The 72,089-nt window shown below is 34.3% G+C and overlaps 3 long non-coding RNA genes across 7 annotated transcripts in view; all 3 read left to right on the top strand.

The window, feature by feature from the left end:
• The window catches only part of LOC110914692, a 10,235-nt gene extending 7,439 nt beyond the window's left edge, over positions 1-2,796 (top strand). For both annotated transcript variants that reach the window (XR_002578513.2, XR_002578512.2), the window contains exons 3-4: positions 1,408-1,461; positions 2,738-2,796. This is a non-coding gene — a long non-coding RNA (uncharacterized LOC110914692). The remainder of the gene's footprint in view (positions 1-1,407; positions 1,462-2,737) is intronic.
• Positions 2,797-16,430: 13,634 nt separating this feature from the next.
• On the top strand, positions 16,431-20,577 carry LOC110910277. 4 transcript variants are annotated; one of them, XR_002575969.2, is made up of 10 exons: positions 16,431-16,445; positions 16,531-16,889; positions 17,067-17,154; positions 17,252-17,425; positions 17,497-17,671; positions 17,860-18,026; positions 18,291-18,438; positions 18,567-19,215; positions 19,705-19,973; positions 20,074-20,577. It is a non-coding gene; the product is annotated as an uncharacterized LOC110910277 (long non-coding RNA). The 4 variants fall into 4 exon arrangements; XR_002575968.2 differs by having other exon boundaries at positions 17,860-18,438; positions 18,567-18,639; positions 18,708-19,215; XR_002575970.2 differs by having other exon boundaries at positions 17,497-17,648; positions 17,860-18,438.
• A 16,169-nt stretch (positions 20,578-36,746) lies between these two features.
• LOC118487344 lies at positions 36,747-38,884 on the top strand. Its single transcript, XR_004881453.1, has 3 exons — positions 36,747-36,921; positions 37,433-37,498; positions 38,679-38,884. It is a non-coding gene; the product is annotated as an uncharacterized LOC118487344 (long non-coding RNA).
• Positions 38,885-72,089: the final 33,205 nt, after the last annotated feature.

The following is a 72,089-nucleotide window of genomic DNA, read 5'->3' as shown; positions in this document are numbered from 1 at the left end:
GTATTTTAATTTAGGCGACAGCGGAAGTCTTTTTAAAACAGGATCTTTCAATATTAAAACTGCACGTTACATAATTTAGGGATAAAACCTTGTAATTTACAATAAGGTGATTTCACTGGGAAATCTTTATTTTTCAAAACATGTTTCTTTATTTATTTACATTGAGCCACTTCTCTAAGCTGGTAGTGCTCCACGGCACTTTTCTTAGCTCACAACAGATCACCTGAAACATGTTTGAAAAAGGTTTTGTCAGCGGGGAAATACTGAGTGAGTTCATTCAGGTTTTATAAAATGATATATATAGTTATTAATTACAGCATAAGAGCGATTACAATGGCTTTTATCTTATTTTTATCTGGCGCTCTGTCACAATGGTGACAAGTCACAATGGTGACGATGGTCATACCACTACTAGGTCAATGAACCCAAAATAGTGATGATTATCCCTAGTAGGTCAATGAACCTAACTGGGAGAAAATTAGTAATGTGCACAATACCCCACTAGCCAGTGATTCAAGATATCCACGACTTAGTCCCTGTAATTATAACTTTTGAAAATAATTTGGAATATTGTAAAACAGTTGATAAAAAGAGAATGACTCACATTGCAGATTTAACGAGCAGTGTATAAGCCTACTGATTAGCCTTGATTAACCTAATTTAATTCACAATACACGCAATTGGGGGTTAGTAACTAATACAGCAGTTACGTCAATTCACGAGATCAAATCCTCACAACGATTAACAAAGTGCAATACTTAATAATTCAACGGATTCACAACGAATAACAGAGCATAGTCCGAATTCAAACAACACTCAAATATTCAAGTTGAAATCACTACGAATAACAAAGTATAAGCTCAATTTGAGCAGCACTCAAACAATCGTTGGATAGTTTCAATCGATCGGACGTTGAATCGTAATAGCGATCGAGTTATTACCCTGATTGTGGCAGCGATTCGTGCGGTGTGTGATTTGTAGTAAACGATGTATAACTTCGTCTACGAAGTGAATTTTCTCGTCGAATTAACGCCAAATTTCAAGTCCCAAATCCCCCTATTTATACTGGATTTTTGCATCTCCCGCGTGTCGCGGAAGAATACGTGGCATGTGCCGCGTATCGCCTGGGGTGACAAAGTAGGGTAGGGTAGGTTAGTCACCTGCCTAGCCTTGCTGAGTCGACAGTTTCGATAAATTCTACTTAGACAACGAATTCGAAGGATAATCGTCAACTAGGTTTTACCCCCCCTGAGTTTTAGGGGCCCTGATCCTGATTCCGATTGTTCTGAAAATTTTAGGGTTTATGTAGAATTACTTGGGTTTCTCAATTAGGGTTTCCTTAATAGAAAGTTACCATACTAAGTATTGATTTTAGCGAGAGTTGTTACAGATATAATGGGATTTTAGGTTTCTAATTTTGAGACGACTTAATTTTGTCTTGGTTTTCTCGCTAAATCTAAGGTACGGATTCTGTTTTCTTTTCATCGTAGTATACTTTTATATTTTCGTTACTCGTTGGTACGGATTCCTGTCCTTGTCAGCATAGTATTTTATTCATATCCGTTACTTTGTAGTACGGGTGTTTTCGTTAGATGGTTCGGTTCGTATTGTTATATGATTGTTATTTGTTGTAGCATGCAATAGACCTTAAATTTTGTGCTCGTTATTGCATGTTCCCTTTAGACTTATGTCAAGATACTTTTATTTCTGATACGCTTGTACTCTGTCACCCGAGCAATTATACGTTTAGACTTGTCGTTGGGGCGTCAACGACATGGCACTCATCGTGACGGTGCGTAACTAAAGTTCACGGCGTTTCTAGTTTGTGCTTGTGTAGCACATGGCCCCTAGAGGCGAATAGATCGATCTTAGCTCTGACTCCTGACTCCTGACTCCTGTTGAGATGGAATAATGTGTGTGCGCCTACATGCACCATCTCGGCGCATGGACTATAGCCATGCATGCCTCTGTTTAGGCTCGTGGGTGCTTCTATATTACGTGACTTGTTTTACTGTTATATGTTGTCACGTATGTCTTGTCTATGTTATGATATGTTGATATGTTTATATGCATCTGATTATGTTCAGTATCTGTTAACTGTTCAGTATAAGTTTTGGGATTCAAGTTATGTAAGTATCTGTTTCAGTGCCAGAATTTCAGTCTATGTTTTCAGCATTTGTCTGGGTGTCCGTCTCAGTATTTGTTTTAGAACTATTTTGTTTCCAGTATCGGTTTGCATAATCTTTACAAGTATTAGGTTACTATGTTTTCAAAACTTAATCTTTACAAGTATTAGGTTACTATGTTTTCAAAACTCAGGTTATCTAAACTATTTTGTTAATTAAATATATATATATATATATATATATATATATATATATATTTTCAAGTTAGAAATATAGTGGTTTTGACTAAATAATAATTTGTTATGAAATTCGAGTTATCATTAGATTTTGATCTAAATGTTTATTCATAATATAGTAATTTCGATAATTTTCTTGTTTTAAAGGAATTGGGATTTTTAAGCAATATTATATTATAAGTAAAACCACTTGAGAGAAGGAAAATTGTTTTAGTTTCAAATGTGGTTCAATGTCAGTCTCAGTTCAGCTTCCGTTACGTGGTGTTTCGTTCTCATTTCTTCGTCTTTTCATGTACTATTGATTTCTCCGTTACTGAGCAACTTTTTGGCTCAGCCGTAGTTTTTTTTCTTGTGTTTGTCTTATTTGTTTGACAGGTAATTTGGGAAACGTGGGGAAAAAGTGAAGAGTGTCGTGAAGATAAAGATTTATTTTTATTTTGGTAATGTAATGAAAATGAAATTAGGATCTTTTGTTTACAACGTCATGGATTGGTTTTAGTTTTGATATCTGTATGAGTGACACGTCAGCCTGTTCAGGTTGGGGTGTTACAGTGGACCACGGCGGGCCTCCCAAACATGATTTTGATCGTTCCTTTGACGTTTATGGGATATAAATCTAAATCTATGTACCATGTAATTAATGTATGGATATATAAGAGGTATGTAAGATCTTGAACATGTACTTAAGAGTGTATGTACATATGTAGACGTGTATTTAAGTATATATGAAGGCACGTATGAGTGTATGCATGTATGTAGAGATATAGGAAGGTATGTACGTATGTAGAAGTGTATGTACGCACGTAAGAATGTATGTATGCATGATTTAGATACGTCGAGTAATACGTTATTAATGGTGTGCCTTGAGAATGAAAAGTAATGCAGGTACATTATTGAAGCCTCATCAGGATATGGATACGCAGATGAAATGCTTTAAGTTAGAAAGATAACGAAATGGGAAGTGTACAAGATTGAATCTTGTTTATGTATTGTGTACTAATGTTATGAATGTATGTGGTGAGTGCAGGTTGTTCGAATCACGGGCAGTTATCACGAGGAATAAAGATCAAAGATCGAGTCACAAGATAGATTGTATGGGAATAATTGAGTATGTACTTTAGTAAACAGGACTTATACTTTATTTTTGTAAAAGATACATATTAAAGCGAACTTTCAAGTAAGTCAAGACGTTTGTAATGAAAGAAATTTTATGGCACGAATTTCTGCTGCGACTTTTTATCAAATACGTATTAGGGCCTTATAGTAAATACTAAACGACATTATAAATAATTTGATATTTGAAATTTCATCTTTAACCATGTTAAAACAAAATATTGTACTATTTTATCTTTTGGGAGGATTTCTAGTGAAACATAAAGTCTTAGAATATATAAAACATGGAAGCTGAATCGATAAATAATAGAGTTAAATGCCTGTTTGGTCCATGTGATTTGCAAAAATTGCAGACTTTGTCCTAAGGGTTCACTAATTTCACATTTGGTCCAAGCGATTGCAATTTTTAAACTCAGGCAGTCCTTAACACTAACATTTGTTAAATTTTCCAGTTAAGTTTTTGTGAAATGACTAAATTGTCCCTGAACAAAAAAAACAAAAAACAAAAAAGAGATAGGGTCGCCCCTTATCTTCTTCTCCCCCATCTTTCTCTAACCCACCACCACCTCCACCTTCAACCCACCATCACCATCACCACCACCTCCACCATCACCGTTGAAACCATTGAATTTCGATTCAATCAACAAGTTTTTATCGAATCTCATCATTATTGGTTGAATTCTTGTTCTGATCAATCCCCTGTTTTCTTCCTCTAATCCCACTCTCTCCGATTATGAGCCACAAGGCTTTTCAAAGCTAACCAATTCATCGTAGTATTTTCATCCAAGTGTGTAATTACTAATTAGTGAACTCTTAGGACCAAATCTGCAATTATCGCAAACCACAAGAACTAACCAAGCATTTAACTCTAAATAAGATTTTGGATAAGAAAGGTTAAAAAAAAACCTAAGATATGGTTCCACCATTGGATAAGAAAAAGTTAAAAAAAAAACCTAAAATATGGTTCAACCATCCGATTCAGTTAAGTGGTGCGTTTGATCCAACCGAATTTAAATAGAGGCAATTCAAATAACTAAACCGGAGCCGTTATGTAACACTAACCGGTTTTCGATCCGAACCAATTCTGAAAACAATACATCTAATCAATGATCTCTTGGCTTAGTGGTCAAGGAGGAGATGGGAAACTTTGCTTCTCTTGGAGGTATTGGGTTCAAATCCAGGCAATGAGAAATTTTAATACTAACTTGGTGATACTAACATACTAAATGTTAACCCGGTTAACGACATACTAACCGTACGCCGTTTAAAAAAAAACTGCCGTGTTTGATACAAATTAAATAAGCCTTTCTATATCAATGTATTTAAAAGGAACAGGACTTATGAACCATAAATGATATTTATGTCAACATCTTTTAAATTGCATTTTTTCTCTCTTAGACCATGGGTAATGGACTAATGGTTAATGCCCTTTAAGGGGCATTTTTTGCCACATCACCATCATAATATTTCATGTAATGGTTAAGACTTCATAATGCCCTTTTATTTATTAGTTTCCTTTTTATTCCTTCTTATTGGGCATTATTCTAGAAATGCCCCTCACTCTTCATGCCCCTATAATGCCCATGAGTAATGGTGTGAGGGCATTATCAAAATCTTTCATGCCCTTATAAAGCCCCATTACATATGGTCCTATGAGACGGCTTATTAATTAAATTATATGGTATTTGCCGTTCAAAAGAAAATATTAAATTATATGTAACGCCCCAAAACCCGAACGTCTGACTCACTAATGAGATTTCATGGAATACGAGATAAAATGTGACAAATATGTTATTTAACTTGGTCACAATACAAGTTAGATAATAGTAGTAAAGTTTGTGACTAAGCAATTACCACATTAAACTCAAGGGACTAAAAGTGGCAGGTTAAGAAAGCTAAATGAATAAGAATGAAATAAGAATTAAAACACACACACATCAGGTGTGTGTGTGTGTGTTCGACGCCCAGGGCCAGAGAAGAAGGGGGAAACCCTTCTAACCACAAAATCCAGCCAATTGAAGCCCCAATCGTGACTAAATCTCATGCATGTCAATGATTTCTGGATCATCTAGGCCTATTAAAGCTTAAGGTAAGAAGAATTTGATAGTTTGATGATGTTGAATATGTAGGGTTTCAAGAAATTCCATGTGTTTATATGAAATTAGTATGATATTGAACTAAGATCATCACCTAGAACATTATGAATGCTTGAAATCGATTAAATCATTGTTGGGAATGAAAACCCACTTAGAGTAGAATGAATATGAGTTGTAAAGTGTTAAAATTGGATGAGGGAATGTATGATAATTGTTTATAATGATAAATTGTTAGTTAGAGCTGAATGAGAAGAGAAGTTATGTGAAATTCTATTGAATATTGATGTTCTTGATGATATTGATATGGATTGGTCATGTTATGCAAATGATACTTGTACACTATGCTTAGTTAACGGTACGCCCACCAAGTGTATGATGAAATGCCTAAGTGACGATTTTAAATGAATTATGTATAATGATGGATGGAAAAAGTATAGAATGTAATAATGAAGTGATAAACGATAGGTTAGCATGAAATGTGCGTTTTGATTGAAATACATATGTGTTTTTAATTGATAAAACAACTTTGATAAAAGGTATGCTTAGAAGTTGAACTTCGTACTTAAATGATGCGGTAAACGTCATGTGTTGGTCTAGAGGTTTGATGGTGAATTGATATGGACGTGCACTAAAGGTAGAGTGATTTATTAGTAAAGAAGGATGTTAAGGTTTTGTTAAATTGTTAACTTGAATATGGTTGACAATTACAAGATTATAAAGGTCATATGGAACGTAGTTAGATCAATGTATGAATGTGTAATGACATGATAAATTATATAAGCTTGAAAAGATATGATTTTGAGTATATGCTTTATGCTTGTTAGAAATTGACTAATAAAGGTCAAAGGTTGAGCATAGGATTAATGTGATTGATGTTATGTGTGGTCTTGTATGCTAACAAGGATATTAATGTATTGACATGTAAGGATGAATAACATATCTACGAACTCAAGCACGGAGGCTAACGGGTCGAAAGTAAACATGGAACCTATGCTTGAACTTGGTCGCTCAAGGTAAGTGATTCCGTAATCACTTCTTAGTTATTTATGTAAAGTTATATGCAACTCAAATAGGTATGATAACTGAAGTCGAATAGGAACAAATGGTATGATATTGATGAAGTATTAAACGGATCTCAGCTTTGATCCGAGCAAGGTATGCGTGATTAAAAATCGTAACTAGGTGGTAGGATTGGTTACTTATGCCAGGTAGTGCTTTGTTGTTAATAATGGGGCAAGTTGACAAAAACGCCCTTGGTAGGGATTTCGGGTAAACGACCTTAAAAGTCATCTAGAAGTGAGTTATTCGATTAGAGAATGTCTTGGTTTAGTATGAAAGCGAAGTATAGGGTTATGTAAGTTATAGACCTTTTAATGTATAAATACCCATAACGGGTCGAATAATTCATAAGTGAATAATAAGCCAAGAGCGTGTAAGACAAGAATTTCCTTAATCCGGATGTTGGGTTTTAGGTTCTTATGATAAACGATGAATGTACAAGTATGTAGAAAGGAACGGGAGGTTAAACGGGTAAACGGGTTGAAAGTTATGCGAATTTTAGTTTATGCGAACGACGAAACAACACAGCAGGAAAATGAATAAACGAGGACCCGTCGCCGACGCCCAGAAGGGCCGTCGCCGACGGCATGTGGGAATTGGGTTTTGGCCGACGGCCTAGTTTTCTGTCTACGGAGCTTTTGGACGACGGAGGTGCGTCGCCGACGGCCAATATGGGCGTCGGCGACGGTGCCCAGAGTTTATGTTTTCTGTTTTCTTCCATATGTGAACCCGGTTGATCCAGTTCGTGTCCCGGCGCTCCGTTAAGCTCCCGAATGGACCGAAATTAAGTTTCCGATGCATTTTTGACAAAGGAAAGGTATGTGTGTTTATAACTCCAAGTGTACGTATGTAGTGGGTTATGTAGTTACGCTTAATAATATGCATGAGTGTTTGAATGTATGTCTAGTTGTAGGAAGGATATGTAAGTACGTAGTTGTGTATGTAGGTATGTATATGTATGTGGGTATGTAAATACGTATATGTGTATGATTTAGACACATTGATGATTAACGTTATTGATGGTGTACCACGAGAATGATAAGTAATGCAGGTACATTCATGAAGCCTCATCAGGAAATGGATATGCAGATGTAATTCTTGAAGTTGATAAAGAAAGAGATGTGAAGTGTACGTGAATGATCTTGTTTATACATTGTGTGCTAATGTTTTGAATGTATGTGGTGAATGCAGGTTGTACGGGACACGGAGGATCATTGAGGTATAAAGATCGAGGACCGAGTCACTTGAGGGATTGTACGGGGTTGTCTAAGGATGTAATTTGTTGTACATAAGCTATGATTTATTCTATAATTGAGTCAGTTGTTGTATTCTATATAAAAAGGTTGTTTTGAAAATAAAATTCTAATAAGCTAAGGTATTATTATGGAAGAAATTTTTATACATGCATTTCCGCTGTGACTTTTGGTCAGACGTGAATTAGGGCGTAACAAGTTGGTATCAGAGCCCTGGTTTGAGAGAATCAAGTACAAGAGGATAGGTACTTGAACTCGAACCTGTGTGCTCTTATCACAAGAAACCCGTACAATCCGAGACTCGACCAAGATCTAAAGGTAGAATCAAAGGTAAGTATGTGCTTAAGTATGTATTGGAAGATAACTAACTATATGTTATGTGTAAGGTAAGCATGGTTGCTTGAAAGGAATGATTTGTGGATGCGGTCTAGCACCGACGCCAAGGTATGTAATTTGACATATTGACCCAAGTACATATGTTTAATATATGTAAGTACATGTGATGGTAAAACCTAACAATGAAAGGAAAATTTTAAGTGAAAAATAATGATAAGAATGGTAATGAAGTTTTGGAAATGTTACACGTGCCGAAACCTAATTCTTCGGACATAAGGTGACAATTACACGAAGACACGAAACTAGTGTGTGGATTGTGTACCTGGCCAGTACACAAGAAACGCATGACTTTCGTGAGCCCGTGATAATTGTTACAGGTGTGTCCGTTAGAATTAAGTAGTAGGTGGACGTGAGGGTGAAGAGAAATGTAAGACTCTCAAAAATGAGAGTATGAAATGCTATGTTAGAATCCGCGAGACGGATTCGAAATATGAAATGCTATGTTAGAATCCGCGAGACGGATTCGAAACATGAAATGCTATGTTAGAATCCGCGAGACGGATTCAAAACATGAAAGAAAGGTATGAATGCAAAGCTTGAATCCGCGAGACGGATTCAAGGAATGAAATATGCGAATGCAACGCTTGAATCCGCGAGACGGATTCAAGGAATGAAAGATAAGAATGATGCAAATCCCTTGTGGATTTGGTTATGATGACGAATGCTATGATAAGTTATGCAAGTCGACCGGTTCAAATTGAACAAGTCGAGTAAGGATAAGGTACCATCCGTTTGGAACGGGTGGTCGTGAATGCAATAACAAATGTATGAAGTTCAATCCGTTATACGGATAGAACGAAAAATTTATGTTGAAAGCAATTAACCCGATGTGACCGAGTCGTAAGTGGTATGCTTGAATCTCATTATGAGAGTATATGCCATTACCCATTTAATTGGGTAATCGAATGCGTAAAAGAAATAAAAGCATATAAGTGAATGGAATTAAAATGTTGGAATTGTAAGCGAAATAAGTATTATGACTAACTTTAAAACGGGAAGGGCAAGTGTTTGCGAGAAAACACTGAAACAGTGAAGCGATGAGATCGCAAGCATGTCTGAATTAAAAAAGGGTACCAACATGTACTCCGATACGCATGTTTATATATATGTATAATAAGAAATAAGTGGCAGTTTGACCTTGAAAAGTCAAACTGCAGAAGCTAAGAAATAATTTAATTTCAAACCGTGGGGCTGCTAGAGAAGAAAGGAAATGTGTAGAGTAGTACACCAAATAAGTTATAGAATTACGAAATAATGGTTATGTATCTACCTGTCAAGAACGTGTCAAATAATAAGAATGATATATTAAGAAATGGCCATGTATTGACTCGTTATGAATAGGACTAGCACACTAATGCCTTACGAAGGAATTGAGAAAGTATTAATATATAAATAAGGCAATGTGATAAACATCATATCTGAATGAAATCGAATGGAATGTGTAAACCCCTAATTTTATAATGAGATTGGCAGGAATCACGATGCGATAAAACTACCTAGGACGGCGAAAGAATGCCCATGAATGAAAGCTTATGATACCGATGGACAAGATCAGGCCTATTAAGTTATGGATTCGTGAAGGAGCAAGTCAACTCTGGTTGTTTCACGTTGGCTCGTACCAAATTAGCGAGGTTAGTAAATGGTTTAACTCGTGGATGTTAAATAAAAAGTTACATATTGAAAAATACTTCTATGCGAACCGGTGATACTGAATTGAGTGATCATAACTGTGGAAACTCTGATAGAATATAAGAAACGACAAGTATCGATAAGAAATGCTAACCTTGATGCTCGGCTTGTTGGCCATGTTCATTTGAACAAGGCATTGTAGAAAAGATATGCATGACATAGATAACAATAGTAACCATGGAAATAATGCTTAGTCTTCATGTTAAGTACGGATAAGTAGGTGTAAAAAGGGTGATTTTGGTTGTAATAATAAGTCCTTGAATGACTATAGTATGCGTATGGTAATATATCGACCCCTCCTATGAGCTTAAAGGAAAACGAAAGTAATGATAGTAATGGAATGTCTAGGACGACTTATAGTGAACAAAATGAAAGATAGCATATGGTGTATGAGTAGTATGAAATAAATCGATTTATTTCGATTAGTAAATATATGAATGTAATATGCTTAAATAGGAAGCTAGAAACAAGCCATAGACTTGGGTTTGCTAGATTAATAATTGTATACAATTGGAATAAATTCGATGAATGAAACGTTAGTGATGATAGGCGTTAAGAGCTAGTAGCATAAAGTGAAAGACACTAATAAGAGCTCTGGAACAGATTCTGAGTTTCATGTAATTATGGAAGTAACTTATATAATTTAAGAACGTAAGGACAATGCGTACAATCATGTTTAGGTATGAAACGAACTTCCGACCAAGATCCCGAATGTATTCATGTTATGATGAGCATCGTGAATGAATAGATGGAAAATAAGAGTAGTTTTAGTCTACTAAGAATGAGAAAGGTTTCGGGGACGAAACCTCCTTTAAGGAGGGTAGACTTGTAACGCCCCAAAACCCGAACGTCTAACTCACTAATGAGATTTCATGGAATACGAGATAAAATGTGACAAATATGTTATTTAACTTGGTCACAATACAAGTTAGATAATAGTAGTAAAGTTTGTGACTAAGCAATTACCACATTAAACTCAAGGGACTAAAAGTGGCAGGTTAAGAAAGCTAAATGAATAAGAATGAAATAAGAATTAAAACACACACACATCAGGTGTGTGTGTGTGTGTTCGACGCCCAGGGCCAGAGAAGAAGGGGGAAACCCTTCTAACCACAAAATCCAGCCAATTGAAGCCCCAATCGTGACTAAATCTCATGCATGTCAATGATTTCTGGATCATCTAGGCCTATTAAAGCTTAAGGTAAGAAGAATTTGATAGTTTGATGATGTTGAATATGTAGGGTTTCAAGAAATTCCATGTGTTTATATGAAATTAGTATGATATTGAACTAAGATCATCACCTAGAACATTATGAATGCTTGAAATCGATTAAATCATTGTTGGGAATGAAAACCCACTTAGAGTAGAATGAATATGAGTTGTAAAGTGTTAAAATTGGATGAGGGAATGTATGATAATTGTTTATAATGATAAATTGTTAGTTAGAGCTGAATGAGAAGAGAAGTTATGTGAAATTCTATTGAATATTGATGTTCTTGATGATATTGATATGGATTGGTCATGTTATGCAAATGATACTTGTACACTATGCTTAGTTAACGGTACGCCCACCAAGTGTATGATGAAATGCCTAAGTGACGATTTTAAATGAATTATGTATAATGATGGATGGAAAAAGTATAGAATGTAATAATGAAGTGATAAACGATAGGTTAGCATGAAATGTGCGTTTTGATTGAAATACATATGTGTTTTTAATTGATAAAACAACTTTGATAAAAGGTATGCTTAGAAGTTGAACTTCGTACTTAAATGATGCGGTAAACGTCATGTGTTGGTCTAGAGGTTTGATGGTGAATTGATATGGACGTGCACTAAAGGTAGAGTGATTTATTAGTAAAGAAGGATGTTAAGGTTTTGTTAAATTGTTAACTTGAATATGGTTGACAATTACAAGATTATAAAGGTCATATGGAACGTAGTTAGATCAATGTATGAATGTGTAATGACATGATAAATTATATAAGCTTGAAAAGATATGATTTTGAGTATATGCTTTATGCTTGTTAGAAATTGACTAATAAAGGTCAAAGGTTGAGCATAGGATTAATGTGATTGATGTTATGTGTGGTCTTGTATGCTAACAAGGATATTAATGTATTGACATGTAAGGATGAATAACATATCTACGAACTCAAGCACGGAGGCTAACGGGTCGAAAGTAAACATGGAACCTATGCTTGAACTTGGTCGCTCAAGATAAGTGATTCCGTAATCACTTCTTAGTTATTTATGTAAAGTTATATGCAACTCAAATAGGTATGATAACTGAAGTCGAATAGGAACAAATGGTATGATATTGATGAAGTATTAAACGGATCTCAGCTTTGATCCGAGCAAGGTATGCGTGATTAAAAATCGTAACTAGGTGGTAGGATTGGTTACTTATGCCAGGTAGTGCTTTGTTGTTAATAATGGGGCAAGTTGACAAAAACGCCCTTGGTAGGGATTTCGGGTAAACGACCTTAAAAGTCATCTAGAAGTGAGTTATTCGATTAGAGAATGTCTTGGTTTAGTATGAAAGCGAAGTATAGGGTTATGTAAGTTATAGACCTTTTAATGTATAAATACCCATAACGGGTCGAATAATTCATAAGTGAATAATAAGCCAAGAGCGTGTAAGACAAGAATTTCCTTAATCCGGATGTTGGGTTTTAGGTTCTTATGATAAACGATGAATGTACAAGTATGTAGAAAGGAACGGGAGGTTAAACGGGTAAACGGGTTGAAAGTTATGCGAATTTTAGTTTATGCGAACGACGAAACAACACAGCAGGAAAATGAATAAACGAGGACCCGTCGCCGACGCCCAGAAGGGCCGTCGCCGACGGCATGTGGGAATTGGGTTTTGGCCGACGGCCTAGTTTTCTGTCTACGGAGCTTTTGGACGACGGAGGTGCGTCGCCGACGGCCAATATGGGCGTCGGCGACGGTGCCCAGAGTTTATGTTTTCTGTTTTCTTCCATATGTGAACCCGGTTGATCCAGTTCGTGTCCCGGCGCTCCGTTAAGCTCCCGAATGGACCGAAATTAAGTTTCCGATGCATTTTTGACAAAGGAAAGGTATGTGTGTTTATAACTCCAAGTGTACGTATGTAGTGGGTTATGTAGTTACGCTTAATAATATGCATGAGTGTTTGAATGTATGTCTAGTTGTAGGAAGGATATGTAAGTACGTAGTTGTGTATGTAGGTATGTATATGTATGTGGGTATGTAAATACGTATATGTGTATGATTTAGACACATTGATGATTAACGTTATTGATGGTGTACCACGAGAATGATAAGTAATGCAGGTACATTCATGAAGCCTCATCAGGAAATGGATACGCAGATGTAATTCTTGAAGTTGATAAAGAAAGAGATGTGAAGTGTACGTGAATGATCTTGTTTATACATTGTGTGCTAATGTTTTGAATGTATGTGGTGAATGCAGGTTGTACGGGACACGGAGGATCATTGAGGTATAAAGATCGAGGACCGAGTCACTTGAGGGATTGTACGGGGTTGTCTAAGGATGTAATTTGTTGTACATAAGCTATGATTTATTCTATAATTGAGTCAGTTGTTGTATTCTATATAAAAAGGTTGTTTTGAAAATAAAATTCTAATAAGCTAAGGTATTATTATGGAAGAAATTTTTATACATGCATTTCCGCTGCGACTTTTGGTCAGACGTGAATTAGGGCGTAACATTATATGGTTTTATGATAAATTACTGTTAATACATAACTAATTGTCATTTAGGTCGGGTGTTAAAGAGGTTTTGCCTTTTGAGAAGAAAAAAAGGGTTCAGTTCTTGATTGGGAGTAGATTAGGATTAATTTGTTGTAATTTAGGGAAGTAGGAATAGAGTAACATCCGTATTAACACATACATTTTTTTAACGGCAAATTTGGATCACTGACGGACCAACGGACCATTGAAGTATTATCGTGTCACCAACGACATTTTTTTTGAACGTCAATTTGTATTAACACATACATTTTTTTTTTGTTTTAACTCTAATATCCGCAACCATTTCAAGATATACAAATAAGTCTAGTGGTTCATAAATCATATCCTTATCAAAAAATAGTAATCACCCAAAAGTCATCATCTCCTTCTTAAAGAAATCATCGTCATGACAAGCATGACTAGTTCCCTGACCATTATTTTATGAACTTGTTATGTATGTTACTTTTATGGCCATATTGGTTGGACCATATTGCTTGGTTCATATTGATTACCAATGTAAGCATGTATAGACTATAGTTCCCTCACTATCATGACCATCAATATATGAACTTGACATTTATGTTACTTTCATGACCATCTTGATTACAAAGTAGAAGTCTTCATTTCATTATTTACATCACTTAATTTCATTATTCACATCACTTGTGTATTCATCATACCTAGTCAATTTGTATTTGCACATATTTGAACTCGCACAATATTTATATAATTACAAAGTTGGAGTATATTTAAAAGGAAAACTAAAAATTAATAAAGCACAACTTTCTTGAAATGCCATTGATATCTAATGATTGTATGAAACATCTTATTAAAATGTTTTTACATATATAACTTTTAAAACATGTTGTGATGTATAATTATATAGATAACTAAACTTAATCAAGTAAATTAATAATAAATAAATTAAGTCAGAGATATAATAAAGACATTCGAAAAACTTAAAATAAATTAAGTCAGATATATAATAAAGACATTTGAAAAGCTTAAAATAAAAATAAAAGCGAAAGTCTTACACAATTATTAAATTAAATTTATATATGGTAAATAAAATAAAGATATTTGAAAAGTTTAAAGTATAGCTATAGTTCTACTAATAACTTTGATGTAAGAGGAGCCATTCACGACTATGTTGTCTTTTAATTTTTACTAACACATGTTTTTTAACCTATGTAAAATAATTTTTGAGTGGGTCTATACTAAAAAGAACAATACCCCTTTTTTTCCTTTCTTCTTCATTTGCAATATCAGAGTTCTTATTCTCATCGTCACCTCTGTGAATTTTTTTACCGGTGAACAGATTTTTTATTTTTATTTCGTTTTTTTTTTTTTGTTACACATATCTATCATGAGTCCAAGCTCAAGGGGGCGATTACAAAATTTTAAGGGGGGCGATCAAAATTTTCAGTGTAAAGTAACACCGAAACTTTTTTTTTTCAAGGGGTGCGCCCGCCCACCCACGGCTTGGGGTGGGTCCGCCCCTGGCCCCCGCTACCCTTTGATGCTCCGACGGTAATGTAAATTTTGGAAAAAAAATTGACGATTTTTCGATTTCGTTACCCTTTTTTTACATATTGCCCCTATAACGATTTTCTAATTCTGCCACTTCATTCGGTACCCCTACTCGATTGCCACTATCTGAGAACGCTCCGACCCCCTTATTACTAGAGATAATAAACATATACAATTACACATGCATGCATGTCAATGTTGACTTTGATAAACCTAATTTTTGTATGCTCCATCTTAAACAATGTTATGGCAAGTCACTATTCATATATTACATGTAAAAAACGAGTATCAAATACTAGACAACACTAATAAATTAAATTATATGGATCAGTGCCAATATTTGAGCCCACCTAAACCCTAACACATTTTTTAACGGAGCCAACATGTATTATCAAACCGTCTTAGAAACCAAACAATTCTTATAAACGAATCACATATTTCTCTCTTGTTATTTTCTTCATACTTATACTCATACTTATACGCAAGTCGGGTCCAAGGGGCAGAGCCCCTGGTGTGGATCTCACCGTTGGCACTAAAATCATGTTAAAAAACCATCAGAAGGTGCTTCGCATTTCCATAGTTGATGGAAAGTTACATGAGAATTGATTATCAATAGTAATTGATATTTAGTGGTAACTAATCATCGATCAATAGTAACTGTGATTATATACACTTATAATTATTGATGCGTAATTATAGTTCAATGTAAGTATATATAAACAAAAATAAACTAAGTATGATTATATGCAAGGATGTTATTCTCACAACTGAGGATGTTGTTTACATGGCGACGTCTTGCGTGACATTAGCTTAGTATATAGGTCATTATGTTCATCGTGTATTCGTCATAATAGAATTATTAGTATTATATGTGAGTTGAAAGAATTTGTGTTTACAAGAACTTAGGTGAACAAAGATATTATGAACGAACATAGTTCAAGGGCCCAAGCCCAAAGGACCATGCTAACATGTGGTTTATATACATGCTTAAATGTGTTATCAATCTCGTTATCAATCGAGTCATAGGGACCTACAATTTGTATCAAAGCAATCCGCTATTAATTGTGTGGTTCGAGATTGATTCGGCATAAAAACATGTTTTCTCACATTGAATATAAATACATTAGTAGTGGAAATTTCAAACGTTGTAAGTTGTGTATTATCTCTGACGGATCAAATGGTTAAGCTCAATATTTAATTAATAAATGGTAACTTACTTATCTATCTATATACTATATATAAGCATTTCCCATGTACAATATTGTAATTTTACTATGCGTATAAATTTCGAAGCATCATGTACAAGAAAGAACAAGCCAATTTAGAGGGGGCAAACTGGCACATTTCCAAAACTTTTAAGACGTCTCGGGGGTAATATAGTAATTTCATCCTACATTCATGTCACTAATCAATCTCACCACCGTATGTCCTTTCATCTACCTCCTAAATCCCTAAAGAACAGATGATCGGTCCATCCCTTCTTCATGAACCTTCAATCTCTCGTACGGTGAAGATTGTGGATGATAGCAACGCACATGGTCTAAACAGGATGAGTAATTTTACATCACTTCATTCCGATTTGACTCTGTTTTCTTCTTTCAAGTATCTGCACTGAAATCGAGTTTATACAAACTTCTTGATCCGTTTATCAGGTAAGAATTTGCTCAATTGAGTTATTTTCATTCGAGTTTTGCTATTTGTTTCATCGATTAATTCGTTTTGATTTGTGTATTGTGATTTTAGAATGCACACACTTTAACTTTGAATCATAATACTTTTGATTTGTAGGAATTAATAATATGAAAAAGTAATAATTGAGTTATATGCAGGATATCTCTCTTCTTCATGGTCTGGGAATCAAATTTGTTCTTGTTCCAAGGAAACATGTACAGATTGATAAGCTTTAAGCTGAAAATGGTTAGTTATTTTTGGATTAATGGGTAATTTTAAGTGTAGTTTAGTAAATAATGGTGTACTTTTGTTGAATATATGGTTAATTTGGTAACCAATTCAGGACGTGAACCAAAATACATTGGAAGATACAGAGTTACCGACGGGAAGAATCCGGTTGATGATCAAGGCAAAGTTGTCACCAGGGCCGTCTTTATGCGGCATCCGTGGACACGGAGAGAAAAGGCGGTTGCATTTCAATGTCAGTGTTGCAAGTGGTAATTTTCTTGTTGCCAAGGTAATCGTCTTTTTGTTTCTTGCAAATGTGCAACAAATGAAAAAATTGCTCAAGTTATAGTTTTTTGACAGGGAAGAGGAGTTGTCGAAGGCATTCATTATGAAGTAACGGGTGAAGTAAAGAAAGTTGATGTTCATCGCAAATGTGAGCGGCTGGATTTTGATTCTATTGTGATTTTAAGCAACCTTGGATATTCTAGCTCCGGAGGTGTACTGAATTGCAAGTATGCTATGTAGTTGTTAATAGGTATTTTTTGTTACTGTTTGCCGTGATCTAAACGAATATAAAAATAACAAGATTATCGTCGCTCCACCCAAGTTTTTTTACCCGAGTAATAAAAATAGGTTTTCGGTGACCCACAATTATGTTGGAGACATAGTTTTGATGCAAAATTTTTAATTATTAATTGATTTTTGTGGTAAATAATAATGCAGCATGTAGGAAGTTGCTACTGCTTGTGCGTTGGCGCTTGGAGCAGAGTAACTTATCTGCATTATCAATGGGCCAATTTTGGATGAATGGGGCCGGTTAATCAGATTTTTGACACTTGAAGATGCTGACATGTTAATACGTAGGCGAGCCAAGCAAAGCGAGATTGCAGGTCCGCTCTACTCTTCTGCTCCTACACACTGATCGAATAACAAGGATTCCATTTTCCGGTGCCGGTTTCGTCATTACAAGAGTGGTAGGGTTGTTTTCGGAGAGTAAAATCGTTACTCCGATTGTTTGGTTGTGATAAAAAAGATGCAAGGGCGGACTAGAGTTCAGGATAGGCGACGAAGCTTGGTGTTTGTGGTCTAATCGGAGGTAATGTATGGCAAGCGTTGGTGAATCACCCACTGACTTTTTACTTTTCGAATTGCAGGAATCCAGTCGCACCATAGGTACATCTTCAATGATCAGGCGGTTTCTGATCCCTTACGAAGCCCTTTTCTCAAACCGTGCACGTCGAAGTCCACTCAGTACAAATAGACGGAAGGAAAATCAACTTAGTCGCCACCACCGCTGCCAAGGTATACGATTTTCAATGTTTTTTAATAGGTTAATTGATTTCACTAATTACGTTTGTGGACATTAATTTTCGATTTAGTTCTTCAGATCCTGTAGATTTGAACTTCTCTAATCTAATGTTTAATTGTAGAAACCAGCAAGATGATTATATATTTGGGATGATTTTGTTTGATCTAGGAGGCTGAACGTTCAAGATCCTTAAGGTTTACATTCAAATTAAGTTCAGCTTCATATATTTTTATTAAGGATTGAAAACAGTTGGGTCGATTAGGATTCCGATATGCATTACGGAACTGGATTGACTCAGTGTAGATCTTGGGTTTGGGTTTTGGCTGAGTGTTGTGGATGCCTTGTTGACTCATCCGACTGTCTGCACCAGCACCATCATTCAGACCACCTGCACCGTCATCCGTACCGTCTACACCTGCACCGTCACCCGTACTGTCTGCACCAGCACCGTCATCCGTACCGTCTGCACCAGCACCGTCATCCGTACCGTCTGCACCAGCACCATCACCATAATCTAAACCGCCCGCACTGTCTGCACCAGCATTTCGGTTTGTGAGAATCTCGATACGTTAAATTTCGCTGAAAATAATTTATCCGGTGAGATACCAGTGAAGTTAGGAAGCTTGATGAAGTTGAAGTTTCTTAATCTGTCGTATAACGATCTTTCGGGTTCGATCCCGAACGGAAACATGTTTAAAACGATGAAGTTGGATATGTGGAGCCCTGTTTGGCAGAATTCGGGTTTAAAACAATATCTGCAATGGAAACAGGTATGAGGTCCTTTCTTACCTAAAAACCCGATTTTAATCACTTTTTTTTTTACTTTAATAGCACCAAACAAACATGATGTGTAATAGTCGAAACGGGTCAGTTTGATTGTGTAATTATTTTCTAAAATTATTTATTTTTAATAAAAAAATTAGTTCGTCTAATAGGATTACATACAATGAACGAGAAAAAAATAACCTGTTTCGACCCGTTGATGTCTAAAAACCATACAATGAACAGGTTTCGACACGTTTGACCCATGAACGAGAAAAAAAAACTCGTTTCGACCCGTTTATGTCTAAAAACTAAACAATGAATGAGTTTCGACCGTTTAGGTGAGTTTATGTCAAAAAGCTATACGATGAATGATTTTCGACCCGTTTGACCCGATAGAGAAAAAAAAAGAACCCGAATCAGCTCATTCGTAATAATCTATAAATCATTCAACTTTACAGATCTTGAAATCTTAAGTCTACATATTTATATGACAGGTGAATACAAGGGTCTCATGGATCATGACCTGAAAGATGATGTAATCGGCTTCGGGAGGTTGTTTTGGAGATTTTGACTGACGGAAGACGAAAAAATGGTGGAATAAACATTCGCAAAACACAAAAAAATGTTCGATTGAAATATTTCGATGTAATTATTAAAAGTTTAGTTGAATGATCCAACAATCACATTCCGAAGCCTCGGTAAGCGAAGTTCGACGACCCGTTCCCTTGAATCTCTCTGCTTTTAGTTTAGCATCGGCATACAGGTACCGATCTATAATCTTTAAGAATTTGAATAATTCTGCATTGCAAATAGCATTTTTTTATGGCATACAATGTTTGATACCTTTTTCTTTTTGGGAATAGGTTATGCATCAAGGAAACAAAAAGTTTTTATAATGTTCCTTCGATCTATTTGCTGCAACTTGTACATTGACATGGTTATTATCAATTTTTGTATGGAAAGAAGAAATTTGCCACAACGACAAGAGTTGTGACCATTGCTTTATAAGCATCCTCGCTCTTCCTGGTGTACTTGCATTGTTTAATGAAAAGACCGTTTACGTTCAGAAGCATCCAGATTTTTGCAGGCTCATACGTAGCATCAGGTGTAGATATTAAAGTTTTGACAAATCGAATTGATGAGCTTTCTGAGGTTTCTAGACACACTCGTATGATTGTTTTAGAACTTTGAACCATTGAGGCCGCTTGAGTTGAATATGGTCTATGTATCATAGAAGCATGACATTTTTTTATTACTACAATTTTTATAGGAGATAGGGTTAGTGTGTAAGTGTTGTAATTTGCGACAAAGATTTGCAGTAGACGTGTTGGATTATTTTCTTGAAAATTTTGGAATAACCTTTATTACTTGTGGTTCTCTTATGTATTCCATCCCTCTTCTTTTGTTATCTTATGAAAATAAACCCATATAGGTTTTGACTTTTAAGTGTCTTGAAGATACATGTACAGTGTTTATGTATAAAATTGTGTTAACATAGTTTTTAAGACTTTACATCCATTTTGATTGTAGTGGTTAAGATTAGGCGCATGACCACATAGCCAGTAAAACATACAATTGGTTGACGTCGCAACTCGCAAAGAAGATCAAGATCACAAATGGCTACCTTCATGGCCATGTTTCCTTACAAGAAACGCCACTGAAGATGAAGAATCCAACAAAAGTTTAAGTTCGAAACTGAAAATAACACAAGATGGCGCCATCGATATCCGAAATGAACAAGGCGGTGCTGGTGACGATTAACGGCGACGAGAAGTGGTTGGAGCTTGAGACACTTTTAAGAGCGTCTGCATATATTGGGGTGCCAACGGTTCGAGTATAATGTACAAGGCGGTGGACGGCTCGGAGTTTGCCATCCAGTGGATCAAGGAGAGTGGTTGGAGATATTCAGAAATCTAGGTAATGTGCTCCCGTCGCATCGCGCGGGCACCCCACTAGTTATTTCTAATGGATCAAATGGTTAAGCTCAATATTTAATTAATAAATGGTAAGTTACTTATTATTTCTAATGGATCAAATGGTTAAGCTCAATATTTTAATTAATAAATGGTTCAAGCATATAAAATTGGTAGAAATCCCTCTCAAATGTATCCAATTAGCTTAGTTTTGTATCCATTCCTCGGATAGAGGTTCCCAAAGCTTGTTTTCGGGTGTCCTCTTTAGGTGTTGTGGGGGGGGGGGGGGGGGCCCTGTAACAAGTGTTTTTGGAATATATTTACTGGGCACATGCTCATTTATCCAAAAAGAGAACTAGCACGACCATAAGGTTGAACCGATCTATATTTACCTGTGACACGTCTTTAGGGTTGAACCGATCTATATTCAAAATTATAAACAAACTATGTTTCAAGTCAACACGCACACGACCTGCAGTTGCCTTCTTTGGTTTGACCCGAGGTGTTTCTTCAACCAGCAAAGTTTCGAAATTTAAACTGTCACTGGATTCTTTCCCTTTAGGGTAGGTTAACCGTCTTTAAATGTGTATTCATACTAATATCAACACCTGTAACATGAGAAAAATAAATTGGTCAAAAATCAATCTAGATGACAGGATTTTGGGCTCATCTGAATTTGACTAGTGGTCCTAGGTATGAACATGCTAAATATTAAAAGCAAACACCTAAGTACAGAAATTTACGAGTTGTCTAAAAAAGAAAGTGCGAAAATTTCATTTTTTGCAACCTTTTTAATTAGATCAGTTATTATAGGTCGCTTCGGTTAAGGTAGGCTCACAAATAGCATATCAGTTTGGTTCCGTTAATCAATTATAACACATATCAAAACTGAAACCAAACACAAAATTTCGGTTTTTATAAAATGGCATAAGCGTCTGGGACAGAGGTAAGGCTTATCTTAGATTAATACACACATGATACATTGATCCAATCCGGTACGGTTTTCTATAAAAAGTTTGCTAAAAATGAACTGGTTTAGGCCGATCCGGATTTGACTTTCATTGTTTTTGTGCGATTCTAATTAAGCGACTAAGATTAATGGTTAATTAAAAACTTTAAAATGATTATCCAATTAGTATGGGTTATAATATATTTTTGTTATTTTAGATAGGATTGGTTATTAAAAGTGTACATTTTTATTGTATTTTAGTATAACAATAATTATGTTTAGCATGTTTATAATTATTAAAAAATACCGGTCATTTGGAAGCCATTCATTATAAGATCGTATATTTTAAAGATGATACGTAGATAACATGTTTTAATAAGCAACTATATATTTTTTACGTACCTTATTAATGTTGTCTTTGCATCAGTGTGATATATTCCTAATTCTACTCTATAATCTACTACGGGACTTGAAGCCTAAGTTTCTTAGGGATGGTCGTCATTTTTACACGCTTATCATATCAATAAACTTCCTATTCGTGTGTGAAGATTGTCTATGACGAGTGGGTGGTTGTTAATAAATTCCATATAAACTTTTTAGTATATATTTTATATAAACAAAATCGTGACACAAACTAAAATTCCACATACCACCTAGCCATAAGGGATAAACCATTTATGCATATTACATAGATTACATAGAATATTAATATTTCAATTATATATAAACTGTCACCGGATTCTTTCCCTTTAGGATAAGTTAACCGTCTTTAAATGTGTATTCATACTAATATCAACACCTGTATTATATATTGGTCAAAAAACAACTAGGTGACAGGATTTTTGGCTCATCTGAATTTGACTAGTGGTCCTAGGTATGAACATGCTAAATATTAAAAGCAAACACCAAAGTACAGAAATTTATGAGTTGTCTAAAAAAGAAAGTGCAAAAATTTCATTTTTTGCAACCCTTTCAATTAGATCAGTTATTATAGGTCGCTTCGGTTAAGGTAGGCTCACAAATAGCATATCAGTTTGGTTCCGTTAATCAATAATCAATTATAACACATATCAAAACTGAAACTGAACACAAAATTTCGGTTTTTATAAAATGGTATAACCGTTTGGAATAGAGGTAAGGCTTATCTATATAAAATCCAATCCGGTATGGTTTTCTTTTAAAAAGTTGGTTAAAACTGAACTGGTTTAGGCCGATCCGGATTTGACTTTCATTGGCTGGATTTGAACCGGTTTTAAACCTTTCCGGTTTGATTCAAAACCGGCTTTGTGCGATTCTAATTAAGCGAGTAAGATCAACGGTTAATTAAAAACTTTAAAATGATTATCCAATTATTATGGGTTATAATATATTTTTGTTATTTGAGATAGGATTGGTTATTAAAAGTGTACATTTTTTATTGTATTTTAGTATAACAATAATTATGTTTAGTGTGTTTATAATTATTAAAAAAATCTCTAAAACCGGTTATTTGGAAGCCATTCATTATAAAATCGTATATTTTATAGATGATACGTAGATAACATGTTTTAATAAGCAACTATATATATTTTAAAATCGTATATTTCAATTATATATAGTCTTTTGTTGACTTGTTCACACGCTTATGATTTATTGATTATATATTTTTATTGTTCAAGAAAATGATAAAATATTCATATTCATAAGTGAAACATTTGGGTTCTCATGCGTATGCGGCCCATAAATTCACTGAGAGAATGAGAGATGTTTACTTCCTCTGGTTATTAAACATTAAATATACAAAGGTGTTTATATGTAGGCCCAACCAAATTTGACCCATACCAACATATCTGTTTTGACCCATTAACAAAAAATAAACTTTATATATTTAGTCAAACAGGTTTTAAAGTCATCCAAACTGTATTCAATAAATAAAACCTCATAATATACTTAATATTTAATAAAAATGGACAAAAAGGTGTATGTAGGTTGGCCCGGCCCGACCCGTGATAAAAACGGGTTTTTCACGAGTGCCAATTATGACACAATTACTTATGAATGGTTTAGTCAAACAGGTTAAAAAGTCATCTCTAACACGAGTTTACGCTCAACTCTAAAATGGTTTCATGATGAGTGCCAATTGCGACACATTTACTTATGAATGAATCATTTCAGTTTGTGTTGATCTCTTAAGGGCTTAAGAAAGGAAAATGTCGAATAAATTGATAATGATCCAGGTTGTATTTTAATGCATAAAACCTTCTAAAACTTTTTTACCGAAAGAACATTAATATAGAAATAACATATTTTCATGTTCATATTTGACACACTACTTATTTTAAAATATTAAAGAACTTTTTGGACAAAAATTGCTTTGAGTCATCAACCTAACTCCTTCCATATAGATTACATGCTTAAACATGTTACACAACTTATATGATTAGTCCATATTGTCACCTCTATTAGCACATGTTACACAACTTCCATAGATGAGTAAGTTAGTCTATAATTTGGTTTCAGGTAGAGATGCACAAAATGCCCGGTTTGACTTAATCGGGTTGGTCAAAGAAGATAAGGTTGATTCATTTACGGTTTTTAAGTCAAAAACAAGATAATGTGGTAGCGGTTGAACGGTATCTAATCTAGTAGTAGAATAGAGGACCACAAACAAAACGAGAGAACAAAAGAAAGGTATTAAGAAAGGCCATTTTGTTTGTACCCAACTTGGCATCTCCTCCCACTATACCAACAAAGGGTCAAGTTGTCTTTTGAAGGTTTTGAAGGTATTTTAACATTGCCCCAAAACAAAATCACCCCCCCCCCCCCCCCAAAAAAAAAAAAAATGAATAAATAAATAAAAGAATAGTATTCTGTATCTATAGTTTGTTAAGAATTTGTAACCAGTAGTCATATAGTCATATTATACGAGATTCTTAGGTTGATCTTATTTTCTAAAATGTAGATGTTGCCAAACTTACTGTATTTACTTGTGTATTTATTTATTAATATTGATATATTGATTTAAAACATAGCAAGAAACAAAAAACAAAAGTGTTACCAACATAAAGTTGCATAAAGTAAATGAACTGTTTGTGCTTCTAGCATATATGCTTTTGTGACAAAAACCCGGATTTTTGTTTTATTTGCATATTGTTCTATATTTTGGTGTATATGCAACCTCTTGCAAAAGAATCCGAACATATTCTACTCAAATTGCTTCCATTGCCACTAACTATTACTCAAGGCAGCCTGAACTCACATACCATGTGCCCCAACATAAAATTTATTGGTGCTATTGGTTTAGCTTCTACCCACTATGTTAAATAATATATGGTTCCCCATCGTTGACGGAACCAAAATCACTTTAACAGGAGTTCGTCATAAGGCAATCTTCTCTGCACGCTATAGCTAGAGGGTCCAAATTATTTTCATACTAGAAAAAACGCATATTTTATATAGAAACATCGAGGGAGACCTCTGGTTCCGCCCATGTGCCCCCAACCCCGAGACATTGCCTTGGATTTCTAGAAAAAAAAAACATTTCTCTTGCCATCAAAACAAAAATAACATATATAAAGCATATTTTATATGTCTACTAAACAAATATGTAAATGCATGAGAATATGGAAACTACATGAACAACCATCTTGTGTTAAGGTCCACCATTGAATTCTATTGGGTTGTTGTAGGGTTGATATCTTATAGTGTATGAATGAATGAACTCAAATGTAAGGAATCAAAATAGCTTTTCACTTTAGCTAATCTACACGTGATGCTATGCAGAGAGTTTCTCTACCAATCAACTAACTAAAAAACCTCCTTAAAACAAATGCTTAAAAGTGAGGTTGAGTGTGAGCCAAGGCATATTGCATTTATAACCTATGGCTAGAAAAAGTCACGCACCGTATTTTTATTGTGAGATATCATAAAAGTAGGGTAAAGTTATCCTATATAAAGTGTCCTAAATTTAAGAAGTGTACAAATACACAATAAATCGAGAAATATAACACAATGCTGGAAAATATAACACAATATCGAGAAAAAAAGATACAACGAGTTGCAAAAAACACAAAATGCTAAATAAAAAGACGCGATAATTAATATAAACAAAAATTATAAAATCTACAAGCTATAAATCCAAAAATGAAAACCTAAAATATCATATCGTAGAGTTCGATAAGACGGATCGAATACCTCTTAAATGAGATCAATCAGAGTCCGTTTGATGCCATCTTTACGACTTCTTATTTTTAGAAGACTTTGTAATTGATTCTAACAAAAACAAAAAGAAAACTAAGTTATATGTATATTAATGGAAGGAAATTATAAATTTATATGTTTATTATCTATTGTAAGTTTTATATCATAGAGAAATAATAGAATTAAAGAAAGTCGCAGTTATTTGACACAGGGGGCGGAGGTATAGTATAGGTAGGGGTATCACGGGCTACGTCTTAACTCGTCTTCGTAGTGTATTTTTTTGATTTTATATAAAACATACCTCTGAACAAATACGGGGATACCCCTAAAAAATAGGATACTTTAATTTATTAAAATTACAAATTTTTATAAGCACAAACATTTTATAACACCAAACTTGAAAAATAATTAAACTCAAATTAAGTATAATATCATTGAAAGAGGCCCAATAGTTAAACATAGCCCAAGCCCCAAAACAAATTAAATATCCTTTTGTTTTGTGTATTGCAGCAACGTAAGAAACAGAACGTCACAGGATTTGCGATCATCCTGGATTCCCTGCTACTCGTCCATGCTGATGCGCCGTTGACCGGCATTGAGCTGCGTTTTGGTGAGTGTTTCTTGTCCTTTAATTTATTGTTTGTGGTTAATATTTGTGTAGTATTGTTGTTTGTAGATTTGTTAGGGTTTAGTGTTTAGATAAATTAAATTTTACAAAATTTATAGTTTCACAAATCTTTTAGGTACCTGTTTTACTTTATTTATTATCGTTTTTTATTATTGTATGATTGCATTGTTAAAATTTTTTTTCTTGAGATACCCCTAAATTAATGGGCCAGCTCCGCCACTTATTGACACATCGAAAAATCTCACCTCATTCTGTCCATAACATAGATACATGGTGATACGAAATGTTAGCCTCAAATACTACCAATACGTTTTGGGCACATTGAGTGGGAATCTAGCAACGTGTCACCTACTAGGAAGTTTTCACTCGCGTAACCAACACAAGTAAGCAAATTAACGGTGAGCAAAAGTGGAAAATATTGCTTGGTGCGAGATGCTAAATGTTACAAATTGATTGAAATCCACTCATAAATTATTTCAATGATGGGATAAATCTCATGGAAGACGACGAGACCCAAAAAGGGCACTTATGATGTCATCTTTCCACTAACATAAGTGATATTTAACCATAAGGAACGCTCAAACTCAATTCTAACAACGTGTTTTGGACGTATTAATTATAGATGAAAGGAAAACTTTCTACGGTTAAGCATGCCTAGTGGGAGCAATTCATGATGAACGGCCTCCAAGAAGTTTTCACTTAGGTAACCAAAAACAATTTTGTAAACTCTTCATAGGCAAAACATACAATATTGGTTGGTATATGGTGTGAGATGTTATAGGGTAGACTTTGAACGAAGTTAAAAGTGTCATGAATATATAAAATAGATGTTAAGCAATTAGTATCAAAATAAAACAATACACATACTTAAAGATGAAATTAGTTGAGGGCTTCTTGATACAAAACGACGATGAGAACAAGAATGTAAGAGAAAACATATTTGCTAAAGTTTGAAGAAACCTAATATTATTGTACTGAAAGTGTTAAAAATATTCCTCATCATAAGATTGTAAATGTTTTTTAGTTAAAGTATTAAACTAGAGTTCAAGAATGTTTTTTAGTTATAGGGTAGACTTTGAACGAAGTTAAAAGTGTCATGAATATATAAAATAGATGTTAAGCAATTAGTATCAAAATAAAACAATACACATACTTAAAGATGAAATTGGTTGAAGGCTTCTTGATACAAAACGACGATGAGAACAAGAATGTAAGAGAAAACATATTTGCTAAAGTTTGAAGAAACCTAATATTATTGTACTGAAAGTGTTAAAAATATTCCTCATCATAAGATTGTAAATGTTTTTTAGTTAAAGTATTAAACTAGAGTTCACTGATAAGTTGTAGGTTTTTGGGTTTTTAGTTTAAATGTTTTCAGATGAAACTTTTAATAGCTTCTATAATGGTTTTAGTCATGTCCCAAGTCACAAAGTAGCCTCTCATGAAAGAAGATGAAGCCGGACTTGTAGGAAATGGGTCACAATATTAATAAAATTATATAAATAAACATACTAAAGATACTCTTTATACATTTTGAACATATCTTAACCAAATAATTTAGATACGACAACACATGTAAACAAATTGATTCAAATCATAGTCTTTAACAAAAGTATGAATCGTATCTTCTTGTACGATCCTTTGTGTAGTCTTTAACAAGATCTTCGTGTTGTCTCCCTTGCTGCAAGAAAGAACAAACGGGTGTTGACGTTTGTGGCAGATGCACATGTTCAACACGTTTCCCTTAAAACAGATTTCGCGCCTCTACTAAAAACGATGTGTCTATCTCCCTTGGTACAACAACCGAAGTAGTCTGTATTGCCGGAAATGGCCACGCGCTTGAGGTTACACCGGATAAAATTACAGTGTTAGAGCTTGTGGAAAATAAGGATACGGATGTGAAGTAATCTAGTAGAGAAAACTTATCTCTCTAAGTACCCAACACATGGGCCTTCAAGTATCTCTAAGAGCGCTTTTATCTCTATTACTATGTATCTTCTCATGTCCCAAATGAGTCACTAAAGTATACTATTTAAACAAGATCCATAGGTGGATGAAGAGTCTTATTTAACTAGAAAGTTAAATAGAGACTTAAATATAGACATAAAGACTCTAATCAAGTGACATAAAGCTGTAATTTAAAAACATAAAAAACTCTACTAAAAAGTTTATTCTTTAATTCACCACACGAAGAGTTCAACTTAATAATTTCACCAATATAAATCTTCATTCACGTTTCCAAATTTCCAACAATCCCCCACATGAATGGAGATCGCTCAAAACACACTTAATTTCCAATGGGACCTCGACAATTGAGTATTGCCGGATAAGTAGGTTTCCTTTGAACTTTCCGTTGTGAAGCATACTTAGCCTCCTAGCGGTTTGTAGACACAATGTCCTTGAACAAACCCTCATTTGTGTGGACGACAATACACTTCACATAATAATCTTGTTAGTCGAGTCATCCCCTCATATTGGTGTCCAGTAATGGTCGTGGAACACTTTCCTTGTTCTGTGAGAGCTCTAGGAATTGTGCCCCCATTTCCATTCGAAGCGACTTCACTTCTCTCTAACATATGTAATTCTTCTTAAATCATTAAAAGCATTGTGGTTACCATGATTTACCCAAACCATTTACCACATATTATGCTTATCCTCACACTTTGTCATTGAATGTCATAGGAATGGACTAGGACACATTTAAACACCCCTTTATACTTTGGGGGGTATATATATAACCATGTATACAAGCTTATACATATTAGTTATGCCCCTACAGTGACCAACCCTTAGGCATATGAATTAGTTGTCCTATTGAACTTAGGTATTGGGATTTCCGAACAACTAAGTTAGGTTTCCTTCACACGCCCTTTTTTCTATCACATCCCAACCTGTGGCGGATTATCGATTGGGCCGTGATGATTGTCCAATGCTTATGACACTATTTAATGTTTCAAAATTAATTATGTCACTTTATTAAATTGTCACACCAAAACATATAAAGTTCAAATATTTCAACATAGTAAAAAAGAAATACATATGAAATTCCGTTATTAACTTCTAAGGTAGTCCTATGTGACTTCAATCCATGCATCATCAAACTTCATTCCATGTGGTCATGCAATTCATGTGTTAATTGAATAATCACTAAACAAATAAACAACAGATAATAAAATAAAATCACCAATACGTGCGTGAGTCTCAACCCCCGAGGAGGGAGACTGAATGAAGGCGATACCTATAGCCATGGATAAATGGCGAGCCAACGGATCCATTATATGCTAGCTTGAATTAACCATCACATATAAACCAAATAAACAAGTAACACATAGCACATGCACAATGAATTTGCATGCTTGGTAATTGAATAAAATGACTATGAGATTTACGTGACACATTGATACACCCCAAAATGTTAAGGGGAAAAGATCTACTCAATATTTGCGAAGATATTCCACAAGCGATACCGCACGAGAGAATGAATAATCCAAACTACAAAATTACCCTAAAATATATAAATAACAATATTCTAAATAAACAGAATGATAAAAACGAGACTCAGAATCCGGGTTCTTTTATTTGAGGACTTTTGTGTAAATCAATACTTGATGTATAATTTCCAAATCTAAAAATATATAAAGGGTAATTGGATTCTATCACCCTCAACTATTGGATATTGGCCACTGTGTTGGTGCATATGTCTGTCGACTTCGTCTTGTATCGAGTCGTGTAATAGATTAGATAAACCAAGACGCGCAATTCGAGAAAAACGGGAAACTAAGCAGAACCAGCAGGTTCACACGAAGTGGCCAGTTCGTGCGAACTGGCATATGCTGGTTTGTGCGAAGTGGTTCTCCTATAAATAGGTGTCTTGAGTTTTTCATTTGGAACGGGGACAACTTTGTGATTCCGGTAGCGATGCTCTACCGAAGTGTCTCCAGACCGTGTAAAGCTATCAAATCAATACAAGAGACAGTTAATCTACTTCTAAGTGTATATCAAGCTGAATGAAGATCAAATCAATGAATTCCGCCTCTGATTTGGTCAAGAACTCTTCTGATCGACTCATTTAGATCGATTCACCCATCCTACAAGTGGTATCAGAGCTCAGGAGGAAGAGTTCTTTCCATTTCAGCTTGTTTTCAAGGATAAACTATGATTTCTACTCACTTCTACTCATTTTCTACACATTTTCTTCAAAATTTCAACGAATCTACGGTTAAAATGATCTGATTTTCACATACAACACGTAAAACACTGTTTTAATCAATCCTTGAATAAATTAGAACTTAATTCGACCTAAAACTGGATCAATTTTGACAAAATGATGAACTTTTGAACCAAATCGTGCGAAGAACGCACCGGATCGTGTGAAATTCATTCAGGTCGTGTGAGATTTTAATCAGATCGCACGAGTTGATTCATCCAGCTCGCACGAAGTGTATCAGGTTGCTTGAAATCATCTTCAGGTCGTACGGAGTGATCAGACCGTTTGAAGTGTTACCCAGTTCGCACGGGTTGATCTCCAGTTCGTTTGAAAGGTTGTTCAGGTCGCACGGGGTGTTCCAGATCGCACCAAATCCAGTTCGTGTGAGATATAGTCAGTTCGTACCAATTCAGGTCGTGTGGGGTGAACTATAAACTACCAGATCGTTTGAAACTTTGACCAGTTCGTTTGAAACTTCTGAATTTGAAATTTTTTCGCACCGAAACATGGAAAACGAATTCTACAACGCATTTGCTACTCCAATCACTATGGCTCGAACGTGAACTTAGAGAATGAAACGGGCACCATGCAAAAACTGCCTAAGCTCATGAATATCGAGGAGTATAACGGATGGGAGGAACGTTTTGTAAATTGGGTTCAAGCAAATCATTTAGATGCATGGGAATGTGTTGAACAATGATATGTTAGACCAATTGATGAATACGAAGAGGTTGTTGCTATCAAAGATTTAGATGATGATGAGAAAAAGAAATACAAAAGTGAAAAGATGATGATCAGTATTTTGCAACAAGCTATTAAGGAAGACATCTTGATTTTATTGCAACACAACGGAAGTGCATACTCAATGTGGAAAGCACTAAAAACGAAGTTTGTTGGAAGTCAAGACATGATCAAGAACAAAAAATCGCTTTTGAAGAAAGAATGTGATCTATTTCGTGGATTAAAAACTGAAAACACCAAGCAGATTATAGATAGATATTGCAATTTGGTGGTTAACATGAAGCGATTGGATATCAAGAAAGATAGAGAAGAATGGGTTGAAAAATTGGCCGATGCATTGCCACAAGATGTTTGGGGCACGTATCTTATGATGTTGAAGAATAATGATGATTTTGCAAATCTATCGTTGAGTAAGTTTATTGAAAAACTCGAAGTTCAAGAGATGGAACAACGGAAGATGGCGAAAATGAAGGACTTTAATGGTGAACAAGACATTGGTCTGTATTACAAAGGAGGTATGAGTGATAAGACCAACATTGAACCGAAGATCGAAGCAACATTTAATGCAAAAAATTCTTCTGGAGGGTCATCTCAAGGATCAAACAATAATAAAGGATTCTCTTCATATTCATCATTCGATCCAAATTTTTCAGCAACCAATACTAAACCGCAAAGTTCATACAACAGTAATGGCCAAGTACTACAATGCAACATTGCGTTACATCTTCAGAATGGTCAGAATTTTTCAGAAGAGGTTGCTAAAGGTCATATGTCTTTGTTGGTGACTATATTAGAATCACATGAGAGTTTAGTTGCTGGACGAATCGGTAATCCGATGCTCACCAAAGAAGATTATGATCAGATTGATGCAGAGGAGATGGAATTAATGGATATAAAGTGGTGTATGGCTAGTGTGTTGAGAAGAGCTGAGAAGTTTAAACAGATCACTGGAAGAGATGATTTCCGTGATGCTGGAACTTCACCTTTAGGTTTTGATAAATCTAAAGTTACTTGTTTTCGTTGCAGGGAAAAAGGGCACTTTAAGCGAGAATGCACAAATCGCGAAGCAAGTGGAGCTCAAAATCCATTCGGCAACAATGATTATCATCGAAAATCATTTTATCATCAAATTGCCCAATAGCCGCATCAACAACAATCATCACAAACTTCACATGCTAGGAAGGAGATCGAAGAGCCATCAAAGAGAGCTTGTTATGGTCTGATAGATCAAGATGATGAGAGAATTCCAGAAGGCTTTAATTGGGATGATTATGATCCTAACAGACCTTCAAATACTAAAGCATTTGTTGCTCAAATCTTTGAAGATTCAATTGATGAAGAAGAAATGGCGTATGCTTGTTACGAATCTCAGCAATTCAGTCCTACAAAGAATGAAGAAGAATCAGTTTCAACAAAAAAGGCTTCAGAAAAGGCTCCAATCTTTGATCAATCATCAGATGAAGAAAGCGATGATGACAGTGAAGAAATTCGAAAACTTGAATTTTATAAAAGAGAATTTTCACTTGAAAGATATAATTTGTATTTTGCAGGTAAAATGGAAGAGATCAAAGAAAGGAAAGCTGCGAAAAAGAAGAATCATAAGGCAACAACTGTTGAAGATAATGTCAAAGCTGATGAAAATGTTCAAGTAGTGAAGAAGAAGGTTAAAGAAAGTCCAGCTATCAAGATTGTAAAGGAAGCTGATACTAAAAAGATGGCTGAGAAGTGTTTAAACTGTGATACTGTGAAAAGGCACAACAACAAATTGATTCATAACATGAACAGACTGAAAGAATCTTCTGATGTCTTAAACAAAGCTATGAATCAATATAACAAGTCAAGCAGTGAACAAGCGATAGCTATGAAGACACTCAATGGAGCGTTCATGACAAAGTAGAAAATCATCAATCAGTACATTGAGAAATGTGCTGAACTTGAGCAAAAGTTGGAAACTCAGAGGACAGAAACTGAGAGGGTAAATAGGTTATCGAAAAGTTATTCATGTGCTTCTTATGTGATTGACAGGATTTACCTTACAGTTGAAGGCATGAAAGCGTTTGAAGAGGAGAAACCTGAAGTAAAGGATACTGGTAAGAAACATTGTGTCGATTATACAAAGTGTCCACCTCCGCTTGAAGAAGGATATTCTCCACGAAATCCTAATTCAGAAAGAGTAAAAAAGGCAACCAATTTAAAGTGGGAATCTGAACCTTCAGATGGATTTCAAGATAATATTGATTTCACATTCACTGCATCTGACACTGATCATGAGTCCGAGTTAATTAAGAAAGTTGTCGATCAGGTGTTGGATAAAGATGAAAAGGAGGAGTGAGAGTCAAAGTCAAAGTCTGAGACTTCAAGTCCAACAGTTGAAAAGGGCAAAAGGGTTTACAATAAAGATTTTCTGTCAAAAAATAATTTGAATGACGAAACATTCAAAGTAGCATATACTTTGAATGATTCCGACAAATTATATTCTGATGAAGAATTTCCAATAAGAGGTGTTAAAACTGAAATGATAAACAAGGTTTTCAAATTAACGGAAGTTAATATTTCTAAAATAAAAGATGTAAATCTTACTGAAAAACCTAAAAAGTACACCTCAAGAGTTCAACAAAAACTGAACAAGAAAAAGGGTTACAGTTCTGGTTCGGGTTATCGAAAGAAACCAAACGATAACAGTAATTTCAAAAAGAAAGGATTAGGTTTTATTCCACCAGAAAATCATAAAAATGAGAAAATTTACAAACCAAAAACTAAATTTGTTTCAGGAGCAAGTTCGGAAGAAGAAGAAGAAAAGAGCTCATTCTTGAAGCAATCAAACAAAGAATTCCTTGCTAAGAAGAAGTAAGAGGGAATGAAGGATGATGTTGCTCAGAAAAAGGAGACGAGAACATGTTACCGATGCGAAAAAGTTAGCCACATTGTCTGGAACTGTCCTAAGGCAACTCAAACAAAACAGGGAGTCTCTGAAAAACTGAAAGAAAAGTTGATTGATAATGAACCACCAACCAAACAATTTAAAGTGTTCAAAATTCAAAATTTGAGGTTGGTGAGAGTTCAAAAAGTTTTTACAAAAGAAAAATGAAGCTTAACAACCAAAAGTGGGTTGTTAAGAAATCAGATGTTAGTTCTGGCGATGAATCTGACTCGTCAAAGTCAGAGGAGCCACAAGTTGAGCTAAAAAAGGACAATTCCGTTCCGCCAATGGATGATGTCAACTTTCCACCATTGCGGACTGAAAATTTTAAACAAAAAATTGGAAAAATAGAGATTTCGAATCAATTTTATTCTGAAAAAGAAAGAATTTGATGTCGAAAAAGCCTTTAACCCTAGAGTTCTAAATATTTTTGGAAAAATGGTTGACGGGAAGGTCAAGGGGTAAAGGAATACTATGAAAAGAAGAAGAAAGGAAAGAAACCGAGAAATGAGGACTCGGAATCTCCCAAGGACCGTCAGGCTTGGGAGAATCTCTTTAACTAGAAAATCCTGACTTGCCGGAACTCCCAGGTTGGTAATTGGGGAGTAGGAATCGGCATCTTTCTTGAGAAATTCACAACTGTGAAATTTCGTCTTACAAGTGGTATTGTTGATAAGAACTTACAAGTGTCGTATTTCTTGAAAAATGTTTTTGTGAAAAAGCCTACAAGTGTTAAATTTTTACAAGTGGTTAAATAAAAGGAAAAGTGATCTTACAAGTGGTTAATCAAGGTCATTAATTTGAACTTGATGTAGCTTTCATACAAGTGGTTGAAAGAACAAAGTGATGAATGAATCCCCAATACTACAAGTGAAATCAACAAAACTAATTTTCCGGGAAAAACATTTTGATTAAAACAAACTTAAGTGTTTTGAAATCATAATGGGAAAATAGTTTGTTGTCAGGGGGAGTTCTGATTGTTTACGCCAAGAGGATGGCGAATTGAAGCAATTCACACCAGTTTGTCATTTTATTTGTACAGTTTATTTGAAAATAAATGCAATAGTTTCAAATTTTCTTTGAAAATCAAAAATTGAAACATATTTTTGATTTTAGGGAGAGTAAATAAATTTTAGAAATTTTGAAAATTTGAAAAATCCAAAAACATGATAAAATCTAAAAAGCCAAAAACATTGAAAAACCAAAAATGAGTTTTATTGTGAAAAAGAGGAAATGATAGTACATCAGTGGACTATCACAACATGCTAAAGAAATGGAAAGTCAAAATGTTTTTAAACAAGTCTCACTGATGATGTGCCAGTAGACTTCGCACGACTAGTAGATTGAATTTGAGATATAAACCTAAATATCAATACTTACTTATCTCGTGGGGAACATCTCTCGGATATATGGGTAACCCCCGAAATCTTGTTTGAGAGATTGCCTGATTCTGAGATACTATGTCTTTATACTGTTTGATATCTGGGGTATTATATTTAGTCTTTTGATATTGCGGAAGCAATGGCCTAGACTTCGTATAATACTTTATGCGCTTTAAAAGCTTACCCTCTGCATAAAAATTGAAAAATATCGAAAGATATGAATCAATTGCAGTTGAAGAAAAGATTCTCTAAAGGGAACACACCTAAAGTCGAGCCTTCATCTCTTTGACTGAACGGAAGTTCATACCTGAGCTCTCAAGGTCTCGCACTAACCTCGAATACAGATATCATATTGGTATACTCACCTGTAAGACTGAATCTAGAGAATTTTGATACAGGAGTATATTCTGATGTAACACCCAAAAAATGTAAATCTTTTATTTTAAATAAAAGATCGGTAAATAAATAAGTGAACTAACTAGGATTAAAAATAACCTAGTTAGATAAAAGTCTTGTAGTGACTTATAAGTGGGTTAAAAACACTAAAAATATAAACCAAATGATAGTTAAGGGACCTAAGTTGTTGAAATGGAAACTTGAATGATTAAAACAAAATTAATCACACCAAACACACACTTAGGTGTGTGTCTGGTCGATCTCAACAACAGGGCGACACAAGGGTTCCCTCACAAACCCTAGTTCATGCTAAATCTCACAAATTGAAGGTCAAGATCAATTCTAAATCAAAATCCGAGCACGAAATGGTGATCTCCATTGAAAAGGAGTCATAAGGTATGTGAATTTTATGGGAAATCTCTAGTTGAATTTCTGAATGAACTTAGAGAATTCAAAAATTGTTGATGCATGTATGAGATATTGATGAAATAGGAACAATATAGTGTCTAGGAGTAAACCCTAGACAAGTATATGTTGAAATCATGCTTAATTCTAGTAAATTCCATGAACACCAATGAAGGTGATTAGTGGGTTTTGTGAAACTTGATAAACACTAGGATTTTGATTGTTGTTCTAGTGTAATCTGATATTTATGAAGTGATTTCAGATTTATTGAGGTTAACATTTATATAAAATAGTTCGATTGATGTTAATTTTGGCTATATAACAAGTTATGAACTTGATAATGAACCATGTAAAATAATGCCCTTTAGGTGTTTGTTGAAATTCCTAAAAGAAGGCTAAATATAGAAAATTATGAATAAAAACGCATATTAGAATGATGATATGAATTATGCGTAATATGTTGTGAAAGGAGTTCTAAACAATATATGGTTGAACTCTATAGGCAAGGAATCCGGATCCTCAAGCGGACAAGCCGGTGGAGACACGCGTTGAAAGGAGCGCTCTAAAGGTACGTAACTACGGTTTCGTTACGTTATGCTCAATTATGTATTTCGTTAGTAGACTTTAAAATTAGTATAATATATGAAGTTGGTATTTATTTGAAGTGACGAAGATCGCTAGATAAATAAACGGGTCAAATATTGGTTAGAGTAAGTTTGGTGTGTTGTAAAATGGTGGTTTCGGTTAAACAACCAAACGGGTCGAACAATGGTCGAATTTGTAGTGTTGAAGTGACTAAAAGGTCACTCATTAAAAATTGAGTTATAAAAGCGTAAGCCATGGAACGGACGAGATACGCTAAGGTTGACAAGCTCGGGAATGGGTAATTATGGTTAGAAACTAACGTTGATGAATTATGCAAGTATGTAACTTGTTTGGTTACATTATGCAAATTAGATATTGTAATCATTCAAAGTTGTGTTTTAGAATAAAGATTGGTATTAGTTGAAGTGACAATGTTCACTACTTGATTTAATGAGTTAAAATTAGATTAGAAAGTGTTTGGTAGTCATTAGAAATGGAGGATTCCATAAATGAGTCAAACGGGTCGAATAATTGTTTAGTAAGTAGGAAAAGTGTGTTTCGAATAGCATTTGACAATGACGGACTACAAGGGCGTGAAACCATAGATTTGGTAATGAAACGCCAATGATCATAAGCCCCGGATGTTGGGTAAATACGTCATGCGGACATAAAAAAATTTGTTAGTGGTTAAGTTAACGCAAAAGCAAAACGGGTCAAATAAATACATAAGGCATTTATAGAATTTCTACCCGTGCATCTAAATTTTGATATAATAATCTTGATAGATGCATTGGTAATTTAATTACGGACGCGTAGGAAAAAGAATCGGCTAAAACGGATATGTAAATAAAAAGTTATGAAGAATTAAGCGAAAAAAAAATATAAGAAGGCTGAGCTGGGCGAACCGTGGGTCACGGTCCTGAACCGTGACTCACAGTCTGGCAATACTGTTTGGAGCTGGGCGAACCGTGGGTCACGGTCCTGAACCGTGACTCACAGTCTAGCAATTCTGTTTTGAGCTGGGTGAACCGTAGGCCACGGTTCTGAACCGTAGCTCACAGTTTGGCAGTAATTTGTTTGTTTTTCATTATTTAAGTAATAGAACTCGTTTTTACTTAATATTAAGATGTCAAAACTAACGATTAATGTGGTTTTGACCATAGGTGATGCTCATTTGTTGTGGATGTTGATCAAGCAATGGAATCAAGAACCGAACACAAGTTTTGAATGCTTCCGCACTAATCTAATCTAGTTTAAAACATGTTGTTTTGTAAACACTTCTAAACGTTGAATATTTTAATCTAGTTAGTTGACTATGTTTAAATGCTATAATGAAGTACATCTTAGTTTATTAACTAAGTTTTTGTTAGCTATGTATTTCGTTTTAAAAAGCCCGCTACTTTATGATTATAAAATGAAACTATAAGATGAGTGTTACATCTGAGGTGGGACACACGAATAAGTTTAAGTCTTTAAAACACTAATTCGTATCTTAAATCGATTGAAACTTGTGTAGAGGTTTAAGTGGACAACAACACTGACAATCTGAAGTGAATTTGTTTAAAACTTAAAGTCTAAAAAGGTTAATGGTGTTAGTGATTTGTCTCAAAAACTGATATGATCCTCTTACACAAACTCACAAAAATATTGTCTGTAAATATTTCTTTACTGCTTTTCATTAAAGAAAAAAAAAATCCAAAAAGAATGTGTTTTAGCATAAAATTTTGAAAAATTCAAAAAGATTTTATGTCATCTTATTTTGGACAACTGATGTTGAAAAGCTGATTTTCAAAATTCCGAGTGCTAAACATGATGGACAATAGGGTTAGGAGAGTGTGCTTAATATGAAAAAATCTTTCAAAGCTTTTTACCTGGAGTTATAAGATATTATACAAGTGGTTCAGCAGTGATTAAAATTGTTAAATGATATCTACAAGTGGTTTCTAAAATTGTTAAATTTAAAAAAAAAATTGTGAAAAACTTACTTTTGGGTAGAGTTTATGCAGGTCTTTGAAAGAGCTAGGTTTCGATTCCTGAGCGTATGCAGATTAAAGCCAGATTTCAGATCTTGTTGCTACGGAAAGCCAGGAAACGTTCCTGAATCTGTGAAATCTGTAAAGCCAGGTTTTCGATCCTAAACATGTGAAAGCCTGTAGATAGAAGATTCCAGACTACGATCCCAGTTGCACTTAAGGGGGAGTTTGTTAGCACAGGGGGAGTCTGAAGACGTTAAAGCCAGGTATTGATCCTGGAACAGCATTCGGGATAGAAGCTGCTGATGTTGAAGAACTTAAGGAATCAAGAGATCTGATAAAGAGAATTAGAGAGAGGATAGAGCCAGATTGAGATTATGAGATAGAAGAAGATAAAGATTGACGGATGCTTACAGAGAAAGACATTTTGGAAAGAGCGAGAAGACTGATCAAGACTGAAGACTCGTCATACTGAAGACTTGTATTGAAGACTCGTCGACATCCAAGGGGGAGTTTGTTGGTGCATATGTCTGTCGACTTCGTCTTGTATCGAGTCTTGTAATAGATTAGATAAACCAAGACGCGTAATTCGAGAAAAACGGGAAACTGAGCAGAACCAGCAGGTTCACTCGAAGTGGCCAGTTCGTGCGAACTGGCATATGCTGGTTCGTGCGAAGTGGTTCTCCTATAAATAGGTGTCTTGAGTTTTTCATTTAGAACGGGGACAACTTTATGATTTCGGTAGCGAAGCTCTGCCGAAGTGTCTCCAGACCGTGTAAAGCTATCTAATCAATACAAGAGACAGTTAATCTACTTCTAAGTGTATATCAAGCTGAATGAAGATCAAATCAATGAATTCCGTCTCGGATTTGGTCAAGAACTCTTCTGATTGACTCGTTTAGATCGATTCACCGATCCTACACACTGTCACTCCCAACTATCACTTTGACTTCCACCACTCCCAACTTAACACTTTGTATATTGTGTCACTCCGGTTGAGTAGTTTTTGACTCCCCTTTTGTCTTTTAGAAGCAGATTCACATGCAGTTATTATTAATTCACAAAGTGTTAGCCTAGTATCATAAAGAACATAAGTCATGTTGGAAAATTGTGAAAATAGCATTTTTCACAAATATAGGAAAATGATTTTTTCCTATTTTAGACTAGAAATAAATATAATAAAATGAGCGGGTTTTATATATTTATTTGTGGGTTTGTGTTCTATGTCGGAAGAGCTTCGCAACGAACTAAACCACGTCCAAAACGGAGCTAAGATGAATGAGATATCGATGCTCAAAGTTTGGTGTTTGAAACTTGAATGCTGAAATAAGTGGGAAAGTGGCACCTTGTCCCACATCAGATGAGAGATGGAACTTAAAGGGGTATTTAAGTAGGAACTCTCCATCCTTATTGTTTCATGGAAGCACTCACTAGTGTACTCGCGAAGGGACTCGCACTCGCACGCACGCGCGCGCGCGTGGCGTGGGCGATGAGGCGCAATGTGGCGCTTTGATGGCGCACTTTCGACTTCGCACGCTCGCATCGCCGCGAGCCGCCTTTGTATTTTTGACCGCGTGCGCGTGGTGGAGCACAAGGGTTGCAAGGACCAAGTGGTAGGTGATGTGGCGCATGGTGCATGGGGCCTGATGTGACGTGCGCGGCGCACCATAGTGAGCCAAAACGGCGCGACTGTGTGGCGTGCTCGTAGAGGCTTACAGGTGACGTGGCGCACGCGCGCATGGCAGTGAGCCAAGAGGACGCACCGCGCATGAGCGTGCAGACCAGCGTGCGCACCAGTGTGTCTTGCGCGCGCGCGCGAAGAAGCTTCCAGCAGCAGTTAATGCAGTGCAGTTACGTTTCAGCATTCAAAACTGACGAAGTTAATGCGTTTGACTAAGAATTAAGTGACGAATTAAAGTGCATTAAAGACGTCTAATGCAGTTTAATTCTCCATTTAATTCATTTTTTCAGTTTCGTCTAGACCTGCAACTATAAATAGGGTGCTACCCTATTGCAGAAAATACACTGAAAACCAACAGTAAATTGTAATCTTCTCTCTGAAATCTTCTTCTTCTTCAAGCGTTCGAGGTATATCTTCAGGTTGGAGTCAAGACCGGCAGTGCAACTGCTTGCGGCTGTTGTATCTTGGAAACAAACATGTTCTCCTGGGAGACACGAAATTTGTTTTAAGGGACCCGTGTCTAACACGATCCTCAGTCAAGAACAATTTCATCTGTTCGAGTTTTCTGATCTTGTTGTTCCATTTTTCAGTTGTAATAGTATTGTATTTATTTTGTTTCTGATTAGTTCTTGTAATTCAAGTTTATAAAGGAATTTTTATTTATTTTACACGAACGGATTCCTACAAGTCAAACACTAAGAAAGGTTTTCCAGCGAAGTGACTTACTTGTATTATAAATTACTGAATTTACAGCACTAGTTATGATTTGGACGAAGTTTGGAATTAAATCTCTAATGCCTACAATAAAAAATTAAATCATTTCTGTTTACGTTTTTGTTTGATTCCGATTGTTGGCGGCATAAACTATCGTAGCTTCTGCCGTTGCATGAACTTAGTTCATTACCGCAACACACCTCTGCTTCACTTTTGTTTAACAATATATCTTATATGTAAGTGATCCTTGTAACATGCATAAATGTGTATTATGATTATAAATTTTTTTGTTTCGAATTGATATACAAAATAGATTAGTTTGTAGTTAATGTACACGTGTGCATGTACATTAACATGCTTGAATCTCATGCATATGTTTTTATTATTTTTATTTGTTACATGCACATGCACATGTGCATACCCATGTATTTATCTTTTGTTCGATTATTTATTTTACTCGCTCTTGCATGCTACACTATCGGCCATAAAGGTGTGTTGTTAATGCTAGTTTTGGTCATATATGTTTTTATAGGATCTTATTTTCTTGCTATAACTGTTTTATTTTCCTTTTTTTGAATCTCTTTGCTACCTATCATGTTCAATAAGTTATCGAAAGGTTGTTTATATTTTCCTTGGCATACCTTGTAATTTATATAAAACTGTCATTCCTTATATCATCTTTATAGACATATGTTACACATTAGTAACCGGAGGAAACATGCAACAATCGAACAAAACATGCAGCAACCGAGCGACCCCCTTTGGGACGAGGAATGGTGGGCAAAGCATATAGATGAGATAATCAAGATGTGCAAGCGCTATGACAAAACCTCATCTTCAAAGCACTCAAATAGTCCCACCTGAATCTTTAATTCATTGTTATTGACAACCCTATCCTACTTGGTAATAATTGTGATGTACCTGTTTAAATTTCCATAACCCATATTTATGAGTTTCGAGTTTTAATAACTTGTATTTGTGAGTTACACCATACTACTAGATACGTCACCATAACGAATAACCCATAAACTCCACATGCACACCATAAATCCCAACAAAAAGACGACAAAATAGAAATACCTGTCGCAACGCACCGACATTCCCACTGATATATATAATTATAAAAAGTCATTAACGGGGAGCATGAATTTAGGTCATCGAAGGCAATGATGAGGAGAAGATTAAATAAACGAGTCAATTACTACTTACTTGCACTAAAAGAGGCCATTAAAAGCTTTTGGCATAGAAGTGACCAAAGTGTTGAATGCATCACATCAGTGGCCAACTTAATTTCACATATTTAGTGGGAATTTTGTTGTACGAAATTATATATATATATTAAAAAATGTGCCAATGATCCCTAGCCCAAGTGGTTGGGAGGAGGTCAGGAGTTTTCCTCCTTGGGGGTTTCTTCTGGAGGGGTGCAGGTTCGAGTCCACTCTGGTACCAATATTGGGTAATTCCAGTGCGGCTGGACCTTAGGGGGGGCCTGGGATTCGAACCCGCAGTGCGGACGAATTTCTTAAGGGGAGTGAACCGTTAACCGTTCAAAAAAAAAAAAAAATATATTAAAAAATGTCTTTCTTTAAAAGGACAAATTATTTTAAAAATTATCTTCACCTATGATATTTATTTTAAATCATATCAAAATTATTAGTTTCTGTCTATAATGCGTGTACTTATTTTATATATTTGTCACCAAAAACTTAAACTAATTTAAATCATCTTTTTTATAATACGGTTACTAGCGTTCATGGTTTTACTTTCGTATGGCTATAATTTTATATACAATTTTGTTTCTTTCTAAATAAATTTGAAGAAAGAGGTAATAGACAAAACTACTTTTAGAAATATTGCAAATGACAATATAGCATAAGACCATGATATGTTGATTAAAGATTTTAATATATTCAGAAGTATTTGTATTATTTGGAAACGGTTATTGCCAAGCCCCTTCACCATCAACAATAGTTGATTGTGAAGGGCTTCTATTATATTCGATAAATTCTTAAGTTACACACTCACTTAGTATCGAGTTGGAGATGTTATTCAATTATGCTATACTTACTATTTCCAAGTAATACATATACTTCTGAATATATTAAATCTTTAATCAACATATCATGTTTTTATGCTATATTGTCATTTGCAATATTTCTAAAAGTAGTTTTGTATATTATCGTTTTTTTATTATTGTATGACTATATGATTAAAAGTTTTTTTAGGATACCCCTAAATTAATGGGCTAGCTCCGCCACTACTTCTTGTATTAACGAGCTTTAGTTTGACAGCTTTAGTTTGACAGTAATATTACTAGGGTTTTGATTTTAATGCATCTCTATATTGATAATATTGTAAAAAGTCTGTGCTTAAAATAGCTGTGCATCAAAACTTGCTCAATTTGACCTGTACTATTGTAATGAATTTTGATACACCATATAAACATAAAACTTGCTCAATTAGATCTACACCGTTATCATTCCACACGAAAAAGGGCAATTACAAAGCAATGGCAGGTAGTCGGGCAACAAGTTGCGCCGCCACCCCCTTTTGAATAGAAAAACCAATTCTACTAAATACAAAGTTTGAAACCCTTAGCGACGAAGAATTACTATTAACGACTTTTTGAACCCGATTCAAAAGTCGCACAGCGTCAGGAGCGAGACCACCAAAGGTATCAAACGCAAACGGGACAAACACATGTTGATTCTCCAAGCAGGCTTTCTCATGTTTTGCCACTTTGCTCGCCTCTGCCTTGAGCACCGCTTGCCCTACGACAAAGCCCTTGTCCTTGAGCCCGACAAGGGGGGAGACTCCAGTTAGATCTACACACGCGTGTTTCCCCCCTTCCCATCCAAACACAAGGATGTCCGCCGGGCGTAAAGTGGACCTCCCCTCTAAGGGGTCAGTCAGGAAATTTACTGGGGCCTCCTTTTTGGCAGAGATTCCGGCCCGCTTAAGAACATCACATAACACATCTCTCACCCAATCATGCCGATATTTAAACCCTGGTAGCTCTTTACAGTGGATCGCGTGCTCGCCGAAAGAATCCAAACACGCTTTGCGGCATACCGGACATGGCTCGTCAACTAGGAACAAAGGAATCATCAGTCGGTATCTAAGGATAGCACGGTATTCCACAGCCGACATGTGTTGCCCCAAGCCTTCAATAGGTACGACAGACAGAAAATCTTGAGCATGTGGGGCACGTAGACATTCAAACACAGCTCTTTGCCGAGGGGATAAAACAAACTTCTCTTCAAACCTCTTGACAATTTCGCCATATAAGGCATTCGCCAGAATTTTCTGGGATTTAGGAGGGGCGGTGTCTTTAATGTAGAAACCGCCAATATCAAGGTCGGGAAGAGAACTATGCAAAAGGTCCAACGCACTCCTGTAATCGGAGTCTAAAACATCCCCACCACATTCTCGGAGTATGTGGTCTTGTAAACCCCAAGATTGGGCCCTTGAAGCCACGAATGCATATGAAGAGGCATCCTCGGCCGTACAAATCCCTAAGCCTCCGAACCGGGTCGGGAGAGAAACCAACCTCCACTGGAGATCTCCAAAAAAGGCACCCCCACAAACAACAATATCCTCTAATGCTCCCCGGAGGCCTTCATCAAAAACAGAGACAGCTCCCCCGACCAAAGAAGGTTGACACGTTCGAAGACCAAACAGTAATTTAGCAACACCCATACAAGAACGAAGCAAGAGGAGCTCACTCTGAGGGTCCCGTAGGCGTTTAAGGCACCTCATCAGCTCGACTGCACAGTTCGCTCTTTTAAGAGCCATACTACTAATAAACTATGCATCACGACTAACGACACCCCCCAGGAGTTTCACACCCAGCACCGGCCTCCCAATCCCCCGAGGGAATAAGCCCTCCTGAACCTTTACACCATTGCAGGTTGGCCAGAAAACTTCAGTTTTCTTTATATTAAGTTGAAGCCCTAAGGAAGGACCCTCAACTCTGATGACCTCTAATGCATTAGCCACTTGGGTGGCATCTCCAATAAGCGTTCCGTCATCTAGGTACCAGGCGTGAAATAGAAGATTGCAGCGATCCCTTATTCGGTGAACAAGGGGGTGTAGAACAAGGGCAAAAAGGAGGGGCCCCAAGGGGTCCCCCTGCTGAACACCAGTAGTAGACCAAATAAACTCATCCCCCACATATAATCTAGCTGGTTGACCATATAAAAAATCGACCCACGTAGAAATAGAAGGACACCTTTTCCTTACCTCGTATAGTAGGGCTGTCCTGTCAACCAAATTAAAAGCGTTCGAAAAATCAACAGTAAGCATAGCAAGAGACCCATCTTGGTGGTACTCATTAAGGAACCTATTCGCACTATGAAGAACGGCCTCTGCCCCACACGGAATACCTACCCCAAACTGGAAATCACCAAGGTATTTGGCCATCTCCTTCCCAACACCTTTCATGGCCACCTTGGAGATCACCCTCCTCCAAATCGACCCAACAGCGATAGGCCTAATCCCATTATCCGGTTTGAGAAGAGGTGTAAGAGGAGCAGAAGCGACAAACTCCGCAAGACTCCTCGGGCACCTCCCCCCCAAGCATAAATTAACCATAGCTGAAGTAGCCCTAAGCAGGCTATCAGCAATCACAGACCCCTCCCCACAAAAAGCATCTAAAAGATGTTGGGCCCTTAAACCGTCTCTCCCGCACGACGTACCTTTGGGGAAAGATTTAATACACCCGAGCACACAATCGGGCTCTACCACAAGAGGAGACTCAGAAGGCAAGGAGGCAGGCATGGAAGGAGGGGGCATACATGGGTGCTTAGCCACTAAAGCCTCCAGAGTATTCTTATTGAGAGGGGCGACCCCCGAGGAGCATAAAACCTTAACCGCTGCAGTGAAATGACCATCAGCAACCTTACGTAAACATTGCTTGACATTGGTCCCCCCACAGTCATTATCAATCTCAGTGCCCTTTTTGATTCCATCCGTAACCCCCCTCACGGGTTGATCAAACAACGACTGGACAAGAGTGGCAAAACCCTCCCGATCACCCCACTGAGCCAAAGACCGCTGGATGCTAAGGCATTGGCCCGTCTTCCTATTGCCTGACCTCTTGTCCTGACGACCAGCAGGCTTGAACACCCGCAAGGTGCAACGTGGTAATATCAAAAGTCGAACCCATGCCTCAACAGAATCAGGCATAGCAACCACCTTGTCCAAAGCTGCAGTTAAGACTTGGGCAAAAGCCATACGACAACTAAGGGGGATACTCTTAACAGTCTTGATGGGGAGAGAGAAAACACGGTCAAGCAAAGCAATATCTACACCCAAGTCTTCCGACGAGGTATCAACATTTTCAACACCGGGTCTAGTGATGCCAATAATAAAACCCTGTTCATCTCTCTCACCTGGCACAAACCGAATAACCTTATCCTCATGGTGGCACGCCCGACTGAAAGCATGAGGGCACATACACTCACCACATAACCATTGTCCGGACACCCTCAAAGCTTCACAAACAGAGGTAAAAAGGTTAAGATCGTCAGCAATTGCACATCTCAAAGAATCTTTCCTCTCGTCTGAGCCCAAATGGTGACTCTTGATATGTGCCATTAACCTTGGGAATCCCTTAGCCCCCACCAAACCATCGGGGCAACAATGAAACCGTCGGAAAGGACAAGGCCAGAAACCGCTACCATTAGAACCAACCATAACAAAACTAAGTAGGCGGAGTCGACACTTAGATAATGTCGCGTACGCCAACACCAATAAAGAAAACCCAACCCAAAAGGAAACGCAGCTGATGGGTCAAAAGATAATTGATCCGCTACGCTAAAAAACCCCGAAAAAATCACCTAGGCATTTCGTCGAACACCTTGCGTGCGAAGAAGAAAAACATAAAACTCTAACTAAAGATGAAAAAGAACCAGGCAGGATAGGATGTAATGATGGATTATACGAAAGAAGGCTTGACTAACTGAGAAAAATGATCATGAATTATTTGTTTAGAAGTTAACATCGAGTGAAAGAAATTGGGGGAAAAAAGGAAAATTGATATTAGATTTTTTAGCATCAAAAAGTAAGTATCATACATCATAATAATGTTAAAGATACATAAACGATAAACGATAACCTCAGATTAAAGATACATAAACGATGAAGCTAGTTTATCATGACCCATTGCTTTCATTCTTGCTTTGTTCCCTTAAATTCTTTCCATTCTTGCTTATTTCAGTTTCAAGTACAAAATCAGATTAAAGATACATATACAATCAACCGGTATATAACAATAGTGCTACGATACTGGTATAGAAAAAAACTAAACATTTCCAGATTCAGAACATGAATTTTGATACACCATATAAACATATATGTTGGTCACTTTGTAAAACCCTCATGTGTTAAGATACATTTTTGTAAGACTCCATGAGTTTAGCCACTGTTGTATAAGCCTCTAGTGTATCAAAACTTCATATGTTGGTCTACTCTAAGTCTCTAACTTAGATTTTTCAATACCCTTTGCGACAAAATGTATTACAGCCATGCATCTGCAAAGCTTCAAGCCATATTAACACGTCATTTAAAAAACTTATAGTATCACTCATATCAAATCAAAAGAATAAAATTACGCATTATTTCATGTGTTATGCATTAACAGTTGGTATATATGACTTGGCTAGTCACCATGTTTAGGTCAGTGAATGCGTCTGATAATTGATTCACTAATCTTTATAAAGGAGTTATCCTTTGAACTTCTAGTTCACTTTTATTTTGAGGATTAGTTATAACTCATACAACTCATTATTTACCAACTGCCTTTTATCTCCCCCTGATGTTGGGAATGTTAATCCATTGAGATGGATATCGACTAATTGAGCCGTAAATAAATATCTCGTGAAAGGCTCTATTTATCATATGTTACCAACTGCATTAATATGTTTTGCTAGCTATGTATGGCTATAATATCTTTCACTTGAGGTTATTGTCATGATATAGCCTTTGTCAAGCGAAGAGACATTTGAGCGAGTTCAAAGAAATATTTCAGGTATAAACGATATTTGATTATATTTTACTAACCCATCAAAACAAGTTTGATTAGTCTTGTAGATCTGAGAATGTAACATAGCACAGTCGTGGATCACATGATATTTGTTTTCGAGAGGAAGCACCAAGAATCTCATACAACATTGCTTAACATAAGGGATTGTACTTCAATGGATCAAGCGACATTCTATTGGATATAAAAGCTTTGAGCAACTTTCAGAGAAGATCGACACACGTTACTTAAAGGCTACTTATTCAAATGAGGGGAGTATCATACAAGTTGCATTTTTCCCTTCACTAACTAAGTTTATTCCATTTGGAGTAGGGGTTTTAATGCGGCAACATTATCAGGGGGAGACAATACGCGCTGCACTCTTTTTCCCTTAGCTTTGGTTTTGTCCCAATGGGTTTTCCTGGCAAGGTTTTTAACGAGGCAGCATCTCCATGCGTATTTGGTTGATAACCAAGGGGGAAAATATTAAAAAAAATTTAGATTTTTTTTAGATTTTTTAGGTTTTTTGGGGGTTTAGTTTTTAGCATTTTAGCTTGGCGAGAACCGCGAGAACCAATGTGAACACAACCTAAAATAGCTAAAAAAACCTAAACCCCCAAAAACCTAACCCCCCCCCCCCCCAAAAAAAAAAAACAACCTAACCCCCCTCCAAGCTAAATGCTAGAAACTAAAACCCTCAAAAAAACCTAAAAAAAACCTAACCTCCCCCCCCCCAAAAAAAAAAAAAAAAAACCTAAACCCCCCTCCCCCACCCCTCAAAAACCTAAACCCCCCACCAAGCTAAAATGCTAAAAACTAAACCCCAAAAAACCTAAAAAATCAAAAAAAAATCTAAATTTTTTTTTAATATTTTTTATGTTAAAATCGCTACTTTTAGTAGCAAAAAAAAATTTTTTTGGCTACTAAAAGTAGCGATTTTTATATAAAAAATATTTAAAAAAAAATTTGTGTTTTTTAGCTATTTTTAGGCATTTTTGGTTGTGTTCACATTGGTTCTCGCGGTTCTCGCAATAAAGGGTGGTTCCTAACGGATCTTTGTCCTATATATATATATATATATATATATATATATATATATAGACATGTGAAATTCTTTGAAATCGTTTATTATAATAAGAATTATTTTAAAAATAAATATGTGCGCGCACACACATATATACAGATACATATATCTAAAAATATGAAAAGATAGTTAAATATTTTAAAATTTTATCTTTGCCTATTATCTTTGATTGAAAATTATTACATAGTATATTTTATATGTATAATGCTTGTACTACTACAAATCTGTCACCTAAAAGTATATTAAATTGTCATTTGGAATTCAGTTAAGAAGCGCTCATGGTTTTAGATTCGTACGGTTATATATTATATTTGCAGATAATATATTTATTTTATTATAATAAGACTATAAATTAAAGGATGTTGGGTCAAATAATATTTTTTCCCTTTGAAAACCTAATAAAATTGAGATAAAAAATTCCCTCTGTAAACCTAATAAAATTGAGATAAAAAGACAACATATTCTAACATTGTAAAACTAATAAAATAACGTATATGTGTGGTATATACAAATTATTAGCGTTGTAAACGAACCAAACGAACACGAACAAGGCCATGTTCATGTTAGTTCATTAAAGAAATTAACATGTTCGCAAGCTGTTCACGAACGCATACCGAACATAAGTTTATGTTCGTGTTCGTTCGTTAAGGAAATTCAGTTGTTCACGAACAGTTTGTGAACACTGGTCTCGAACACAAACGAACGGAAGCAAATAAAAACAAACGCAAATGAACATTTAGCTTGAAAATAAAAAATAAAAACATCGTCATCCTTAAACATTGGATATAAGTAGTTAAATTTAACCATTAAATGATAAATCAAAACACAAGAAGTCTACTAGACCACCAAACGATGAATCAAGTTTAACTAATTTAGACATAATTATCCTGAAAAATGTCTTAAAATGTCCAAATTTTAGCTAACTTAGAAAAAAATAGGGTTTCAAGTTTTCAATATGTTTAGATAAAAGGTTTATTGTTTATTTTTTTTTTGATATAATCAAACGAACACGAACGAACGTAAACGAACATATTACCGAACGTTCACAAATGTAGTCGAACGAACGAGGCCTGTGTTCGTGTTTGTTCGCTAAGCTAACCGAACGAAATTTTTTGTTTGTGTTTGTTCATTAAGCTAATCGAACGAACATAAACGAACTTCCCGCCGAACGGTTCACGAACTGTTCGCTGAACGTTCGGTTCGTTTACAGCCCTACAAATTATGACACAAAGTTATAAATTTTAAAAAGGTAATGCTTAATTTAACACGATAAACCATAAAAAACTTTTTTATTTGATTGTGATATTGTATATCTTATTAAATACAAATAATCTATCTACTATAATAAAAGAAAACCAAATTTTGAACACGTGTCATTCATTGAAGCCATTTATTTTTATAGATAATTAATATCAATTAAAAGATAATTATACAATTAAATTTAATATAAATTTAAACAATTCATATAGGAGATAATATATATAATATTTTAAAATAGAGTAAATTACAAAAATCGTTATTTATGTATGTCACTTATTGCAAACTGTGTCATTTGTCTTTAATAATTACAGAAAACGTACTCGATGTTTGTAAACCCTTGCAAGTTATGTCCTTTAGCCCTAACTCAGTTAATTTTAATGATTTATTTATTTTATTAAACTAAAATAGTTAAGGGTAGAACCTATTTCAAAAATGTTTAAAAGGTGTTTATTGGTTCTATACTTATATTTTCGTGTTCAATTCTCAACTCAAATACGGTAATCACTATGTTTACGTGACATTTATAAGAACAATCACCGCAATCACCCATCCATCGTATATCGAGTATATCCATTAGTTTTTTTAAGATATAAATTTTTATTAGATTCATTCAACCCGTGTAATAAACGAGGTTTTTTAAAGATATAACATTTTTATTTTTTATTATACAAAATTACATTTATGCAACTCGTGTAATACTCGGAGTTTTAAAAATATAACTTTTTTTATTATGTAGTATATAAAATTAGATTTATTCAATACATATAATACATAGGATTTATAAAAATATAACTTTTTATTGTTTGGTAAATAAAATTACATGTGTTCAACCCGTATAACACAACCTCCCGCTTTAGTCTCCCTAACGGTCGAACTTAGTCTCGCTCCTCAGCTCGACGAGGTTCTTAAAAATGTAACTTTTTTATTATTTAATATATAAATTAAATTTATTCAACCAATGTAATAAACGAGATTTTTAAATATATATTGTTTTATTATTTGGTATATAAAATTACATTTATTCAACCCGTGTAATAAACAAGATTTTTAAAGATATATTTTTTTTATTATTTGGTATATAAAATTGTATTTATTCAACCTGTGTAATACACGGGGTTCTAACCTAGTATATATATATATATATAGGGAGCCGCTAGAATGAAAACCACCCCGAGTTGTAAGAACCGCGAGAACTACACCCCACGGGTGGGCGTTCACCATGATTTTTTTTTTACAACTAGATCTGTATATTATAAACACAGTCGTAAAAAAAAATTTTAAACGCTGCGGCCGAGGGGGTATTTTTTTACACCACAAGTTTGGTGAAAAAAAAAAGAAAAAAGAAAAAAAAATAAAAACACCAAACTTGTGGTGTAAAAAATTACCCCCTCGGCCGCGACGTTTAAAATTTTTTTTACGGCTGTGTTTATAATATACACATCTAGTTGTAAAAAAAAATCATGGTGAACGCCCACCCGTGGGGTGTAGTTCTCGCGGTTCTTACAACTCGATGTGGTTTTCATTCTAGCAGCCCCCTATATATATATATATATATATATATATATATATATATATATATATATAGGGAAAAGATCAAATAAAAAGTTTATTTTCGCTAGGAAGTGTAGGAAGCAATAGGATTAGGACATGTTGGCAACATTTAAGAAAAAGGGTATTTTAGTCAATCCAACCCTTTCTTCTTCCTTTTCAAAACCCAGTAATTTCAAAACCCACCATTTTCAAAACCCACCATATTCAACCATTTCTTCACTTTCTATCTCAATAATCACTACATTATAGTGCGATTTTCATCACCAATCAATGATTCAAACACCCGATCAACATGTTTTTCAGCTTTTTTTTTGAAGAAAACCCAGTTTAATTTCATACAAATCTCGTTTTTTTCTGCTGATTTTGAAGATAATCACTCGATCCGTTCGATTCGAGCGCTGATAAGTGTTTTAATCATTCAAAATTCGTCAATTGTTGAAGAAATCACTTCGATCCTTGTAAGAAATTCTTTAATTTCATTTTTACGATCTGGGTTTTTGATTTAGTCATTGCGTTTTACGATCTTGGCGGGGGTCCGGGGGCAGCGCCCCTGGTAGCGGGGTCCCAGGATGGCAGCCCCTGTCGGGGTCCAAGGGGCAGAGCCCCTGGCTAGGGTTGAGCTCGGAAAAATTTTTTCGATTAAATTGCTGTAATAAAAATGCATCAGAAAAATTAATTTTCTGTAAATTGCCTCTGGAAACTGCATTCGTAAACTGCATTGGTTCAAACAGTTCACAGCACAGACAATTCACAGCACAGACAAAACTATTGTCATGGTTCAATGCGTTTTAGAGAGAACACTTTCTTTAGTGTTTTTAGGCAATTGCGTTTTAGAACTAAAACATTTTTATGTGTTTTCTGGCCATTGCGTTTTAGAAAAACACATTCTTGAAGTGTTTTGGGTACATTGCGTTTTAGATAAAACACTTTTTTAGGTGTTTTCAGTCCTTTGCGTTTTACAGAGAACACTTTCTTTTGTTTTTGGGTTATTGGATTTTATCACCCCCCAACTATAAGCTATTGGCCACTGTCACCCCCAACTACCACTTTGACGCCCGTCACCCCTAACTTAACACTTAGTATGTTCTGTCACCACGTCTTTAACTGATCACCAACTTTTGATCCTGTTACTATACTTTTGGGGGTGTCGTAGGGATCTTAGGAAGGTTTTAAGGATCTTAGGACACCCACAAAAGTATAGTAACATGATCAAAAGTTAGTGATCAGTTAACAACATGGTGACAGAACACACTAAGTGTTAAGTTGGGGGTGGCGGGCGTCAAAGTGATAGTTGTGGGTGGCAGCGACTAATAGCCAATAGTTTGGGGTGATAAAATCCAATAACCCTTTGTTTTTTAGGCAATTGCGTTTTAGAATGAGTCATTTTAAGTGTTTTCTAGCCATTGGTTTTACAAATAAGACATTTTTTGTGTTTTTGATGCATTGCATTTTAGGTAAAACACTTTTTTATGTGTTTTCAGTCCATTGCGTTTTAGAAAACAGACATTTTAAGTGGTTTCTGGCCATTGCGTTTTAGAAATAAGACATTTGTATGTGTTTTTGGTGCATTGCGTTTTAGGTAAAACATATTTTTATGTGTTTTTAGTCCATTGCGTTTTAGAAAGTACATTTTCTTTTGAGTTTTTAGGCTTTTTAGTTTTAGAAATAAGACATTTCTTTGTGTTTTCTGGCCATTGCGTTTTATAAATAAGACATTTCTTTGTGTTTTTTGTGCATTGCGTTTTAGAAAAATGTCATTTTTTAGGGTTTTTTTTCATTGCGTTTTACGTAACTGGGGGTTTTTCTATTGCATTTTACGCAACTGGGTTTTTAATTTTTTTTTGTAAATATAGCAATAGTATACTCGTTTTAAAGATAAAAAAACGCTCGTTTTTTTTGGTGCAATTTTTATAAAAAAAATAATGTCGTATGAAAGAGTTATCAACGTTTAAAAAATGAGGGGGAAGTGGATGAGAGAGAAACTATTGTATTGCATTGACTAGAATACCCCTAAACAAACTCACGCGCCTCTTTTCTTTCCTTCAATTTCCATCATTTAATATTAGCCCTTGATTAACTAAATGGATGGTCAAGATCACTTCCTAGCCTTCTTAGCCAAATAAGCTTCCTATTGTATCTCCACCCTATATATATAGAGAAAGTATAATGTACAAAAATCCTACTCATACTTCACGTACGCGACTATCCTGACCGTCAGATTTTGTGTCATTATCACGCATGGAGCATATTATCACGCATAGATCAGTTTTTTGTGATTATCACGCATGGATCAAATAATCACGCATGTATATAATAAGCCACTGAAGTAATTACACATGTGTTAAATAATCACTCAAATGACTCATGTATCAAACACTGAAAAATAATCACGCATTGATCTGAAACTGAAAATAATCACGCATGGATCTGACGGTTAGGATTGTCCCGTACGTAAAGTACGATTACTCATAATGTATGTTAACCGCTCTCTCTCTCTCTCTATATATATATATATATAATATTAATATTAGAAACCCGAATATTAACATGATTCAATAAAGAATATATTAAAGTAAAATATGTCGCATATATCACTAACTAATACTTAAAGGTATAATGGTTTAGGGGGAGGTTCATTTGAGAAGAAAATTAAATTGAGAAGAAAAAGAATAAAGGGAACAATTGTAAAACATTAAATAGTTTTTCTCTCATCTCATTTATTATTATTTTTGACTAATTAATTAGTCATAAAGAGTATCATCCTACACACTAAAATTTTTTCCTAGACACATCAAAATTTATCCTACACGTTTTTTAAATTTATCCTACACATACTGAAATTTATCCTACACAACTCGTAATTCATCCTACACACCTCATAATTTATCCTACACTTTAAATTAATTTTTTTCTTCTTTGAAAAAATATATATTTTTTTAAATAAGTTACAAATTTAATTTAGTGAGCTATTAAAAAGGAAGACTAAGAATTAATGATCTATCTAATTTTACCAATATACCCTTACACCCATATTAAATACAAAAATTAAATGAAGTAAAATGAAGCATTATTATTGGTTGAAGTTTGTTCTTTTTTATTCTTATAAAAAAATTCTTCTCATTTGAACCCTCCACTAATAGTTTATTACCAGTGTTTTTTAATTAACCTTTATAAATTAAGAATAGAATACGAATGACTAAATTAAGTAAATCAGGAAAATGAATTTTAAATGCACAAATTATAACATTTTACATAATCAATTACTTATTCATGTCACGTATAAAGTATTCATGCATGCAAACATGATGCTATAATCCACATATATATAAGCCCATAAACAACAAAGTATATGGAATCAACACATATTAAGATATATGATTACACAAAAAACCAAATCGTCATTGATGAGAGTAAATTTGTCGTATGAGGTGTTTGATATAAAACAATACAAGTATTAAATCAATTTTATATGTATTAATGTCGTTGCTATATGGATAAGTTAGGAGATGCATTATATGATAAAAAAAAAAAAAAAAAACTTATTCTTATCGTAAGCTAATTTGGCTCGAACTAGTTGACTCGTATAATTTGTGAAATCAAATACAAGTTGAAGGACAAAGGTAACTCATTCATTGACTTGCTTAGATAATACATTATAAGTTAGCTCGCTTGATAGTTTGTATGAATTTCCAATCTCATTCTTGGTTTTCATTTCGTTTCAGTATATTGGTAGTTTAGTACTATGTCAACTTATACAATTTGTGATTGTTGTTATCGTTTTATTAGATATACTTATATACATACATAAAAATTTAAAAAATTTTTAAGAAAAAGAACGAGCCAACTAACAAAAATTACAAGTTGTGTAACACCTCAAATTTTACTAAACTCAAAACATAAAAAGAAAATAGATTACAATGTTGTCATGTTTGATATTCACTAAAATACAACAAAATTCAATAAACATTTATATAACTTTACGTGAGTATTTTATAATTTCAATTTTGCTAATGTTTGATAAGTTATATAAGAGGATTTATCATGAGAAAACTCTTCTTTATGAGAAAAATCAACAAATAACAATTACTAAACCCTAGTCTATAATCTATAATCTCTAAACCCTTTGGAATAAACCTAAACCTCAAATAACTAAATCCTAAAGCCTAATTCCTAAAAGCTATAAACAAAATGTTACATGCTAAACCCTAAAAGCTAATCTCTAATTCTCTAAACTCTAAAAATTTAACTCAGAAAAATTCAACACAAATATTAATCATTTAATAGAATATTCTTGAGTTTCCTCAAAAAAAAAAAAAATAGTTTTCTCATGATTCTTTTCAAGTTATATAAATGGTTAAGAATTAAATGAATTAATATTCTCCTTTAATTCAAACTAGGTGGACACCCATCCGATGGACGCGGGTACATCGTAAACATTGAATGTAAGCCTACGTTTATATGTAAAATATGATGTGAAATTTACAAAATTACCTTCTGCCTAAAAGAAAGGATCAAATCATGTGAGTAGTATTCTTGCTTATGAAATAACTTGACAACAACATTCTGTACAATACAGACAATAACATTACAATCTGAAATAAATATATGATAGTATGAAGGTAGGAGGGACAGGGAGAGACTGAACATATTGATCCATACCACAATGCATGATACAGTCTAACATACGAACCTACCAAAATGTATGCAAAATCATCAAAATATATATAAATGATGTAAGACTCAAGATCTACACCTTTAGAAACCACAAAACCGTTCCAACATTAGGGTCAACGACTACACCATGTATGCTTGATCGTAACAAATTAGTTGAAATTTTCACTGATTTCGGCTTTAAACCTCCATTAAAGATAAAAAAAACCCCAAATGAAAATCATAAGAAGGATTGTATATACTAATAAAGCTGTCAATATATAAATAAATAACTTAAAGATTGATAGAATAACATCTAAACAAAAAATAAATCCACCTAAAATTGTTCATCCAGGACTTTTGCCAGATCTAACCATAGATTTGTGTTCAAACATCCTTCAACACAAATCTCAACAATATATCATACGAAACGTGATTTTCACACCTACTACTCAATTTCGCTTTCATGTTTTCAATCTACGCAACCCTAACCTCCACTTCAGATCCAAAAGGGATGAGGCGGATAAAAAACCCTACAGTACACATAACCTAAAATCGATGAAACAAAGATTTTGAAGGGGGAGATTAAGGTGAAGACGATTATAGCAAAATCCAATGTTAATAACTTTAAATCGAAACCAGAAACTTACCTTGAAACAACCTTTAGAAGCAACGTTGGTGTGGTGAGATTAAAAGCCAACAATTTCAAATCAACAGACATCGTTCTCTTCTCTTCTCTTTTGGTCTCTCAACCGACATCTTGGTCCTAGAAGTGAATTGGGAGATGCTCAGAAGCTTTATTTGAGAGAGGAGGATTGAATTTGAAGATATGAAGAGAAAAAAAAGAGGTTAAAGAAGAAGAAGAAGAGACGGCTTTTGTGTGTGTGAGAAAAATAGGGTTAGTGTGAGATATATGTCATTTGAGAGAGGAAGTATGATGATGGTCTTCAGAGACAATTAATGCAAATAACACTTCCCCATGTAGTTCAAATTTCCCCTCATCTTTAAAACACACTAATATATATATTTAATATTATTTGATTAGAAAAAAAAATACATATACAATATATTAACATTTTAATTGTTATTTATGACATCAGCAGATCCTACGTGGCATGCCTAGATGGTTGACAAGTACGCAAAATTACACCAGCTCTACTTCTCCTTTTATATATAAGTAGATAGTTGATATGCCGTTCAAACAAAAGGAAATAAATATGAGAATTTGATATAGGTTATGAGAGTTTGATATAGGAAAATTTAGATCTATTAAAACTAGTCGAGTTAACGTTAACATTTCGCCTTTCAAGAAAAAAAAAACATTAACATTTTCGTCTTTTCAAGATGTACTTGAATAATACACAGGTGTATATACCGACAAACGTATGAGATCTGTGGAAATAAGATGTAATAATACACAAGTGTATGAGTCTTGTATATACTAACTTGTATACACATATGTGAAAAAACATAATTCAATTAGGTTTAATATTTAATTTTAAAAAGAACATAAGAGTTTATTTAAAAAAAAATTAGTCCTTAAATCTCTTATAAGTGAGAGAGAATTAAGAGATGAGAAAATTAAGGGATTTTTATTAAAAGTGCTTGGCTAATGTCAATTTTACCCTTTTAATCTAAAAAATGATCAATGGCCAAGATTAGTTCACTTAGTTCACTCGAAAGAAATTCTTTACAAATGAACCTAATCCTATCCTATATATATATATATATATATAGAGAGAGAGAGAGAGAGAGGGAGAGAGAGAGAGATAGACTTCAGATCAAGAGAAACCCTCCCCGAGTTGTGAGACCTTAGTGAACTCCGACTTCTCGTGCGAGTTTTGCCACCGATTTTTGCACACACGTAGATGAAAATAAACAAACATAACTGTAAAAAAAAATTCCAAGCGGTGTTTTTAAACTTTTTATAGCAGTGTAAAAACTGCTGAAATTAGCATTTACACCGACTGTAAGAATTTTTCACGACGGTGTAAATAAACAAATTTTTTTGGGGGAAAAGCTGATTTTTTACGTTTTTTCTTTTGAGAAAAACCTTTGTTTTGGCTGAATTCTCTAAGTTCTTACAACTTATAGGAGTTTTCATTTTACCCTAACTATATATTTAGGTATGGATTCTAAGAGAAACACATGCTCATTAAGAAATGTGAGAACCATTTTAGACCTCATATTTTCTCTAAGCCAATATATATATACACACACACATGTACACTTTTAATCACACATTTTTAATATTTCTTTTAGATATATACATATTTAGAACCATAAACTTCCTTTATATATACACACACAATCATTTATACAAATTAGTACATATATTTCTATTTTAAACACATATATACATATATGTATAGTATTGATTGACAATATGCACATGTGTATGTATCCAAAAAAGAAAAAAACTGAAAGAAAAGGCTATGATTTTTCTAAAATAAAAAAAATAGAAAATTGCATTTGTTTGCATTTTGTTTTCTCAGGAAAAATGTGTTATTTGGATTATATATATATATACACACACACGGGATAGATAATAAGAAAACTCATCTTTATGAGAAAACTAAAAACCCTTAAAAAACATAGAAAACACACCAATTTTTTTGTTTTTGTTGTATAACAACGGTCTATTAGCAATCCATATACAACTATACTAAACATGAGAGAACAAGACTATAGAGAATAAGTGAATAGGAATTTCTTTTTCATTGAGATGTAAACATGCAATACAAAGAACTCTATATATAGTGTTCTTACATTAATACAAAGGACATGAAAAGATGAGAGTTAGAATGTGGATAGTCACCATAATATAGTTTATTTATAACACTCTCCCTTGACTATCCACGTGATAATATACTATTCTTTAATACGTTTGGTGATGTTGCCTCGTTAAAAACCTTGCTAGGAAAACCCAGTGGGACAAAACCTCAGCTAAGGGAAAAAGAGTGCAGCGCGTATTGTCTCCCCCTAATACTTCTGGATCAGGTATGTTGCCTCATTAAAAACCTTACTAAGAAAACCCAATGGGATAAAACTTAGTCAAGGGAAAAAGAGTGCAACTTGAATAAGTCTCCCCCTCATTTTAATTCATGTATCCTTAAGTGACATGTGTCCATCTTCCTTGAAAGTCGAACAAAGATTTTGTAGCCAATGATTTGTCGCTTGATCCCTTAATGTGCACGACTGTCTTTTGTTACATTCCTTCATCTACAAGACTAACCAAACTTGTTTTGATGGGTTAGTAAAATATAATCAAATATCGTTTATACCTGAAATATTTCTTTGAACTCATTCCAATGTCTCTTCACTTGACAAAGGTTATATCATGATAATAAGCTCAAGTGAAAAATATTATAACCATACATAGCTAGCAAAACATATTAATGCACTTATGCATTTAATGATGGTACTTCTAGAATGAGAATCTCTACTATGGTAGGAGATGATAATAGGCATTTCTTATAACAAATGACTTAGCAACCTTTAACATCCTTTAAGGTTCAACTATGTCCATACTAATATATCCAAACATCATCTTCTAGATGTACTTGAGGGATTAGTAAAATAAAATTACATATATACTTGAACTGCAGTTCAAGTAATAATTAGACCGTGCCAAGGTCATTCAAAAATTTTCCTCTTTAGTTTTAGAGTTCCCTCTCGATGATGTTTACATTATCACTGTAAGAGTGAAACTTTGTTAAATAGATGTAGCTCATTTTATCAAAATTATACCTCTCTTTTCAGAGTATAGTCGACTGTACCACATACGAGTAGTTTCCTTTAAAATTCATATATATAACACATATGGGGTTATTGTTTCATAATGCTTTGAGCATTTTTAATCCTTCAGGGGTTTTCATACAGATGTCATTTGCAATTGTCTCGTACATGTATACGGTGATGACATCCATAATTTGTTTTATCTGAAGTCATTATGAGATTACGAGGTCGCTTAAACATCTAAAGATTATCGTATCCACTACAGGGGTATACGTTTCCTCATAATCAACTACTGGGATTTGGGAAAAATCTTTATATTTAAAGCCATACCTTTCATCACAAAATCTCATTCTTTACGTTTCTTTTTATTTAAAGACACCCATTTATAACCTACTAGTTTGACGTTCGAACGACAGGTTCGAAAACGTTTTGTTTGTTGAGCGAATTTAATTCAACTATTAAGTCGTTGAGCCGTTTTGGCTATTTCTGTGTGTCCACTCTTACACAGTTTCATGTTTGTAACCCTTTTCATCGATTACATTTATTTCTATAGCATATGCAAATATATCATTTCACGCGTGTTTCATTACGGTTCCATATTGTACTATTTTGTACACAAGTCATTGAGATCTCATACTTGTTTGATAACTGAGTTTCTTCAAGAACTCCCTTATCCTCTTCTGGGGCTTCGTTAATATCTTCCAGGATTTCGTTAATCTCTTTTAGGATTTTATCAGCAACCTCTTCTGGGATTACACCAACTGCGTTGCCTTACTCTTTTCGTATTTGTGGGATTTATATATTGGAACCGAGTTTACTTCCCACTTTTTTTTTCTAATATGGTAATCATTTTGTGATTATTTAAATTTGAGTAGGTGGGTTAAGTGCTGGTATATGTGACCTTGTCACTCTGTTTGTGTTTGTGAATGCATCTCGTATTTCATTTGCTATTATTTGCAAATTCATGCTCCTCTGGACTTCAGATTTATATTGACCACTTCAGGGGTCTAAATTCAATAATGATGATGCATTTTCTTGTGTTGCCAGTCTTTCATTTTCTTGTCTCCCCCTAAGACTGGGAATACTGTGTACACATCCCATTTCACATGTTATGGTGGTGCTATTGGTACATAGGCTTCACAACAAAATATATATAAAGAAAATAGAAACTTGGTTCTCTTCAGGAGACCAGTTGTAATGGGGAGTATTTGTGATAAGCAGTTGGTTTTGAATTGATATAATCAATCGACGAATTCCGTTTCGACTACGTATGCCTCTCACTATATTTCACATTGTGCCCAACAATGGTCCCTACAATTGGGTTGTCAAAGAACCGTGTTAAACCATGTAAAAAAAACAACGTTCCATAGCGTTGGGCATATGCTACATACGGGTAGCTAAAAACTCACATGTAACCATGTATGAATGCCACAATCCACACAACTGTACATTTCAATGGTCCCATATAAGAGGGATTGTTTGTAGGAGTTTATTGTTTGGAAGGGCAGAAAATTTATTTGCCACTAAAAAAAACTAACTAGACATATGATAAGGCATTTTGGGAGCAATGTTCTTAGATTACTTATATGTGCTAAGGTACCGGTTAGCATGTTTGATTATTTAGCATATCATGATGCTTCTTGATAACATATCATGATGCTTCTTGATGACCTATTTTGTCATGCCATGTGGTGAACGTATAAATATGCTAGTAACTTTTGGTTACTCACCATATTTGATTTAATGGAATATTGTGGAAAATTAGTATCATTTCTAGTAACTTCTAATATAGTCTTCTGGCCATATTTACTATATGATATATTTTAGATATTTAGTACATTTTCTTTTACACCATTCCAAGGTGATGACTTTTCATTCAAACATAGTGGAAACTTAATAAATTTCTTCGGTATACATTAGAATATGATGCATTATGAATTACAAAATTCGATATCAGCGGGTAAACTATCGATGCTCTTCTGGAGCATTTAATATGCTATTAACACGTGAAATAGTATCAATAGTGTCTCTACCACGTGAAATATTCTAGTTTTAGCCTTTATTTAGAGGGAAAACATGTACTATTCATAAGGTTTTCCATCACTAGGCTATATGTTAGCCAAAAAACGCCAAGTGCGATGAACTAAAGTTTGGGTTGAACTTGAAAAATCATTACTAAAACAAACGGGACTTTGTATACATTTGGGAGAACTTCGGGTTCTCAACATTGATTTAGGATTCATGTGAAATTCAGTATAAATGAGCATCAACACTAACTCAAATGCATTATTATCTATCAATTTAAGTAACTAACATCAGAGTATTTTACTTATGAACAAAAGAACAAACATAAGAAAAAGATTTCCCTCATCATTTACCAGGATCATGACCTTTATAACGATCATTATATCATCACATTCACTTTTAGGGAATGGATTATAACCACACAACTTTCATAGTGCTATCATTACAATTGCTTTTGTTATGTACATGATCTCGACCTTTCACTAATCTATCATTGCATTTACCTTAAGGAATGGCTTAGAGCCACACAACCTTCATTCTGGTTGTTTCAAACCTTATATATATATATATATATATATATATATATATATATATATATATATATATATATATAGGGGAAGGTTCATTTGAGAAGAAATTTAATATGAGAAGAAAAAAAAGAAAGGGCATATTAGTAAAATACTATTTCATTTATAACTCATATCATTAATTTTTCTCTCTTTAATTAATTAATCAACTAATCATTAATTATTTTACATATAATCTACAAAACCTACACATATCAAAATTTTTCTACATATACCTTACACAGCCAAAATTTATCCTACACAACCAAAATTTATCCTACACACTTCGAAATATATCCTACACAACTCGTAATTTATCCAACACAATGAGTAATTTATTCTACACTTTAAGTTAAGTTGTTTTTTTAATTTGGAAAAAGTATATATTTTGAAAAGGAGTTACAAATTTAATTTAGTTAGTTATTAAAGGGGAAGAATACAAATTAATGATTTATGTAAGTTTACCAATATACCCTTATATTAAAATTAAATGCAAATATTAAATGAAGTCAAATGAAGAATTCTTATTGGTTGAAACTTCTTCTTTTTTCTTCTTACAAAAAAAATTCTTCTCATTTGAACCTTCCACTATATATATATATATATATATATATATATATATATATATATAGGGGGCTGCTAGAATGAAAACCACATCGAGTTGTAAGAACCGCGAGAACTACACCCCACGGGTGGGCGTTCACCACGATTTTTTTTTTACAACTAGATGTGTAAATTATGAACACAGCCGTAAAAAAAAAATTTAAACGCCGCGGCCGAGGGGGTAGTTTTTTACACCACAAGTTTGGTGTTTTTAATTTTTTTCTTTTTTCTTTTTTTTTCACCAAACTTGTGGTGTAAAAAACTACCCCCCGGCCGCGGCGTTTAAATTTTTTTTTACGGTTGTATTTATAATTTACACATCTAGTTGTAAAAAAAAATCGTGGTGAACGCCCACCCGTGGGGTGTAGTTCTCGCGGTTCTTACAACTCGAGGTGGTTTTCATTCTAGCGGCTCCCTATATATATATATATATATATATATATATATATATATATATATATATATATATATATATATATATATATATATATATATTATTAATATTACTACTTTATGAGCATATTTGTGGTTTGACAAATGAAAATTGTTTTATTCAACCAATATAAATAATCTTTTCATGACATAACCTCAACTAGAAAATGTTATATGACCGGGACGTTAGGGTTTATCGGTCCAAACTCTTACAAGCTTTGATAAGTTTATAATATGCTTTAGGGAATTTGTCACTTCGAGTGTCATACACTATAAATGAATCTTGATCACAATTCAGTTGTGTTTATAACTTGTGAGCATACACAACTTTGGTTATTTTGATGTTCTTATCAAAACTGCTAATATATGAAACACAATGTATACATAAAATTACAAATGCATGACTTTGTAACACGTCGCCAAAAATATAATAAAAGATAATTGTATATAAACCATTTGAGACAATGAAGTTATCTTTAGAACCACTATTAAAATATTATAAAGGTTTATATAAACATGACTAAATACAATTTAACTCAATTTAAATAGTTGAGCCATTATAGGCTATTACTTTATGAACTAGAAAGGCAACAAAGTGTCACACTTTTACTTTTTTAATATCAGAATGAATAATCATAATAATAATAATAATAATAAAGATGATTGATGCTTAATGTAACTAACCATACATGCAAGAGTTATTTTACCTTTAAAACATGTGTTATGATAAAAAACGTAAATGAAAATAATACATAAAAGTGTTGACAGAATATAATGAAGTGGCAAAGATGTAAAACTTATCTAAATTGCTAACTTTTTATTAATTATATAAACTAATAGGGAATGTTAACTGCCACTTTAAATGATTTCTTTATAGCTCTTTATGGCTAATTTAAATGATTTTTTTATAGCTCTTTATGACTAATTTAAAAATTGAATTATAGTAATTAGTTACCATCCCGTTTCTTCTTAACCCCCCTTCAAATTCTTTGGTGGTTTTAGAAAGCAATCGGCCAAACACAAAAGCATAATTCTAGATCATGTATATCAAATTATCAATTCCAACGAGATTTCAACCGGTGAAGTATATGGCCGATTAAATACATAGAAAATCAGGTTTCTTCGGCAAATATTAATTAGATATATGCAAATTAACTTGTTTTCAAGCAAAGTTTATTAGGCTCATCATCTTAAATACAATTTGTTAGTTGAAATCAAAATGTCAAAATAATTCTTAATACAAACAAATAATTTATGTGCATGTTGATGATCATATTGACCCGTTACTAGCAAATGTAAATACTATATATAACATTTAAACTTTCATACATTTATAATGGATGAATAATAGATTATGACTAGTTAACCTAGGCAAGATTTTCATCGAGCCCATATAAGAACAACCAAAAGAAAAAATATACATAAAAAAATAATGAGGTCACGAGTCATGATGACTTAATGATGATATTAGGGGAAATCTGAAATACTACAAATCTAAAATGTAGTAAATGGCATGAAAGAGTCCGATTTTATAAAGTAGAAGTCATACATTTTTGATTTGATGCTAATGAAGAACGTAAGCAATTGCATGAAAAAATAATCTTCAAAGGCTGTAAACGTTGTTATTTATTTATTTTTTGAACACAAATCAAATATAATTTATTTTTCAGTCATTTTCTCCTCAGTTACTTTCATGCCATCAAAATATTCACAAAACTAAATCCAAATTTTCTAGTTATGATTATATACAAAAACAGTAAAATGAGGACAAAACATGGAGTCATGAAGTCCAAGGTGAAGACTGGATCAATTGTTTCTACTCTTAATTTCACTTTTCATGGATACGATAACATTATTCAAGATGTCTAAAATAATAAAACAATTACTAAGTAGAAATATGAGCTTTGTGTATTGTTACCTGAATGGATGAAAAAAAAGCCAAATCATGGATATGAAGATTCAAATCATGGATATGAAGACCTTGCAGCAACTCGTGTTGATAACATGTTGTAAAACAACGGTCTATTAGCAATCCATATACAACTATACTAAACATGAGAGAACAAAATTATAGAGAATAAGTGAATAGGAATTCTTTTTGATTGAGATGTAAACATGCAATACAAAGAACTCTATATATAGTGTTCTTACATTAATACAAAGGACATGAAGAGATGGGAGTTAGAATGTGGATAGTCACCATAATATAGTTTATTTATAACAGTTTTTTCTTTTAAACATTTTTTGGTTGTAAATTTAGCATTTTTAAGATACAAGATATTTAAAAAAAAATAATTTTACACATGTGCAAAACTATCGTCAATCTAACCCCCCCTCCCCCCCCTCCGAAAAACCTAAACCCAGCCCCACCTAAAAACTAAATCCTAAATTTAAACCCCTTAAAACCTAACCCTGAACGCTAAATAAAACCCAAAACATACACCCTAAGGCTAAATTCCATGTGCAACATATACATATGTTGCACATATGTAATACTAATTTTTTAAAAGTTTTTTTATTAATTAAAATACTTGATTTTTATTAAAAAAATTGGTGTGTTTTTTAAGTATTTTTTAGTTTTCTCGCTAATAAAAACAAGTTACAATATTTTTATTACAAGTTACTCAGCTTTATATGAAAGATTGAAGTTACAAGTTTATATGTTATATGACATAAGTTTATATGTTTTTTGCTTGAAGATACAAGTGCATAAGTATATGGTTATGAGTTACAAGTTGATATGATCACGAGTTTGCAAGTTTATAATTTATGATTTCCTATAAGTGCATTATTCGGCTACTAAGCGTTTTGCTCAAACAGGTTTTTATTTTTTTTGTTTTTGTGTACGTTAGGTTATATGTACTATTGAGGAGCACATGGAAGAGGGCTCCAGAGTAAAAAAAAAACATACGATTTTGATAAACGTAATTGATTTTATTCTTTAATCATGTTGTAAATTGTAACAATTAAGGTATTATTGAAATTATGTTTGTGATTTGATTACTGTATGATTGACACATCAGCCTTAGCTGAGTTGAGGTGTTAGAAATTGAATACGAGCTTAGCTTTCAACTTCGTCGTAATTGGACATGTTGAGTTAAGTTAGCTCAACTCGTATTATTAATGGGTCAAACGCATGCTAACGTTGGCTCGATTTAAAATCACTCATTAAACACTATTCTATTGGTACGGATTGAACGGAAAAGCTTTCAAAATTTGTCTTTTTTCTTATTCTAGTGCCATGCAAAGTTTTCTTATATTCCATCACTCTTAAAACCTGAAAATGGAATTAGATGTCATGCCATTGTTGGTAATAGTATTTTACTTTTATTATATTATATAAAGTAACAACCATATTATACATAGTCGTATCACCTACTTACTTAGATTCATCTTTAATCTTTAATCAAGTGAGCCTGGATATATTTATTTGTCTTTTTATGCATACATATGTCCATCATTTCAGTACAACATACATACATAAACATATAATATATACGCTATATTACTATATTATAATGTGTTTACATAATTTGATAAGTTTAAGTAATTACAACTTTATAAAACATATGGTACAATTCTTTAAAACATATTCTTAACTTTAAATCAACTTCTCCCACGATTTTTAAACAGATTTGACTCTTTCACCGTAAAAACGATCATTTTATTCTCTTTAATTTAATTATGGTATTGTTGTAATTTTATTAAAATTTTAAAAAACGAACATGCTATGTGATTATCAGTGATGTTTCCCGCCGCATTGCGCACGCACCTCTCTGATACATTATAATACATACGAGGATGAGAAAAGGTAATTTTACATATTTTTTGGTGTTTAAGAAATTATAACTTTTAAAACATATGGTACAATCCTTTAAAGCATGTCATTTACTTTTAAGCCAACTTCTTCCCACGGTGTTCATACGACCGTAACTTTTTCATACATTAATATTTTAAACAAATTTACACAAAAAAAAAAACGAGCATCTTAAAGTTTGGGTCTTTTTTATCCCCTTTTTCTTTGTCCAACTGGTCCAAATAATAGTCTGCCAACTCTTAGATGAGCTCCTAATTATAATGCGCACATGTATATATAATATATATGTAATAGACATTGTTTTGAAATCAAACAAGTCGCATTACTAGTTTATTGGTTAAACGGAGCAGATCAATAGAACTAGACTAAAAATTCGAATATACATCTTTTGAGTTTCTTTTATAATAAGAATAACATATTATAGTGGATAATATATTTGGTCAACTTATTTTTTCAAATCTTCCGAGATTCAAATATTTTCTTTGGCTCTCTACATCAATGATAAGCCATGATTCCATTAACCATTTCATTTTCTTGCATGCACTTAGATTCTAAAAAATACATATTCACATATACATATATACATCCATGCTCGTGGACAATCTCACACATTTATGCATACATGCATGTATAGGCACATATACTATAACAACCCTGGAAAAAGCCCCTAATAACTCTTACCGGAACCCCAAACACGTACGCAAAAACTAGCCCCGTAAACGAGAAAACGCAGTTTTGGGTCTCGTCGCGCTACACGACGACAACGGCTGAAGGCGGTCGCGTGACGCGGCGCCTTATTTTTCGACAGGAGACACGTGCCCCCACATGGCAAGCCTACGTGGTGACTCACGCCACCTAAGCCCTAGTTTACCTCGTCGCGCTACGCAACAGTGAAATGAGAAACTGGTCGCGGGACGCGACGACACTGAACTTCAGCTATAAATTGGACAAGAATTTGGACATTCAAACTAGCTCATTTCTTTTCTTTCTCTATCGAAGTACTGTCATAATACCCAATACCCCTAAATCCCGAAACTCTACTCCGCAGCGTGCTAACCCTAATCACTGGTACGATACCCTGTCTGATCGATCTGAAACCAAATCAACGGATGTTAAAGTACTGCCTGAATAAGGCTATACTTTGTCAACTACGTTGAGGTTTTGATCTCGTGCTTGTCGTTAAACTTTGAATTGGGTTAATACACTAATACGTGTTGCATTGTGTGTTTAGTTAGGAACCCAGGACTTAGACCCAGAGGAGTTTACTGAAAACCCTAAACTTGCAGTGGGAGTCATTCTCTTTTTCTCACAGCATTGTGAGTCATTCTATTTTATTAAATGCTTTCAAAACCCCAAATGCTTTCTAATTATCACTTATATTTATAATGATTAAGTTTTTGTATTCTGAAGTTACTGCCGGTATGTGCAGTTTTGTATACACTACTTGATAAGCTTTGCTATTGGACAATTGAGGGCCAATAGTGATATGATCATAGTCACAGGAATTGCCATCGAGTGACAAATACTAATTTGAGTAATTTAAAGATATAAACAAATATAAAAACCCTTAATGTTGTAATTATAACAATGTGTCTTTTTGTACAAGCTGAATGAACTCACCAATATTTTTTCGCTCATCAAATGTTTTAAAACGCGTTTCAGGTTATTTACTCTGAAGAGAAGTAAAAGTGCTATGAGGCACTCCAAGCTTAAATAGGTGGCTACGTAACCTGAATAAAACGTGTTTTGTAATCAAGGGTTTATTCCTATGAAAATCCTTTATGTAAATATGGATTTCATCCCACGGTTTATGAAATGAAAACTACGATGTTTTGAAAACTCTGATATTTTTTTTGACACCCGGTCCTAATAAAATTTCTGTTGCGATAATTTTAATAAATACGCCGGTACCACTTGTGACTGCTCACGGCTCCTGCCCAGGGTGGGGTCGGGGGCTGTGAATACATATGACTACACATACACCCCAGGGTTGGCTCTCATTTGTGAGAAAATAGTCCCGAGCGTTAGCCCCTTAATTTTTTAGACCCCTAATTTTGTTTACATGTATTATAGGTTATGGTTCAAAATGAAAAGGATAAAGGGGTTGAACACAAGATCAATGGAAGGTGTCAATGACTGAAAGAAAGTGTATAGAACAATTGATTTAGAGGTTTAGGTTCAATCTTGGATGTATAATGCTTCTACTTGGTTTAAGACAATTTGAAACATCTAAGAGTGTGCATGAACATGTATTAGGGTTTGGATTTACTTTGTATATGGTTAATGTGTTAATTGATATGTATAGTTGACAAAGCACACTAGGTATTCAATGCAATGCGAAAGCAATATCCTAATGCATATACTTGTAAGATTAACGGCAATGTATAGTTGATGCTAGCGAAGGATTACTTCCAAAGTGAAGTTGATATATTAAGATTAACTAGCGGTAAGACCCGTATGCAAACACGGGTCGTTTCTTAGAAAACCATGCATAACACATATTGATAGAACATATAGATACATGTATAGATATTGTACGAAAATGTGTTATCTATTATAGCTAAAAGACAACTATAAGTAAATATAAAAGATATTTAACAAACTTAATAAAAAATGTCTAAAAGATGTCTAACAAACTTAATAAAATTCATCAATTACATATGTTTATTTCCATTCTCTTATTCAAAAAAGAGAGTATCCACCCATTGACAATGTAAATTGTTATAAGAGTTAACTGTCATTTCAGTCCCTGTGGTTTGGTCACTTTGGCCATTTCAGTCCAAATTTCAAAAATGCGCCATTTTCCTCCCTGACATACTGGAAAGGTGCCATTTCAGTCCAAATTCTCATAACACAGTTAAAGTCAGTTAGGTGAGTATATTTAATGAAGGGTATTTAGTCCTTTTATAATTTTTTTCTTTTCCCTTTATGTTTTTATTAACCAAAACCCCCCTCCCCTGTATAAAACCCCCAACCTGCAACTTGTTTACAACCGTAACCCTAAATCCCAAATTCACCCCCAAAATTGAAGCAATCCATCCCCTCAACGATGGTCGTATGCGCTAATTGTGGATCTCCAACAATTGTGAAGACATCGTGGACCCCTGAAAACCCTGGAAGGAAGTTTTTCTGCTGCATTACTTGACATAGGGGTTGCGGGTTTGTGGATTGGGCAGAGGGTCCATCGTGTGAAAGGGCTGTTGAAGTATTTCGACATTTTGCGGGTTTGGCTTATCAAGTTAGGGACCATGAAGAACAAGCTTTGAGGATGACATCTGAAATTAGGCAACTTCAAGAACAAGCTTTAGGAATGGCAGTGAAGTACACGAGATTGAAGATGATGTTAATGTTTAGCTGGGTTTTTTTCATCTCATATGTTGCTTTTCACTGAAATGTTTAATGTTAAAGCAGTGGTATAAATTGTGTTTTGCTGGTATGTGTATTCGATATGTAATGTGG

The sequence above is a fragment of the Helianthus annuus genome, chromosome 15, assembly GCF_002127325.2.
Source record: "Helianthus annuus cultivar XRQ/B chromosome 15, HanXRQr2.0-SUNRISE, whole genome shotgun sequence".
Classification (NCBI taxonomy): Eukaryota; Viridiplantae; Streptophyta; class Magnoliopsida; order Asterales; family Asteraceae; genus Helianthus; species Helianthus annuus.
Note: the sequence above shows the minus strand (reverse complement) of the source record. Positions and strands in the feature narration are given on the sequence as shown.